Raw genomic sequence first — 72089 nt, forward strand, 5'->3', positions numbered from 1 at the left:
AGGAGTTTGTATTTAAAACCAGTGTTGTGACTGTAAAAGGCTGCTGATGACTTTGAAGTTGGACTATGTATTCTGCACTGTGATATAGTCACCAGGCCTATGAAGGCCAGAGCGTGGAATGCGGTGGTTTGGGTGTGAGAAGTTCCTTATAGTCTCAGGCAGTTGAGACTATAACACTAGGTTCCCAGTTGGTTGAACTATTTTAGGAAGGATAAGGAGAGGTGGAAAAGACTCACACCATTTCCAGTTCATTCTCTTTGCTTTGCGCTTGTAGTTCAAGACATAAGCCCTCAGCCTCCTGCTCCTATTGCCTTGTCTACAACCACCATCATGACCTCTAACCTCTGGAACCATAGGCCCAAATAAACCCTTCTTTCTGTGAGTTACCTTGGTCATGGTACTTTATCACAGCTTCTTTATCTTATTATAGTTCACTTTGTCATGTTTATGATAAATATAATAAAACAAAACCCATCACATCCAGGCTGGACAAGACAACCCAACAGAAGGAAAAGAGCCCCAAGAGAAGGCACATGTGGTGACACTTTGTGTACCCTAATAATTGCCTGAGGACCAGAGAACAGAGCTAGCCACTGGATTAGACATAGAGGTCAAGCAGTGGTAGCACACCCCATTAACCCCAGCACTTAAGATCTCATGCCTTTGCTTGGGAAGCACACATGCCTTTAATCCCAAGAAGTAATATGGCAGGGCAGAGAAGAGTATATAAGGTGTGAGGAAACAGGAATTCATTCTCTTTAAGCTGAGGATTTCATAGAGGTAAGATCTAGTGGCTGGCTGTTCTGCTTCTCTGATCTTTCAGCTTTCACCCTGCTTTCTGGCTCTGGGTTTTTTATTAAAAGACCATCTAAGATTCTAACAACAGGCATGAGAATCAGAGACCCACTCGTTCACACACTCAGTCAAGAGTCTCATAAAAATACTAAGCTGAAAATTATAATATATACTCAGAGGACCTGGTAGTATAATATATACTCGCAGGACCTTCCAGGCCCTGTGCATGCTGCCTCATTCTCTGTGAGCTCATATGGGCCCTGCTCAGTTGATGCAGAGGGCCTAATTTTTCCTGGTGTCCTCCATCCCCACTGGCTCTTACACTGTTTCCACCTCTTCTTCCACAGCATGCCCCTATTTTCATTTAACAATTAACAAACACACCCTGTGATACCACTTTATGTGGAATTCCACTCTTGGTGTATTTTCTCTCATTATATAATTGGGTTTTGTTGCCTTCTATGCATTTGATATAGTCAAGGTCTATATTTTTGTCTTATTGGCACTTATAAAATAACAGCACACGCACTTCTTTTCATCATATCTTTGCATATGTGTTCTGTTTCACTGTCAGTGTCACTATGCGCATGACAGAAAGGAACATGTAACCATGCAGACATGGTCTTGCAAATTCTTGGATATCTTTCACCTCTTTCTTAATCCTTTAAATTTTATATATTTATTTTGAGATAGGGTGCTTCTGTGTATCTCTATCCTGAAAATTTATATGGATCAGTTTGGCTTAAAAACAATAGAAATCCACCTGCCTCTACCTCTGGAGTACTGAAATTAAAGTTGTACATCACCATGGCCAACTGTTAAAACTTTTAATTTCTAGTTCAGTGATCTGATTTCCTCATTTATGTTTTTTTTTTTGTTGTTGCTCTTTCTGTATTCCCTTATTCCTTGTTTAATCTTCTGATTTATCTTTATTTTTGTATGATTTTTCCCCCTTTTTGTTATGTTTGGGTTTGTCTTGCCATTTTGGACCTGAGGGTCTGTGTTTCTCTTGTTTTTCCCTTTCTTCATAGAGGCCTTTTCCTTTTGTCTTAGTAACTGTCCTATGGATGTGATGAGGTATCATGACCAAGGTAACTTACAGAAGAAAATGTTTATTTGAAGCTTACAGTTCCAGGAGGTGAGTCCGTGACCACCATGGTGTGGAGCCTGGCCACAGGCGGGGAGGCATGGCACTGGAGTAGTGGCTGACAGCTCACATCCTGAGACACATGCATGAAGCAGAGAGAGCTGAGAATGGTCTTTTGAAACCTCAAAGCCCACCCTCAGTGTTGGACACCTCCTCCAAGAAAGCCACACCTCCTAATCCTTCCCAAACAGTTCTACCACCTGGGGACCAAGTATTCAAATATATGACATATAGGGGCCATTCTCATTCACACCATCACATCTTACATATTTTAAATAAAGACAGCTTATAAATCAATAAAACGTGTGAATATCTCAGTAGCCAAGAAATGTGAGCAGATATTTCAATAAGAAGAAAAGGTCTGGCAAGATGGCTTAAGTAGGTAGAGGTACTTGTCACCAAGACTGACATCCTGAGTTCTGTCTCTGGAACTTACATAGCAGAAGGAAAGAATCAACTCTTTTTAAAAAAAATAATTTTATTTATTTTTATTTAATGTGATTGGTGTTTTACCTGCATGTATGTCTGTGTGAGGGTGTTGGATTCTGGAGTTACAGACAGTTGTGAACTGCCATGTGAATGCTGGGAATTGAACCCAGGTCCTCTGGAAGAGCAGTCAGTGCTCTTAACCACTGAGCCATCTCTCCAGACCCAAGAACCAACTCTTGCAAGTCGCTCTCTGACCTCCTGTGCTGGCTGGTTTTATGTGCCAATTTGACACAAGCTAGAGTCATCAGGGTGGAAGGAACCTCTGTTGAGGAAATGCCTCCATGAGATCCGGATCTAAGGCATTTTCTCAATTAATGATTGATGGGGGAGGGCCCATTCCATGGTGGGTGGTGCCATCCCTGGGCTGGTGGTCCTGGGTTCTATAAGAAAGCAGACTGAGCAAGCCATGTGAAGCAAGTCAGTAAGCAGCACCTCTCCATGGCCTCTGCATCAGCTCCTGCCTCCAGGTTCCTGCCTTGTTTGAGTTCCTGCCCTGACTTCCTTCAGTGGTGAACAGCAATGTGGACGTGTAAGCCAAATAACCCCTTTCCTTCCCAACTTGCTTTTTGGTCATGATGTTTCATCATAGCAATAGAAACCTTAACTAAGACACCTCCATACATGTCCCCCCAACAAATAAATGCTAAAGAAAATCAGAGTAAAAAAAAACCATCAATATACGTTAAGTTCTAATTACTTATACATAAATATGACATGATTTCTGCTCCATCATCTTATCACACAGCAAGTTTCTTTAAAACACTGTCTTTGTTAGGGTTTCTATTGCTGTGAAGAGACACCATGACCACAGAAACTCTTATAAAGGAAAATATTTAATTGAGGCTGGCTTACAGTTCAGAGGTTACATTCTGTTGTCATCACGGCAGGGAGCATGGCGGCATGCTGGCAGACATGGAGCTGGAGAGGGAGCTGAGAGTTCTACATTTGGATCCACAGGCAGCAAGGAGAGTGACACTAGGCCTGGCTTGAGCATCTGAAACCTCAAAGCCCACCCCCAGTGACACACTTCCTCCAACAAGGCCACACCTACTCCAACAAGGCGATGCCTCCTAATAGAGCCACTCCCTATGGGCCCATGGAGGCCATTTTCATTAAAAACACCACAAACACCAAAGTCGGTTCTGAGCAGAAGCAGGCAGGGACTCACACACACTCTTCTGCTTCAGGAGATGGGATGGTGAGGACCAGAGGTAAGGGAAAAAGCCCAGATCATCCCACCAGCCACAGGTGTACCAGTCTTTGAGAACTGATGGTCCTCTCATTCCCTGAATGTCTAATCTGAGCTAGGGAATAGTCCTTTAAGACAGTGGTCCTCAACCTGTGGGTCACGACCCCTTTGGGGGTTGAATGATCCTTTCACAGGGGTCGCATGTCAGATATCCCACCTATGAGATATTTATATTACAATTCATAACAGTAGCAAAATTACAGTTATGAGGTAGCAACTAAATGTTATGGTTGGGGTCACTGTTGAGGGGCTGTATTGAAGTGTGGCAGCATTAGGAAGGTTGAGAACCACCACTTTAGGGGATGATGCATGTTTCTGAGGCCTGGAAAAAAACACGAGATCTCAAAGTTCAAGCTTACGATTTTATTTGTTTAGATGAATAGAGACTTCGATGCATTTTAAAAGTGTGGGATGCCTCCACTGCTAAAGTTTACTTCAGGAGAGGTGGTTCCACTCCACAGTGATGGACTGGAGATGGAAAGTCATGCATTCATCATGTCAGTTTATGTCTCTATGTAAGTTAACATTTGTGCCTGAACAACCTACACATCATGGTGTGCACTCAAATGCTAGGAGTCATAGCTCGTTTTACTTTATGCCGGGGTACTTTGGTTAGTTTCTGAGTCCCTGCATACATGTGGGTGGATGAAATCCAAATGTGGTCATGAATGCTCTTGATTGAGTTCTTTTATTCAGCAAAACTTAATGACCGGATTAAAAGCAAAGCTTTTTTCTAATGAGAGGGAATAAAGTTTAATCATTAATGTTTTTCAGATCTCTTCCCCATTCTCCCCCCCCCCACACACACAACTAAAGCTTCTTTTAGGGACTTCCATTTAAACAGGCACAAACACACAATTAACAGTTTCCATACCCTCCCCAAACCCCCAGGAAATGATGGAAAGTAATTTTAACAAAAGGTGTAAACAACGAAGACAAAAACAAAAAGAATAGAGGGGCATCGGACACATTCACGGTACTTTTAGAGGCTGTAAGCAAAATGGGAGCTGGCTGAGTTAGAGAGGTGGAGAGAGGACTCATAAGTCTATAAACATTTCTCGATGGAGAATCAAGAAGCGAGGCGATGAGCACCCAGGGGATGGGAGAAGGCGGCAGACAGGCAAGGTCAGGAACAGGAGGGGTTCAAAGCTGGTACGCAGCACGGTCCATCCCTGCTTTCCTCTCTCTCCATTGGTGACCCCCCGCTGCTAAGCCCCACGCAGGTCCACCGTGGGCAAGACGGGGCTCTGCACCAAGCCTCCAGAGCCTGGGATGCTGCTGGGAGCCGTGGAAGGCGAGAGAACTAAGTGATCGGGGCTGGAAAGGCAGATAAAGTCCAGCGATGACCAACGCAGTGTGCCCGTCCGCCACATTTCCCCGTGGAGCCGGCCACCACCATGCCCGCACACGTGCACGGCATGTGGCCTGCAATAGGTGTGGCGTGGCATCGTCGTCATCGTCCGGCCCCGCCCCCTCCTAATAACTCTCGCGAGACTTGGGTCTGCCGGAGCTGGGAAGAAGCCAATATGGTGGGCACAGGCTGAGCGGGGCCAGGCCTTGGGAGCTCCTCTGCGCGTGTCTCAGGAGGATTCCCCCGGGCTCCCGACGCTGTCCCTGGGGTGGGGGGCGGCAGAAGGGTGAAGCGACCCGGGGTGGGCAGCCCGAGGAGAACCCGGGGACGTCGTTGTCGTGAAGGCCGGCCTCCGGGAGGAGGCGGACGGAAGTAGGCCCGAGAGGAAGTGACTTCCGTCCACGGGCAGGAGCGGAAGCAGCGGGGCAGCAGGTGGAGGGAGCGCCTGAGCGGGCCGGGCGCTGAGCGGTGGGACCTGGCGGGGCCGGCCCGAGGCCCCGGAGACCCCGGGGAGGCCCTGGACGGGACCCCGGTGCTGATGCTGGGCGACCTGGAAAGGACCTGGGACGGGAAGCGGCAGTGCCCGTACTGCGGCTACGCCAGCGAGCGGACGGAGCGGCTGGTGGAGCACACCCGCGTGCACACGGGCGAGAAGCCGCACCGCTGCCGCCTCTGCCCCTTCGCCTCGGCCTACGAGCGCTACCTCGAGGCCCACATGCGCTCGCACACCGGGGAGAAGCCGTACAAGTGCGAGCTGTGCGCCTATCGCTGCAACTACAGAAGCAACCTGGCCCACCATCGACGGCGCAGGCACAAGCTCTTGCCGCTGACCGCGCCCCGGGCCTCCTTCACCGGCATGAAAACGTGGGGGAGCCCGCAGGGTAAAAGCCACGTGGAGGAGGGCAAACGAGGGCTGCTCATCGCCTTAGGTCCACCTTCCGTGGTCCTTCAGAAACCGGACCACCCCGGTGATTTTACGCACAAGGTCCCGAGTGTTCGGAACGACTTCTACGGCAGTATGGGTAAAGCCAATGTGTGCGGGCTGCCGAGGGACCCCGAAGAGCTCTTGCTTGTGGACAGTCCTTTGAATCAGATGTCTACTCTCGCAGGACTCTTGTCTAGGTTGCCACCTGAAAACCAAAACCTGGCCTCCCCTGACGGAGACTCCAGCCTGGAGGAAAATCTTTTCATGATTCAACAGCCCTCTGCCCAAGGGAGGACCCCACAGAGCTCCCCCATAGTCCTGGAGCCTCAACTCCCACCATTTAGTCAGAGGGACTGCAGTCCATTTGCAGGGCCCAGCAGCCAGCCGAGTGGCCGCACTAGCACCTCCATCTTTGGAAACAGCCAGCCAAGCACTCCGGCCCTAACCTTGCCGATGGAGGACCCTCAGCTGCTGTACCATTGCCAGCACTGTGACACGTACTTTGCAGACAATGTCCTTTACACTATTCACATGGGATGCCATGGGTATGACAATCCTTTTCAGTGTAACATATGTGGACACAATTGTAAAAACAAGTACGATTTTGCCTGTCATTTTGCAAGAGGCCAACATAACTAGAGCCGAGAACAACCAACCTTATCTTTACCCAGTTTAGCCTTTGGGGGTGATTATAGTTTGCTTTTGGTTACTCCTGGTAGGGCATTTTCTAATTTAAAGCTTATTGTAAGATATAAATTTGATGGTGGAAACTGCTGCCCTCCTGCATTCACCTTCTCTCCCCCCCTGCATTCACCTTCTCTCCCCCATCCCCTCCCCCCCTTTTTTTTTATAAATTTGATCTGATCAAGGTTATTTAGACACTAGAATATTTACCTCTTTTCTTTCAACAAGTCGTGTGAGAATTGAAGTCCAATCATAATCTTACCAGGTGTTTAGTTAACTTTTTCCCTATTTATGGCCATTTAGGCTTTAAAGATTGTTCATACTCTTAGTATTTCTAATATTCATTGCACTTAGATATTATTTCTGTCGTATTTCAAAATAGTAGAATAATTTTGCTTCTATAAAGCTGATAGACCCTATTTCTATCCTGATAATAACTTTGAAGTTGCCATTAGTTGAAGTATTGACTAGTTCCTATACTTAAGTTGGAGTAGTAGTTTCCTTTCAACTGCAAACAGTAAGGTTGTCTCAGTGTAGTAACTTTTTTTTTCTGCATAGGGAATATTAAAGAATTTTTTTTAAAGTTATAAAAATAGGTGAAAGTTGTGAAAAGAAATGAAACACAGGACCAAGTTTCCTTTAGCCTAAATTGTTCTCACTTTAAAATACCTATGGAGTCATTGTCTAATTTAGATATGTTAATAACCCATTGAGCTGCTTATGCTTCAAGTTTATTTTTTAAAACCAGAGGAAAAGGTAACAGTATTTTTGTGCAGTGTGTGCAATTTCAGTTTCTCAGTTAAATTCTTCATTGAGATGTGACTGGTGTTTGTTGAGATTGGTAACTGTAGTTTCCCATTCTTTTGATGACCAAAAAAAAAGAGGTACAATGGAATTCATGCATTTTAAATTGTAGCCATTCTCCAGGCCCTTTCAAGGCAGTGAGTGACCTTACCAGTGCCTGAACTATGAACTTCAGGCCTTTAGGACAGTGTAGATTAAGTTATCACTGCTGCCATGTTTGTGCAACTTTGATACAGCAGCCACAAAAGCTTCCTGCAGGCTTCTGGGAAAATCTGATTTTCTACTTTCTGTGTTTCTTACTGAGAATGAGACTCTTCTTCTGAGCAGGCACACTAAAGCTGAGCTGACCTGCTTCCTGGGTATTCCTCGTTTGGCCTCTACGAATGCTGCTGACAAACTGAAGGCACAGGATGAGCCCCAGCCCTGGGTTACACTGCCTGGGCACCAAGGGCCCATAGAGTCCATGATAATCATTCCTCTATTGCAGGCCCCACCCTGACTGGAGGAGGCTCCCTAGTGTGGAGACATCAGGTAGGTTCTCCTGTCTTGTAGCAGCAGCAGTAGAGCTTATTCCAGGGAGGTACTCACAGAAGAGATGAGCTGGTAGTCCTGCCTTCTATTCCACAGACCACATTTATATTGGCAGCCCTCAATTCTAGGTACATACAGCACAGCAGGCGCCTGCTGCCCCATTCCCTTCACCGCCCAGAGCCAGGCTAGGAATGGCTTCTTTCCGGCCTCTTTTCCACCTCAGGTGGGCTTCTGTGAGCTCTGACTTCAGTGTTTAATGACCACATCTGTGCCCCTTTTATGACCTGACAGAGCCTGGCCCATTCAAGCTCCTTAGTCTCCAGGGCTTCCAAGGAGCCCTCTAATGGGAACTGTGGAGTTAATAGCTACTGATTTCTTTAGAATTTTTCATTGAATTCTTAACACATGTTATGGGACTGAATGGTGTCTCACTCAAATTCTTATGTTGAAATTCCCTGAGCTTAAGAACATGGTTGTATTTGGACATAAAGTCTTTAGAGGACCCAGGTCAGTTGAGGTCACATGGATGAGTTCTAATCTGATATGACTGATATCCCTATGAGAAGGAGATTGGGACACAGATCTGCACAGATGCTTGGCCAGGGAAGAAAGGCAGAGGCTGACTAACAGCTGTAAGCCAAGGGCAGAGGTTCTTGGAAGGGACTAGACTTCCCTGCATTTTGTTGTCTGGTTTCTAGTCCCCAGAACTATGAAGAAGTACATGTCTGAGTTAAAGCATCCTGGGCTATAGCAGTAAATTGCTAAGGCAGCCCAGCAAGCTTATGAAGTCTACCAGTGTCTGTCTTTGTTTCATGTTTGGTTTTGTTTGTTTTGAGTCAGGGTCTCACTATGTAGTCTTGGCTGGCCTGGAACTCACTGTGCATACCTGCTTGCCCTGTAGCTCATAGAGATCCCTTTGCCTTTGTCTTCCTAGTACGGGGATTAAAGGTGTGTGCTGTTTTCTTTTTTAAGGAAGAAAACTTCCTAAGGAGGCAGAGGCACAGAGGAGAAGGAAACATGAGTTCCAGGACCGTGTGTTTTATAACTCGGTGCAGTGAGAGAGTGATTTCCTGGGTTTACCTAGTTCTTCATGTATTGGGTTTTGTTTATTAGTACTTCCTTTGGAATGTAGCACAGCATCTACTTTACCTTCTCTGGTAGATTGCTACCTGCCTGATAGTACTAAGTACATTTTCCTTAGCTGCTTTGGTGATGTATTACATGATCAGTGCCAAATAAGCTGTTGAGTAAGATTGAGTGGACTCACAAGCTGGACCAGGTTGTTGAGGGATGCTGAATTTCTTCACCCACATAACCCCACTGTTGGTCCTTAGCACTGAGGTCAATTAAATGAGGAAAGTGACATTTAAGAAATTGAGTCACATTTAAAGCATTAAAGTCTCTTATTTTTATACTTAAATTTATCTACCATAGTAAAAAATAATTAAGTCAAAGAATCCACTTTCACTACCATTTATACTTCAGGGTGGAGAATTGATCCGAACTAGGCCCTCTGAATGTGGGTGACAGTTGTGTGGCTTGGGCAGTTTGTGGGGCCCCTGGCAGTTGGACCATCATTTATCCCTAGTGCATGATCTGGCTTTTTGGAGCCCATTCCCTATGGAGGGACACCTAGCTCAGCCTTGATGCAGCAGGGAGGGGCTTGGTTCTGCCTCAACTTGATATGCCAGATGTTGACTCCCATGGGAGCCTTACCATCTCTGAGGAGTGGATGGGGGGTGAGATGGGGGAGGAACTGAACGAGGGGACACTGTGGTTGGTATGTAAAATGAAAAAAAATTTTTTTAAATTAAAAATAAAAAGATTCTGCTGACTGTAATGGCTGACATTTGCCTTTGAAGGCTGATTCCCTCCTAGTCTTTCTGCTCTGTGGGTTGGTCTGTGAGATCCACTGCTCCTCCACTCATGGCCCCTTCTGCAGCTCACCAGACTCTTTAACAGATTGTGTGCTGAGTCACAGACCTGCCTCCAGCCCTGAGTTCACATGAACCTGACTGACTTCCCAGCCCCTGGGTATGAAATTGTTCACTGAACATCCCCACCATATTCCTTCTAATGCCTCAAGCCCCCCTTGCCCAGAGTATCATTGCCTAAACTTGCTTGTACATTTTTCCATTGCTGATGTTTATTCCCTTCCTTCCTCTCTCTCTTTCCACCCCTCTTTATTTTTAAAACAAGATCTTAAACTGTAGCCCAGGCTGACCAGGAACTGAGGGTAATCCTACTTCAGTCTGCAATTACCTCATCGTGCTGGAATTACAGGCATGAACCACCACATCCCGCCCATTACTGTCTCTTTCAGATGCCAGTTACCAGAGACCAACTCACCCCAGTACATGAATCCCATGCTCTGCTTTCTTCCACCTCACATCTTGCCACTCAGCAAGGCTTATTCATTTTACTTCTTTCATATTGAAAATTCAGAATACTCAAAAATGTAGTTTGTTTCCCTAGTGCTAAGACATGTAAATCAACAGAAAACAGTGTGAAACATGACAAAGACATGGTTGAAAGTCAGAGCAAGTAAACACATTTGTAGGCAGTTGGCTGGAAAGTAAAGCTTGTGCTGGGCAACTGGCAAAGGACCCCATCAATTCTTCAAAATGCATCTCTTTTAACTAAGTATCCTATCTTTTAGAAATTTGTAAAGTAAAGTAACTAGAGAAATGCAAGTGTTTCCATTTTGGTTTACTAGGTTTTCATAAGCACTAAAAGACCATAAATATCAATCCCAAACAGCCTAAAGTGAGGGATTTGTTTAATGCACTATGTTAAAATTGTAAGTTTTGGCACCCCTAATGGTTATGCAAGGTGTGTGTTTACCAGCTCCAGTAAACCCCACTTGTATTTTACATGCAAAGAAAGGTTGTGAAACTGTATAGATGATGAACACACTTGATATAAATATGCAAGACCAGCTGGAAAATGGAGGTGATCTTGTAGAGAATAAATTCTTTTCGTGCATCTTCTGTATTTGCTCATTCTTTCCCCTAACAAGAACTCCTAACAGGGAGACGCTTTATTTATTTATTTAATTATTTACTTATTCATTCATTCAAGGTACTGGGGTTCTTATGGGTCCTGAGCTCTTAGGGGTCCTGAGCTCTTTCCTGTAGTGCTGGAGACTGAACCTAGGACCTTGTAAGTGCTAGACTATTGCTGCACTCCAAAGCTGCTGCACACCAAAAAATACATATTTTATGTGCATATATGTGTGCCCGAGTGTGTGTACGTGCACCACGTTTGTTCAGAAGCTCTTGGAGGTCAGAAGAGGCATTGGATTATGTGGAACTGGAGTTACAGATGGTTAGGAGCCATCATGTGGATGCTGGGAACTCATCCCAGGTCCTTGGCAAGACCAGTCAGCTCTCTTTAACTGCTGAGCTATCTCTACAGCCTCAACACTGGGATTTTTACATACCAGGTACAATTGCCCATTCCTGAAGGCTTCAGGGATTTTGTAGACTGACTGCTTTCTTTTCTTGCTATATATGTCCTGACCTTTCACAAAACAACTCACTCATACTTTTCTTTTGCACAGGTTGGAGTGGTACCACAAAGCTCTAGGTGAACCTGACTCTTCCATGTGGGGGTCTTGAGGTTGCACTCTGTGGCTTCCTGGGAATCTGCTCTTACACTGAAAAGCTAGGGCAGCGTTGTAGAGGCAGGCCTGGCCCCTTTCCTGCCTCCTGCCCAAAGCTCTGTGTCTCCTGATCTGTCCCTATCTTGCTGCTGCTGTGTATTCTTGTGTGTTTACTCAGCGGCTGCTCTCAGTAGGACTCCTAGAGACGTCTGACTCAGAGCTTCAGGCAACCTCACAGGGAATCCATCCTTGGCTCCTGCTGTTCACCTTTGACTCTGTCTTCTTGGCAGCCCTCCTGCTAAGCCTCTTTGGGCTCCTCTACCACTACAGCTCTTGAGCCCTTCCAAGCAACTACAAGAATAGGTAACAGTTTATTAAAAATTGATTAAGAGACAAGAAGGAGCCAGGGCTCCAATATCCCCTTACATGCACACCCCACTGTATCTCCTCCTAGTTGATCCGTCTTCCTGAAGTTTCCACCATCTCCCAATAGCAGGGTACCAATCTTTCAACACATGAACATTTCGAGGTCTAAATCATAACAAAGTCATGTCAAAAATACGATGTTAACATCTTAGCAGTCCTTATGTGCCGCTTTGCCTGCGTCTACAGTTACAAACACGTTTCTAAATTTAGTGTGACAAAACCGTCTCCATGCTTTCATAGATGTTTCCCCACATTTGTGTGTAATCCTACAAACTACACGTTTTTAGTTTGCTTAACAAAACATACTATTATTGTGTGTATTATAGGACTAGTTTTTTTTCTGAATAGAGAATTCCTGAGATTTTGTTGTGTTGATGTATATAGCTGTATTATGTTCGGGGTATAAGATAACATCATTTGAATATATCTGTATTACTTATAATTTTACTATTGAAGAACATTTGTATTATTTTTAGATTTTTAAGCTTTTTCTGTTAGTAAAAATTATGTGTGTGCATATACACGTGTGTGTGTGTGTGTGCGTGTGTGCATGTGTGTGTGTTGTGTGTGTGTCTAAGTCAGAGAACAACTTATGGAGTGCTCTGTACCTAGTATGGCATGGCCGTTGCCCACATGAACTCACAGTTGCTGATTATCTGTACTAGACTTGCACAAGATCGGGTCTATTACCTTCCATCATGGAGGGAAGAAGGGACTCATGAGGCCTCGCCCTTCCCTGAGGATGAGCAGTTAACAGTTGCTGGGGGAGGGGAGGGGCTCACAAGGCCTCACTTCTCTCTGAGGATCTTCAGGCTAGCTACTGATTGGCGGAAAGAAATATTCTTTACTGGTATAGCCACTGGTGAGTTACCTATGCTGTTGGAAATAACCCCATCTGTGCTCATGTAAACAGTCTCAACACTCACTGGACCATAAATGAAGGAAGAGGGGAAAGGAGGGAGAAAGAAGGGAGGTATGAGAATAGAAGTGGGACTAGCTGGTAAGAGGGATGGGGAGCTGGTCACACTACTGCCTTCAGACAGAACAGTGAGCACATGCACGCTAGTTCTCAGCCCAACTGCTCCTACCTCCACAGCACAAGCTCCCCTCCCCTGGGGACTGTCCCCAGTCTAAGAGGCTAACCTTAGTCTAGACAACCCCTCACAGGTATGCCCAAGTGACAGTTGACAACACTTGTCCATCACGGTCTTTGTGTCTTATTTCAAAGAACATTTCCTAACCTCAAGGTCATGAACAACTTCCATATTTAATGTTTTGAAATCTTGCCTTTCACATTAAAGCTTTAATTTAGCAAGTAAATATGAACAGGGAAAGATAAACCAATTAAAGTGATAAAGATTCATTTCAGAAGTTTGGTTGCATGTTCTTAGATGACCAAAGTCCCAAGTCAGTCTGTGACTTGGTTTGGCAGTAAAGTGGACTTAGATAGCCATAGAAAGATAACTGCTTTCAGTTCTTTTAATTCTGTGGTGTTTTCCTACATTTCCAGCTTTTTTTGTGTGTGTGTGAGAGGGTCGAGTTCTACATAGCCCTGACTATTCTGGAACTCGCTATGTAGACCAGGCTGGTCTCACAGAAAGCCTCCTGAGTGCTGAGATGAAAGGTATGTGCCACCACAGCTTTAATCAAATTTCGCATTATGAGTCACCTTTTACTGTCTTTAGGCTCCACAGAGGATCTGCCAGTGATAAACTGTCAGGCTTTGCCTAGAAATATTCTTATTTTGCTTTTGTTCTTGAAAGGTATTTTTAGGTTGATAGTTATTGCAGTTATCATTGAAATATTTGATTCTGCCACCCGGACTCCATCGTTGTTGCTACTGAGAAATCTCCCAAAACTCTAAGAGCCACTGCCTGCAACAAGACTTTACATCCAGGCTGTCTTTCCCAAACCTGTTAGAACTAATGATTAAGTTCTCTAAAGTTGTAGTAAACAAACATACTCAAATCATTGTAAACTCTACAACAACAATGAATTATCAGAAAGAGAAATCAAGAAAAAAAATTCCATTCACAATAATACATTAAAATAATTGTAGAAATAAATTTAATCAAAAAGACAAGAGGGTTTCTTTCCCAGGGCTGGGGGTTGGTCTAAGGCCTTGTGTGTTTGAGGCCAGAGCTCTATCATACAAGTGAGCTACATCCCTGGCCTGGATAAAGGCTTGATGGGTAACCTAAAACTTGAAGACAGAAAGTAAGTCACAAACAAATGACATATGAATTGGATTGGAATTGGATTGTCTATACTACCCAAAAGGATCCATAGATTCAAAGCAATAATTTTTTAAAATTTATTTTATTATTTTGTGTGTGAGGGCTTTGCCTGCATGTATGTCTGTGTACATATGAATGCCTGGTACCTGAGGAGGCAGGGAGCTTCCATGTGCCTGCTGGGATTTGAACCTGGGTCCTTTGCAAGAACAACAAGTCCTCTTAACCACTGTGCCAACTCTCCAGGCCCCAAAGCAGTCATTATTAATTTTTTTTCTTTCTTTTTTTCTTTTTCTTTTTTTTGAAATAGAGTCTTACTGTGTAACCCTAGATGGCTTCGAATTCACTATGTAGATCAGGATGACCTCAAATTCATAGAGATCTGCCTGCCTCAGCCTCCCAAGTGTTGGAATTAAATACTTGGGCTGTAGTCAACTAATTTTAAATAAGTAACTGAGCAGAGTCAGTGGAGAAATATTCTCTTCAATTAAATTTACTGAAAAAATTTGATATACACATGTAGAAGAACAAAATTGGAGTTTTTCCTCATACTGTGTAAAAATTTCAAGTATTACAATGGATAAAGTCAAAATGTATGAGCTGAAATCCTATTGAAAGCTAATTTATGAAAAATGCTTTTTGACATTGGTCTGGGCAATCTTTTTAAAAACAATTTATGTATTTTTATTTTAGTGCATTTATGTCTGTGAGTTTGCCACATCCCCTGGAATGGGAGCTACAGACAGTTGTAAGCTGTCATGTGGGCGCTGGGAATTGAACTCAGGTCTTCTGGAAGAGCAGCCAATCCTCTTAACTGCTGAGCCATCTCTCTAGCCCCCTGGGAAATCTTTTTTTGGAGGGATATGAACCCACAAACAAACTCAGAACAAACAGACAAATGAGACTGTATCAAACTAAAATTCTTCTGCACTACAAAGAGAGTGGAGACAACATGCAGAAAAAGAATGGGCAAACTAGAAGCCTATATGGGATTAATATTTAGAATATAGGTAAAATTTAAATATTACAGCGGTGAGAAAGTAATACAATTTAAAAAACGAGATGTTTTCCAAAAGATAACACAGAAGTCCAGGGATGTAGCTAAGTGGTAGAGGGTTTGCAATTGTGAGTCCCTGGGTTCACTCAATAAAAGAGGAGGAAGAGAAAGGGGAGACACAGGAAGGGGGAGAATATAAATGACTCCCGTATATAAACATTTTTAACATCTTTAATCATTATGGAAATTAGAATGAAAGCCATTATGAGATATTGCCTCACACCTGTTATTAAAACAATGTTAAAGGTAACTGTTGGTGAGGATGGACTAATAAGGGAACTGCTGTACAGTTGTCGGGGGATACAAATTGGCACAGCAGTGATGGAGAATGGTAAGTCATTAAAAGTGGAGCTGCTGTGTGAACCAGCCACAGCACTCCTGGGTGTAGACCCTGAAGAAATGAAGTTTGTGTGCTGAGGAGATAGCTGTACTCTGATAATAGCTAAGATATAGAAATCATCCTTTGTTCACCCACAGATTAACGGATGAAGGAAATGTGTGTATGTATACAGTATACTTCATACACAGCGGAATGTTACTCAGCCTTGGAAAATAATCTCATCTATGACAATATAGGCGATCTTGGAAGATATAATTCTAAGTGAGGTAATCAAGGCACAGAAGGACAAACACTGCACGATATGATACATGTTAGCCTATTTTATTCTGTTCTGCGATTAATACTCTGAATGCACCTTAGGAAGGGAAGGGTTTTTACCAGCTTAGCCTTCCTGGTCACAGTCTGTTGCTGAGGGATGTCAAGGCAGGAACTCAAGCAGGGCAGGAACTTGAGGCAGAAACCATGAAGGAATGCAGTTTGTTGGCCCGCTCTCTGGCTGCTGCCCAGCTACCTTTCTGATAGAGCCAAAGCCCTCCTTCCTAGGTATGGTGCTACCCATAGTGGACTGGGCTATTCATATCAATCATCAATCCAGACAACCTCTCACAGACATGTCCACAGGCCACTCTGATCAAGGTGAGTCTTCAATTGAGAGTCCCTCTTCCCAGGTGACTTTAGGTTCTGTGAATTTGAAAAAAAAAAAAAAAGAGAGATACTTTATAGAGAAAGGCAGAGTGTGACCGTGGTTTCCGAGGCTGGGATGTTGGAGGAAATGAGTTGAAATTTCAATATCTAATGTCTGAAGACTGTAGCTGACACTGCACTGTATACATGAAATTGTTTTTTAAAAAACCTAGGTTGGCTGGGCGGTGGTGGCGCCAGCACTTGGGAGGCAGAGGCAGGCAGATCTCTGTGAATTTGAGGCCAGCCTGGTCTACAAATCGAGTTTAAAAAAAATAGGTTGAACGTTCTTACCAACCATACATACTCATATAATTGTAAGCCAATGGGTATTTAATCATCTTATTGCCGTAATGATCCCACAGTCTATACATCTATTAAAGCAACACAATATACATATACACTGTAAATATACATAATTTTTATTCATAAGTTGTAATTCAAAAGCTGGAAATTAAGTTTTTTTTTTAATCTGGTTCTTTTTGTTAAATCTATTTTCTGTTATTGGGGTTCTTGAGGTTGCTATGATGTACCCAGGTATGCATTTCTCCTTATTTATCCTGGTTGGTATTTATTGCTTACCTTAATATATGTACTCACATCTTTGTGGAAAATTCTTGCTATTAACACCAATATTGCTTGCTCGTTACATTCTTTATGCATTAGTTTTAAAGAGGTAATTAAACAGACATGAATTTTGTTAACATATTTTTCATGTCTCTTTACTTGTCTTCCACATTCTATAAGAAGCCCTGTATGAAGAGGCACTAATGGAGCCTATAAGAGGGTGAAAGAGTGCTTCAGGTCGTGGGTGCATGGCTCCCTGAGAAAGGAGAAGGCTGGAGACCCATGTGGCTGCTGCTTGCACTGAGAACAGAAAAGGTGAGAGATGAGACAGGGAACAGAACTATCCAGAGTCTTCAGCTGTAGGAAACCAAACCCTTCTAGGTTCAGAGTTTAATGGCAGCAGATTCAGGTTTGTATTTTTTTATTTTTACTTTTGAGACAGTGTGAACTGGCTAGTTTTATGCCAAGTTGACACAAGCTAAAGTTACCCAAGAGCAGGGAACCTCAATTTTGAAAACTGGGCAGCAGACAAGCCTGTAGGGCATTTTCTTAATTAGTGATTGATGGGGGAGGGTCCAGCCCATTGTGGGTGGTGCTATCCCTGGACTGGTGGTCCTGGGTTCTATAAGAAGAGAGCAGGCTGAGCAAGCCATGAGGAGCAAGCCAGTGAGCAGTACCGGCCTCTACGTCAACTTCTGCCTCCATCAACCACCTGCCCTGCTTGAGTTCCTGTCCTAACTTCCTTTGATGATGAACAGTGATGTGGATTTGTAAGTCAAATAAACCCTTTCCTCTCCAGGTTGCTCTGGTCATGGTGTATCATCATAGAAATAATCACCCTGACTAAGACACAGGGTCTCTCTGTGTAGTCCTGGCTGTCCTTGGAGATAGATACGTAGACCAGGCTAGCCTGAACTCACAGAGCTCTTTCTGCCTCTGCCTCCTGAGTGCTGGGGTTAAAGGCCTGCATCACCACCCCTGGGCTCTAAGGCTGGTATGTTGAAATGGGGCCCTAGATTCTAACCAAGCAGACTGGTTGAAAGCTCATGCATCATACCACCAGGCCAGATGTAAGGCCATTGTGGTATTTAGGCCAGAAACGCTAGTTTGGTGGGATGGACAAAATGAGTCACTATGCTTATTTCATAAATGAATACAGACTTGCATATTATTTAAGATCTAAAGGCAATTTTTTCATTTTTCTTTTTTTTGTGTTTATATGGCATGGATCAGGATGGCTGGCGATGGTGTATCATTCAACACTGGTATCCCTCATTCCGCGTCACACTACCATGGGGAACACTGTCCTGATGTTGGGCTAGATTCATGGTTATACAGGACGCTGGGCAGCTGTCTTCCCCGTGCAGATGCTCCTGCAAACAACAGGACTTGGCATCCATGGCTCCTGACTTCCACCTTCTACTAGTTGTTCTTTAATCATTTGTCAGTCAGAAAAATTCCCACAGAGTTTCAAAATTCCTTTATGAGTGGTGACACCTCTGCTGAAAATCTCTCTGTGGTGGCTAATCTTGGTTGTCACCTCGACACACTTGGAAAGAGGAGACTTCAGTTGAAGAATAGCCTTCTGTGGATTGGACTGCAGGCATATCTGTGAGGCATTTTCTTAATTGACGGCTGTTGGGAGTGCCCAGCTCACTGTGGGCGGTACCATCCCAAGACAAGCGAGTGTAGGTTGTAGAAGACAGGCAGCCAAGCACCCCAGGGAGAGAGGAAACCAGTGAGAAACCCTCTTTTGTGGTTTCTGCTTCAGTTTCCCCTTCAGGCTCCTGCCTTGAGTTCCTACCTTGGCTTTCCTGGATGATGTGCAGTGGCTTATAGGGCGAAAGAAACTTTTCCTCTCCAAGAGGTTTTTGGTCATGGTATTTTTCACAGCAACAGAAAGGAAGCTAGAAACCCCTCTTGTTTCCTTAAAGCTCTCACCTACTGTTGATTCTAATATAAAAATAAAATTTGCCACTGATGTGTGATTAGTCCATGTACATGAGTGTAGGGGACCCACCCCCACCTTTTTCCCCAAGGTACTCTTGAGGAGTGAGGGATAAGAGATTTAGATAGAAGGATAGAGGGGAGAAAAAGACAGAAACATAGGATAGCCTCGGGAGAGCCCGGATTCTTATTACCTGGCCCAGAACTTTATTCAAAAGGGCTTTTTATAACAATGCCAAGGGGCGAGGGAAAAGACCTCCCCCTTGCTAGATACAACCAAGTGCAGACCCTTCCAAACACCTGGTACCCAGGCCCGTGGTCCAATCATCCTCTTGTGCAGTCCTGCTGGTAAAGCAAGCTCAGCTCTCACTAGGAAACCTCTGTGGGCTCCCACACTTGAGGGTGACTGGATCCTCAGCCTAAGGAAGGAGCCAAGGTCCCAGCCATCGGGACAGTCTCTTCTGGTGAAAATGGTTGATTTAGAGTGTGACATGTGACCTAAGCAGAACTAGCCACACACTGTGGAGCTTCTGCCTAAGGTCTTCCCAGTCATCTTGCATGAATCAGCTATTATCATGTGCACCTTGTGGGTCCTCTGGCAAAAACCAACCCAGTGAATACATAATTGACTTCAGATTCCTTACAGGTGGTGAAGTAATGGAGAAAAGTTCAGTTATTAAATACTTATTTATTGATTTATGATTTACCTAGAGCACTGCTTGTACTGCCTATTTGCCAAGCATAACTTCACTTGCTGCCTGGAACAGAATGAGCTGGAGAAAGAGCTGAACAATGGGTTGTTACCCTTAGCAACCTGCTGCCTGTCACATATACTTCTGCAAGGTCTTTCTTGCTTGCCCATCCCACCTTGTGGTTTTAGAGTATGAAACAAGAATACAAACTCATTTTGTTTCTCATGAGCAATGCAGGACGGAAGTCTTTCAAGAGCTAACCTGGCTTTGGTCCACTGGTGGCATCTCCCTTCTATGCTCAGTGGTGTAGGAGTGCTTATTTCACAAAGAATCCCGAAAGAGTGGTGCTTTCACACCGTGAGTCCTGATAGATGGAGAGACTGGAGACTGCATTTCTGCTCCCTCGTTGGTTGGCATGTGCAGGCAGAGCTTATGCACACAGCCTGTGATCTCACTGCTGTCCTGTGAGGTTTTCACTGTACTTCTTTGATCGCAATCAGCTGTGCCTCCCAAAGGCTCCATCTGCATCCTCAGAGGAGGGATAAAAAGCAAATTCAACATGAAGATAGCACAAAGATGCTGTCCTCGTGCTAATTACCTTGTTTATTTCTGCGTCTCATGAGAACGTCCTCATAAGGCTAAGCCTGCCTTCCAGTTCTGCTCGGGGCTGCCGAAGGAGCCGCGGACAGCACCCCAGGGATGAAGGAAAGGGAAGCGCTGTTTTCCATTTGGTTCTTAGGCAGGACTTACTGATACCCACTCTCTGTTTTGTTAAATTTCAAGTATGTCTAAAATAGAGAAAATATGGATGAGCTCCTTTGTATCTATCACCCAACTTTACAATTATAATGATTAAAATAATCTGTTTTTGTTTGTAGTCACATCCACTCCTCTTTCTCCTTCTAATCAGATTACATTGAAGTAAATCCCAGAAGACCAACCTCCCTACCTTCCTTCCTTCCTTCCTTCCTTCTTTCCTTCCTTCCTTCCTTCCTTCCTTCCTTCCTTCCTTCCTTCCTCTTTCTTTCTTTTCTCTCTCTCTGTCTCTTTTTCTCCCTTTCCTTCCTCCCTCCCTTCCTCCCTCCCTCCCTCCCTCCCTCCCTTCCTCCCTTCGGAACAGGGCCTCTCCATGTAGTCCTGACTATCCAGGAACTCACTGGCTGTCCAGGAACTCACTATCTAGACAAGGCTGGCTTCCAAGTGCTGGGATTAACTGCGTGTGCCACCATGCCTGGGCCCAGGAGACTTGTCTAGACTCTCATCTCTAGTTTCTGGGATATGACTTCTGTCTTCATGATCACTTCTACTATTAGCTATTTCTCCTTAGTTTCTGATGTTATGGGAAACAAACTAGCATCACTGCTTTGAATGGGTCTTCATTACCTCTTTATCCCATGGGTTAGTTGTTCAGTTAGGGCTTCTCTCCAGGATGGGACCATAAACTCAAATTCTCTTCAACTGTAGCTCACCGCAGCATGCCCTGTAGTCCATCCATTTCCTCGTGCCCCCCCCCCCCCGCCCCCAGACAGGGTTTCACATATCCCAGCTGGCTTCACACTCCCTGTGTAGTGTCTGACCCTCTTGCCTGTGTCTCATAAGTGATAGGACTACAGAAATGTGCCACCGTGCAAGATTTTATTATCTATTGTTTTTATAAATGAAAATTTGGGTGCAGCTTCCAGAGGACTTTGTTTGATCTCTTTCCCAGTATAAGAGGAAGCATGATGGGTTGAACCACAAACTGTAAAGTCGTCTTAAACTTCAGTTGACAGTCATTGTCGTCCTAGAGCCCTTGCACCGTCACCTGGCTCTTCTGCTGGCCCAAGGGCTTTAGTTGATGAGGTCATCAGTTTCTGAGAAGCATAAGCTCATGATCACATTACCCTTCTTATGCTGTGGCTGCTGCACTCATCTATACTGGTTCCGTTTTGGCAGTGTAAATAATAGACATCCTAGTGGATTACCTGGGTACCAAACATATTCTTCTTTGCCCCGAGATGTAAAAGCAAATGTACCTTCTCTCAACATTCAAAGTCAACAACTCTACCAGGATGCTAATTCCTTTCGTTGCCCAGTGGGTACCTAGCATGAGAAGATCAAAGTGCCCATGCAGATGGCACAGCTTGAAATTTTCTGTCTCTCACAGAGACTCCTTCCTAAAAATATTCCTGCATTTATCAGGGTATCTGAATCCATATGGTCCAGTGTTATCACAATGAGAATTTCAAGTTATTTCAGAGTTCAGTGCACACTAATAACCGGAGCACCTCCTTTGGCATGTTTCTGTACCCTAGGAGATCTTGATTTTGAGTGTAAACTGCAGCCCTGAAAAATGCCGCCTAATATAGGATTTACCTCCCTGCTAGAATCTGAGTTTTACCCATCAAAGTTCTTTCTAACAGGCTGTCAGTTTCTGGAAATATGACAAGCCTGGTGGGTCCCACGATCTTGAGCTCATTGCCATACTTACTTTAGGAGATGTACACTACTTTGTGTGATGGGGGAATTCAATGTCCATGGGCCAGTTATTATGCTGGCCTTTGGGTATTCAGAATGATAAAGAGCCTGAAAGAAACACGAAGCTGTGTATTATGGCCACGGTCTCACAAGATATGGTTATAGGTGGGGTATACACAGTCATCTTGGCGCTAGCAGACTAATGGGTCTCCTTGAGAACGGCAGTGTTGAGGGCTCAGGCTTGGTCTCTGTTGCTCACATCCTGGTCACACACAGCAGAGGTTGTGTCAACACTAGATATCAGGAACCCATGCTTTAGACACATGTAGTCTTGTCTCCATCCCTGCTACCACAGCTACTCTGATCATGCCCACCTGTACCCGAAGTAGAGCAGCCAACCACAGGGAATAGCTGATGTTGGTTAGCTGAGCCAGTTCCTTTCCATAGTGATGGTCTTCTATGGTTATCTACATGCAATATGGAATCTTGACACTTTGTACACATGCCTACATTCAATTCACATACTTCCCCCCTGCCCCAAACATCCATAGGTGATCTTTCAATCTTTCTCTTCCTAGATGCCTGGACAATCCACTGACCTGTTCATGAGTGCCCATGAATCCATTCACCTTCTTACTGTATTCCACTTTCCCATCAAAGAGCTGAAATGGATAAAAAGGTAAGCCATTTAAGCTCTGCCCACTGAGAGAATTCTTCTTTAATGCTCTTTTAGGGTCATACCCTAGTGGATCTGAAGTCAATAGTGGTTAGTTTTATCTTTTATCTCACACTGAGCAACACTTCTTTCTCTTCTGTCAGATTGCTGTAAGGCTCCCCATGCATGAAACCATAAAAGCAGCTCAAGTGAAGCTGGAGAGATAGCTCAGTGGTTAAGAGCACTGGCTGCTCTTCCAAAGGACCTGGCTTCAATTCCCAGCACCCACATGGCAGCTCACAACTGTGTGTAACCCCAGTTCCAGGGGGGATCTGACACCTTTACCCCAATGCACATAAAATAAAAGTTAAATTTAAAAAAAACTCGTTCAAGGATGGACGACATATCAGTCCAGGCCACTTGACTTTGTTGCTTGCTGTGACTTTCAGGCCTCTTAATCATGATTGGAAACGAACGACTTCCATCTTCCTTTGGATTTTGGTTGAGACAATGGGCAGGTCTGGATACATGATAGTTGAGGTACCATAGTCCAGCCCTCTACCTCTTGCATAGATTAGTACTTCCCCAAGCGGTGCTCTCCAAAACAGAACATATTTCTCCTGGAAGTGAGCATTCTTTTTCTCTATAATTCTAGGGGTTTATAGTGAGTAATAAATACTGAGGCTTGTTGCCAATTCCCCAAAGCATCCTTTCTCATAATAGAGACTTCAGACATCATAGAGTCTGCAAGACATATGGCCTGAAGCATAAAATCTACTATACACCCTAGACCTGGTTCACAGTTATTTCCTCATCTAATTGCTACTCCAGCTGACAGCCTTGGTGTCATACACTTAGTGGGTTAGCACATGTATCTCCAGTGTAGAACATACTGTCTTCAGCATCTGAGGAGGGGTCATTGGCTTTTTTTTGCATGTATATGTGTTGGTATGCATGTGTGTAGGCACGTGTATATTTGAGTGTGTGTGCCCATGTGTGCATGTGTGATGTGGGAGCCAGAGGTCAAAACTGGGTATCTCCCTCGATGATTCTCCACCTTATACTCTGAGGCAGGGTCTCTCGCTTGGATCCAGTGCTTGCTTAGGGTATTTCAGCTAGCCACCTTGATCCAGGAATCCCCAGTTTCTGTTCCTTAGAAATAGAAAATGATAATTTGCCCTTTACTTTGGAAAAAGAATGACCTATCTTCTCTGGGTCACTGATTCTCAAAACTCTTCACTTTCTAAGAAAAGATGAGACTAGAAAAAGGATTTTCTAAGATGCAGCATTTGATTAGTTTTCTAAGATGCAGGTGAGAGTCCTCTGGGTAGTTTTTGTGTGAGCATGATGCACAGGTATATGAACATGTGGGAATGTTACAGTGAAATTCTTTATTTTGTATAATTAATATGATTGAAAAAGAAATATCACAGCGCACACACATAAAGTCCTCTCTGCTACGGCGTGTCTCTGGGTCTTACTGTGTATTGCAAATGCTCAGAGGTGCACATACTTCATGGGGCCTCTAGTGTCCTTCCCTTTTTTTGCTCCTCTTTGACTAATATGACATCACTGATATGGTGGACCAATGTGATGCGCTGTCCATTTTTATTGTACTGTGATCAACGGGATTGTGAACTCTGGTCCTCATAGGCAGGGGACATTTTTGTTCTATGTAAATGTGACCCATTTTGACTCCTGATATGGTCTGGTAAAGGTATCTTGCCTGGCACAACATCCTCGACTTGAGTTGCCGTGTGGCTGAGTTTCACATAGTCCAGTGTTATCCTTTAATATCTGCCTGACTTTTGTCAAGTCCAAAGGGGTGCAGTCAGTGAGAAATGGTGGGGCTCACCAAGCTCATATCCTTTAGGGGTTTAAAGATGGCACAGATCTCTGACCCTCCCAAGTGTGTAACAATCCCTCATACACATACTCAAGTACTTTAGATAATTCTTCACAGACGTGTATGGTGATATTTTATTTGTACTGAAATGTGATTTTATTTGTATGTTAATAAATAAAGTTGCCTGGGGGTCAGAGCTAATAGCAAGCTATAGCAGAAACTGGGCGGTGGTGGTACCCGCCTTTAATCCCAGCACTTGGGAGGCAGAGCCAGGCAAATCTCTGTGTGTTCAAGGATACAGCCAGCATGGAGACACACACCTTTAATCTCAATACCAACCATAGAAGACCTGGAGGTCTGTACAGACAGGCAGTGACGAGGAGGTCATGTGGTTGGGTTTACAACCAATGAGAAGGCAGAACAGAAAGTCTATAAAAAAGACAAACAGACAGGGAGTAGCTCTCAGGCTGAGGAGGACAGCAGCGGCAGTGAAGGGTAAGGTTTTTAGCTCTTAGCTCTGACCTCTTGGGCTTTCATCTCTGCATTGGCTCTGTGTTTCTTATTTAACAAGATGGTTACATCTACAGATGTGCCTGGAGAATTACCTCCTAGATGTTGAATTGGCAGTTAAACTAACCATCACAGCATCTATTCCAATTGTGCGTTTTGGAGACAGGACAATGAGTTCTGGGTGAGACCGTGGGCCCAGATGACATCTGTAACCTAGATGAGAGCCAGGGATCCACTGGTTCTCTGGTTATATAAACTCCACTCCATAAGGGAACTCTACCAGCCTGGAGTTCTCTGGATATGAATGGTCAATCAGATCACACATCCAGCCTTTCTAAAAATGTTAACAAATTCTGCATTTCCAGTCTATAGTTGCCTAGATAAATGACCACAGGTCTCGTGAAAAGGAATTCCAGCATCATTATTGTACTCCCTTGCTGAGGACCTGACCTCTCTTTTAATTAGTGTGTTTCTGGGTCAGAACACTGTCTCAGGCAACAAGATTTATCTTATATCCTCTTCTATCATCTATCACAACAGTTCTGGCATTTTGCCTTAGAGTGAGCTGTAATTCTCTCTGGAATTCTAAGAGTCATTCTACCACCATAATAAAGGCATCCCCCCTGAACCCCCACAGAATGGCAAGCCATCTCTCACATTAGGCTGCCCCATGTAAATATGCCCACCCTTCTCCAATTTTATGTTCCATCCAGTCCTACCGTACAAGCAATCTTGGTTTAGATGGCACATCTTGGTCTTCTCCTGCAATACCAAAGGAGTGGCCATCCCTTATCTCTCTTCACCAAACAGCCCCCTGACATGTATTATTCTTACATGAATTAGTTCTGTGATAGGAGTGGGAGGTAGTGTTGATCAATGGGTGGTTCGTGTTGTCCTGCAATGTCGACACTCAAACGTGGTGTTTAAGCTGTGGGCAGAGCCTCTGCTGCACACCCAGAAGCCCCCAAGCAAGGTTTAAAGTGTAAGAGCATTCATTATGATGTTCTGTCCACCTGTAAGTTGCAAAGCCCCACTCCTTTCCCCGGGACCCTTGACGTTGTTGCAGAAGGTTAGCTGGAGTCAAGAACAGAACTGTTCTTACAAAGTTGTGTCCTGAACCTTACCCGCAGCATCTCTACCTTTCTGCCCCTGGAGATGAGGAGTCTCTTAGGTGCCTCAGGAAGAGACTCTAACATCCACACTTAGCTTTCGATGATGACTCATAGCCCAGGGCCTCACATGGTCTTTCTCTAAATATCAACAACTCAGGCCAGGGCCATCAAATTCCATTGTCCTCATAATTGGTGCCTTTCCTGAATCTCTGAAAGCTTGAGATGTCACATCTATGGGGCATCTCCCCCTCACATCCCCTCTGAGTTTGTCACCAGGGAAAGCTGTGACAGTGACATGTGTCCTGCCCACTGGGGCGACCGGGGCTTCACCTGCTGCAGGCCTGGCATTCCTTTGTAGCCCCACGACCCATGTCCCAATCTGTTTCCCCCCTTTGTCCTGGAACCATCACTATGAGTTCTGTTACTCTGGAAAACAAGAGTCTGAGGTACGAGTTCACATGGGTGTTCTGGGGAGTGGCCATGGCCCCTCTCCTAACAATGGACGTAACTGATGCCAGAGTTCTACGTCCTGGAGTGCTGTAAGACGCCTCTGTTATTTCCTTTGGGCTTCCCTCCCTTCTTTCCTCCTGGTGGGAGGCATCCTCCTGGGCTGGGACAATTACTGCCCCTAAGTCCAAGTGACAAGAACCTTGCTGCCCTCAGTGGACTGACTCCTGTTGGTGTCTGAGTCCCTGTCACCAGTGACTTTTGCCACACTTTCTAAAGAATAGGACAGGGATGCAACTTCTAGGTGAAGAGCTCTGAGCTGGTGGAGTCTGAGCATGGACATCCAGTGCTGCCCTCTCCCCAGGTCTGCCACTGGGGCTTATGGACACACACACACACACACACACACACACACCTCGTTCCCACAGTTATGAGGGAATGCATGTTACAAGAGACAATTTTATTAAATAGGAAAACAAGGCATGCGTGGGTACGATTGGGTTACATGTTGAAGGTGATTGTTTCTCTGAAATCTGTAGCAGGGAGTATAGCATGTGCTTAGTGTACATGAGACCCTTGGGTAGTGTGCCCTACCTAGCTACATACAGACATACAGACTTTACAGACACCCCACACCCCAGGCCCCACAGGCCACACAAGGTGTGTCATACCACACACGCCATACCACACATAGACACGCCACACACAGACACGCCATACACACCACACACACCTTGACCTCGGTGCATTCATCATCCCTTAGAGGTGAGGGAAGAGCAGAAGACACCCCTTGCTTATCTCAGGAAAAGGGAGCGCACGTCTCCCTAGGGCAGGCGTCCTCCAGGCTGTGATTTCTTTACCAGACAACTGCATCATCATCAGGTTGAACTCCTTAAAGAGCCCCAGGGTCCAGCAAAGCTCTCCTGCCTCCGTCATTCCTGTGGGCTGTCTCTTCATTCTCTTCCACCTTCCCTCTCCCCCTTATCTCAGCTGGGGTCACTGATAGCCGCCTTCGCTCCCCCTAGTGGCGAGAAGGGTGAAACATGCACCAGGGCCACTCACAAAAGCTGCTTCTCAAACCCAGCAGTAAAGAAGATACAGCTTCAGGGAGAGACGGCCAAAACTGATTAGTCTGAGGAGGTAACACTATTGTTTTAACTGCTACAGAGTGCCCAGCTGGAAGCTATGAGGTATTTTTCCATTATTATGAACAAAAATATAAATGACAAAAAAGAAACAAAATGGTTCTCATTGTATTTGAATTGTGATATAAAATAAAGGACATTGGAAGCTATGAAACACACTGGCCACAGGAATTGCCCTTTTGAGTGAAATCCACATATCTAACTGGTATACCTGAGGCTTGTAGTAATCCCTTCAAGGAGTGAGGTGAACTACCATTTTGCAAGAAGGACTTGGAAACTCTTCCTACAACTAAAATTTCATGCGGCCCTGGGCTGATAGGCACAGTGTTAGTCAATTAAGTATACATTCTTTCTCTACAAGCTTAACCCCAAGCCTCTGGGGAAGGGTGCAAACAGTGTCATGCAGAGCTAGGACAGTGAGGCAGAGTTGAAAGCATCTTGGGAGGTGGGGAAGTGTATGAGCAGTGAACTCATCCAGCTGTTTCAGACACAGCCTTTTGAATTATATTTTAAGTCCATAGGGAGCTTTCTCTCCCAGGAGTGGCAGTTGTAGAGGTCAGGGGCTGAAACATACCTTCTTTCTAAATATTTTCTGTAGTAAATGGTGACGTATTAAGTCCTCCCAACAACATCATAGACAAGAGCTTGCTTTACGGGAACACCAAGGCGGAGACAAGTGGAAGAGCTTGCCCGGCTTGCCCTGTGGCCAGCCAGTCCGCACATGTGCACTCTGGCACATGAGTACATCCACACGTGCACCCCAGGTGCTCTTCTTGCCCAGAGAGTGTGCACCACGGTGAAGTCACAAGCTCCCAGGACAGAGGGCCAGATCGCTCACACTTTGGACCCACCCTGAACATACAGACAACGCTGATGGGCTGTTATTGCTAGTCAGTCCGTAAGAGGACAGTTGTATCCCAAGTTGAGAATCCTGACTTGGTTGCATAGTTTCATCGTACCTCTCAGAACTTGAAGGTCAATTCTCTGCTGGTGAGGTGGCATCAGGATGGCCTCAGCTTCTGCTGGGTTGTGTGGTAAAGATCATAGTATGATTTACTTCCTCATGGGTACCCATTTCACCATTTGCTACCCAACAAAGACCAAGGACAGGTTTCCTTAAGAATCTCTCCCTTCACATGTGGCTTAAGTGTCTCAAAACTATCAACAGAAAATTTCCACAGTGGTTGCAGCAAGTAGATCTCAGGCTGCACAGCCTTGATTCTTTCTGTCAGCGTACCAGGTATTGTTCTGATGGCCACCAAAGATGATAAAAAAGGAAAGTCAGCACCAGGACTGAAATCTACACCCATTTCTCATTTTTATGAATGTACACAGTCAAGGCATTAGAGCATCTCACTGATGTCTTTTTTTTATGTCCCCCCACCCCATACAATGTGGCTATATTTAGAATGCTAGCATAGACTTCTGTGGCTAGAACTTGTTACCAAGGGGTGGAAAATGACCCAGTTCTAGATCAACCTGTAAGTGTTGGGCTTTTCAACAACCAATCTGCAACACTTGCTGAAACCTAGGCTGCTTCTGTTAGATGGAGTTTCTTAGACTGTTGGAAAAAGAACTCAGTTGTCACATAGCAAAAACCAAATACTGGGTTGATTTTCCAAGGGCAGTGGTACTCTTGAGTGATTCCAACTACTGAAGCACACACAGTAAGACTCCAAACCTTGGGCTGGAGAGATGGATCAGAGGTTAAGAGCACTGACTGCACTGACAGAGGTCCTGAGTTCAATTCCCAGCAACCACATGGTGGCTCACAACCATCCATAATGAGATCTGGTGCCCTCTTCTGGCCTGCAGTCATACATGCTGTATACATAATAAATAATAGATCTTTTAAAAAAATTATTAAAAAAAAAAGACTCCAAACCTTTCACCTCTTGTTGCTAGCCCATCTGCAAAGTCATCTGCTTGGAAAGAGGAGACTGGGAGCATCCTTAGAAAGGTTGTAAGTCTAGTCTAAGGACAGTGTATGTTCATACAGAAAACACCTTCTGCTTGTAGAGCCAGATGGCAGGCAGGCATGCTGTACTTTATGTTGGAGGTTGCTCATGGGAAAGCTTTCCTTGAATCTTTTGGCTGAAACAAATGTTCTGGAAAAGACATCTGTAGAATGAAAAAGTGGATTTGGATTGCAGCTGTCTCTGAGTTTGAGGATGGTTTGAAGAAATGTGTGAGTTTGAAAATGAAACATAAAATCATAGCACAGGCATGACCTTATTGTACAGTCGCACCTCTAAGGATGCAGTAATGACCCAGTCATCTCACAGAGGCTCTTAGAGCACATCCAGACTGTGCACAGTCATGTGTGTGCCTAAGCACATACCATGGCAAATACAGACTGTGTGCAGTCATGTGTGTGCCTAAGCACATACCATGGCAAATACAGACTGTGTGCAGTCATGTGTGTGCCTAAGCACATACCATGGCAAATACAGACTGTGTGCAGTCATGTGTGTGCCTAAGCACATACCGTGGCATACTGTGTGCAGTCATGTGTGTGCCTAAGCACATACCATGGCATACAGACTGTGTGCAGTCATGTGTGTGCCTAAGCACATACCATGGCATACAGACTGTGTGCAGTCAAATGTGTGCCTAAGCACATACCATGGCATACAGACTGTGTGCAGTCATGTGTGTGCCTAAGCACATACCATGGCATACAGACTGTGTGCAGTCAAATGTGTGCCTAAGCACATACCATGGCATACAGACTGTGTGCAGTCATGTGTGTGCCTAAGCACATACCGTGGCATACAGACTGTGTGCAGTCATGTGTGTGCCTAAGCACACACCAAGGCATACAGACTGTGCGCAGTCATGTGTGTGCCTAAGCACATACCATGGCATACAGACTGTGTGCAGTCATGTGTGTGCCTAAGCACACACCATGGCATACAGACTGTGTGCAGTCATGTGTGTGCCTAAGCACATACCATGGCATACAGACTGTGTGCAGTCATGTGTGTGCCTAAGCACATACCATGGCATACAGACTGTGTGCAGTCATGTGTGTGCCTAAGCACACACCGTGGCATACAGACTGTGTGCAGTCATGTGTGTGCCTAAGCACATACCATGGCATACAGACTGTGTGCAGTCATGTGTGTGCCTAAGCACACACCGTGGCATACAGACTGTGTGCAGTCATGTGTGTGCCTAAGCACATACCGTGGCATACAGACTGTGTGCAGTCATGTGTGTGCCTAAGCGCATACCGTGGCATACAGACTGTGTGCAGTCATGTGTGTGCCTAAGCACATACCGTGGCATACAGACTGTGTGCAGTCATGTGTGTGCCTAAGCACACACCAAGGCATACAGACTGTGCGCAGTCGTGTGTGTGCCTAAGCACATACCATGGCATACAGACTGTGTGCAGTCATGTGTGTGCCTAAGCACATACCATGGCATACAGACTGTGTGCAGTCATGTGTGTGCCTAAGCACATATCATGGCATACAGACTGTGTGCAGTCATGTGTGTGCCTAAGCACACACCGTGGCATACAGACTGTGTGCAGTCATGTGTGTGCCTAAGCACATACCGTGGCATACAGACTGTGTGCAGTCATGTGTGTGCCTAAGCGCATACCGTGGCATACAGACTGTGCGCAGTCATGTGTGTACCTAAGCACATTTGCTCAGCACTTGTGGTTGTGCGTCTTTACATAACAGTTTCACCAGTTTACAGCAAGGGGCAGCTAAGATTAGTGTTGGGAAGAGAAATCTGAGGGCGCTGGTCGATTGTCTCTCTGAACCACTCAGAATAGCATTGTGCTTCTGGATTGACCAGTATAAAATCAGCTCTTCACATTCAGAGTGAATGTGCAGAATTTCACAGACAGCTTTTCTATCTAGAACTATTTGAGACTCAGGTAAAACCTGGCTACTTGCGCACACTTTGTCATATAAAGAGGTCCCTGTGCTGATCTGCACTGGGAGATGGTAAATCAGTGGTTCCTTCTAAGGTACATTATACTTGATTATATTAATGTTCCATGATATTTCACCCTTTCCTCATATTTTTGGTTTATGAAGCAACACTCTCTAGATTTCATGGCAAATGGAAAGTTGGCATGGAAACTCTCTATCCAATTATTCCTGTATACATTTGGGAACAAATCTTTTTATTTTTTGGAATTTTTTTTTCAGGAGGCGATAAAAATAGGAAATTTCAGGTTTCAGATATTTTATTGCATTCTTGTAGCATAATAACAGCTTCATTAAAAATAATTCCACAATACAATGTGGACGTTGTGAGGTGCTTAGAGCACTCGGGCCAGCTTTCTCAGCAAAGCGTCGCGGGCAGGGAACGTGTGCTGGCTCATAGTTTATATTGCATTCGATTGCTAAGCTTTTGTAAGGTATTGGGTTACCACTCCCAAATGCAAGATCATAAGGGCAAAAGAGACTGCCAATGGTCCTGCTGCGGAAGATGGAGGCTCAGGACACTTCCCAGCTGAGATGTTCACGCAAGGTGCTGGAGTCAGCTTCCCTCAGCTTGTGGAAAGGGCAGAAGCCGGCTCTGGGGACAAGCTCCTCTCTGCAGTGTCCTGTTTGGTTGCTGGACGGAAACACGGTGAGGGTAAAGGTGATTCTTTCTCCTCTGAATTTGGAAAATGACTTTCACAGATGATGAATCCGAGAGGGTGGGAAGGAACCTAAAAAGGCATCTGGTCCAGAAGGGATTTTGTTAGTCCACTCTCCTTTCCAGCTCCTGAACCCCCAAACAATGCTCCAGTGTCTCCAGCAGTGGGGAGCTCTGTCTCCACAGGCAGTGCCTTCTGTCTGGGAACAGCCCCAGCATTGGAGTTCTTCCTGATGTGGGGCTGAGATCTGCCTGCCTTCAGCTTCCTCCCATTGTTCCTAGCCTCAGATTCACAAGCACACTTTCCACTCCACAACAATTCAGCTCTCAGAAGGCAGTAGGCGGAGTGGGTGAATAGAGCTGTGTAGACAGAGCAAGGCCTGGTCTCTCTGCCCCTTGGTCTCCTCTACTGTGAAGTGGTGCTTATGGACCTGATCGAACAGGGTTCCAGGGTGTTGGGAAAGCGTGATCAAGGCTCCAGAGCCTCTCCTGGCAAAGAACAAAAGCCAGCAGCAGGGGATCGCCTGTGTCTTTCTTTAGAGTCTAGGCTCTGTGTGCTCATGCGTTCATGTCTGTTGTAGTTTGGGACTCTCTGCTGCTTTCTTTCTCATTGGCCTTGTCTTACCTACATATCTCCTATCTGTTCTTAGAGGTGTTGCCTGGTGCAGAATGTGGGGAACTCTGCCTAGAACTAGTCACCAAACACAGCTTCGTCCTCAGAGATGTTCTCTGGTACAATAGATACCCACTGCTGAGCAGCTGTCTGCTGGGGGAGGGGGGGTCACAGGGATTTTAACGAGTGAAAGAATGTGGAGTTTGAAACTCCGATACACCGCTGAAGAACAGTGCACTGATTTTGTTGGTCCCTTTACCAGACACTTGCCTGTTCCATATGTCACCTGAGTGATCTGATGTCTATTTTCCCAGCAAGGAAATGCAACTATGAGAATGTAAGAAACCCAGTTAGGTAAGGATGCTAGCTCCTGCTCTCTGCCCGCTGCCAGTCCAGTTTCATTCACCGAGGTGGATGTTCTTGGCCTCCTTTGACCTTCCAGGGTCTCATTCTAGTGTCCCTCTGTCTTAGTGTTCTACTGCTGTGAAGAGACTCCACGACCATGGCAACTCTTATAGAAGAAAGCATAAATTGGAATTGGCCTACAGGTTCAGATGTTTAGTCCATTATCATGGCAGGAAGTCCCACAGCATGCAGGCAGATATGGTACTAGAGGGGGTGCTGAGAATTCTCCATCAGGATTGGCAGGCAGCAGGGAGAGAGAGAAACGCTGAGCCAAATCCCACCCCCAGTGGCATACTTCCGCCAACAAGGCCACACCTCCTAATAGTGCCATGGTGACCAAATATTCAAATCTGTGAGCCTGTTGAGGTCATTCCTATTCAAACCACTACAACTTCTTACAGCCTTTGTCCTCCTGTCCAGGTATGACAGAAAGCAGCATGGATGAGGGTATAGGCTTTTCTGTCTCCTTAAAATTCTGGGAGACTTTTGAAAACCCTGTAAGGGATTGAGAGCCTCTTAGTTTCTCTTGTTTTGTTCTTTGTAGTAATGAGAGTGAACCCAGCGTACATGCGCTCCAGCCGAGTGCTCTACCACTGAGCTATGTCCCAGCCCCCTCTTCCCTTTTGATTTTGAGACAGGGTCTTTTTAAGTTTCCTGTGCTCACCTTGAACCCACTCTGTAAAGCAGACAGGACTTGAACCTGTGATCCCCCTGCCTCAGCCTCCTAAGGAACAGAGAGGACAGGCCTGCCCAGGTCAGGCACCGTCACTTAACACTGAGTGAAAAATGACTGTGCGTGGTTGGCATTTTCCTTTGAGCTGCCAACCAGCTCCCAAATAAGAGACGTCTTAATAATAGTGAAAGCTTGACCTTTAGCTTAGGCTTGTCCCACTAGCTCTTATAACTTAGTTAGCCTATTTCTGCTCATCTACAGTTTGCCTTGGGGCTTCTTACCTTTCATTGTGTGTGTCTTACTTTCCTACTTCTTCCATCCATGTCTGTCTGTCTCCTAGTGTCTCCCTCTTTCCCTTTGTCTTCCTCTGTCTAAACTCCACCTACTTACTCTCCCTGCCTGGAAGTTCTGCCTATACTTTGTTCCTTGCTATTGGCCATTCAGCTTTTTATTAGACCAATCAGTGTCTTAGGCAGGCAAGGTAAAACATCTTTACATAATTAAACAAATGCAACAGAGCTTTGCATGGTAAAAAAAAATATTCAGCAAAACTGTTAGTTACAGCCCTCATCAGGGGTCTCGAAAGAAACACAGCCAATAGGAGATCAATCTATGTTTTTATGCACGTGAAGGAGGATTGGATGGGGCATTGGTTCATGAGATTATGGAGACTGGGAAATCCCCTGTCCACTATGTACAACCTGAAGAACAATGAAGTCTGGTGGTGTGACCCATGCCACGTCTGAAGGCTTGCCAACGCGGGAGCCATCTGAGGGTGTGAATCCCAGTCCACATGGGGAGTGAGATGAGATGCCTCCACCCACAGTTAGAGGGAGACAAAAAGGGCTAAGCCTTCCTTCCCTCTGCCTCGCTCTCTCCAGATCCCCCAACCATCAGATGATGCCCATGCACATGGATTAGGGCCACTGCATTACTGAACCCTCATGTTCAAATGTCAGCCAACTCTGGGCATACCTCGGCCACACCCAGGAAGCGAAGCATGGGGACCCTATAACCAGTCAAGATAACACCAAGTAGCATCAATGGCCACAGTTATTCTTGAGGTAATTCCAGTGTGAGCCCCAGTCAAGCAGCTTGGAAGTCAGGAGTGAAAGTGACTTGCAAAGGGAGGTAAAACAGTGCTCCTAGGCTGGTGTGATCTGCCCCAGCGCTCCTAGGCCAGTGCGATCTGCCCCAGCGCTCCTAGGCCGGTGCGATCTGCCCTTCTCTGGAGCAGTGGTGAATCCCACGAGGAGCTGAGAGTGCTGCTTCTCTACTTGTTTGTGTGGTGTCCACTCTCACTGCTGTGCCGTGTACACGGAGAGACAGCTGTGAACCTCCAAACACAAAGGCCATCCTAAAGCAGGCCACAGCTGTCCTACATAGCTTGTCCCTAGGGAGCTTCCTTCATGCATTGCCCCATTTCTGCTTGGCGTAGATCGCCCTGTTCACATCCAGCTCTCCTGAACATTCTCTTAGATAGCATGTGGATTCCCAACACCCAGAGGGGTGATTCACAGGATGAACCGAATTGCCATTCCTTTGTTAAAACTACTAGACTATCAGTGTCTCTGGAGTCTTTTAACTTTGCTCCAAATGGAGATCCCCCCCCCCCGTATCATTTGAGAAACATTAAAATTTAAAAATACAATAGAATCCCAGTCCATGCTTAAACATTTAATAATATATACAAGGCAAGTGGTTATGAAAGACAAGATGTGCCTGTGGCCACTGCTCCATATAAAAAAGACTGTAAAGCAATAAGCTCTGAACATTAGCAAGAAAGGCAGAGTGGGAGACTGTCCAGCGCCTAATAAAATCTCCTCTTTCTTCATGTTGCTCCTTTTCCAGGGCATACAGAAACAAGCATGATAATATATTTTGCCTATAGGTGCCAAAACTTGTATTGTTCTCTTTCAGACACTTTCCTTCGTTGTATTTAGGAACAAATGTCTGGCAATATGAGGGAGAGAGAAAGCGACTGGATTAAATAATGGTTTCATGGGACTTGCAATGATTTTGTGACGATACCAGAAGCCTTTTCTCTTGTCTGAACGTGGGCCTGGGCTTTTAACTTTTCCAGCCAGGAGCTCTGTTCCTGGACGGTTCTGGTATCCATTAGCATGTGGACAGTAAAGGGCTGGCATCTTCCATGAGGATGCCAAAGGGATTACAGAGATGTGAGTTCACTTGGGGAAACCCCAAGGGATAGTACCAGAGTCCAGGACTAACAAATCAATGTTACTATCTCTTGATCTGAAGGGACTGGAGTCGGTGGGGGTATGGTGTATGTGGGTGGTCCCTGAGACGTGGGGGAGTCTTTGTAGAGAAGGCTACAGTTAGAGGATCAGAAGCTTCCCAAAGGAGGAGGAGCCCAGCCAGCTTCAGGTAACCTTGCAGGAGAGACCAAGAGGGCTGGAGATTCCATACCCTCTCCCATCTCTGCCAGGACTCCTCATTGACCTAGCCTGATAGCAATTTAGAGAGCACAGGAAGAAGCTTTCTTTAGCAGAGATTGGGTGAAGGTCGGGGGAGTGGGTTGGGGAGGGGAGCTTAGATGGGCAACCGATCTGCCTGGAACCACCTGAGGAGCTGTAAATATCAAGGCAGGTAAAAGCAGTGTACCCTGTTGAGTGATGGGATATGAATATGAATTGTGGGAGTTAGGAATTATGCTCTAGTGGAATTGTATTCATGATATTTTTCCTCTTTGAATCATGATTGAAAACACTCTACAACTGAAAATCATTGCTTATTCATTATTCGTGTGTGTGTGTGTGTGTGTGTGTGTGTGTGTGTGTGTGTGTGTGTGTGTGAGAGAGAGAGAGAGAGAGAGAGAGAGAGAGAGAGACAGAGACAGAGACGGGGGACGGCGGGGGGGGGGGCGAACATGTCTGTGTGTATGTTTGTTTTGGGGAGCGGGGTGAAAGGGAGAGAGGGAGTATGGAAAGGCAGCAAGAGCTCCTGTCTGAGCCTCTACATAATACACTGGAAACTTGGCCATAGCTCGGGGTAGGGTAGGTCTGACGTTCCCTCTCCTTGCATGGGAGAGAAGATAATGTGATGGGTTCAGGGCAATTTCCTGGAACTGGGCTGGTGGGTTCCCACACATGGTATGATTTAAAGCTGAAGAAGTCAGACTTTGGAATTGCTTTGGGAAGGATTATCATTGTTTGGTCCATGCCTTTTGAGTTAGACCCTAGAGGGGAGAAAACAGGGTCCACCCTGAAGGAAATGGTTGTGGTTCCTCACAATGAGTTAGTTCTAGGCTGAGAGGGACCTCAACACGGAGCTGAGAGGGAGTAAAGTCTGGAGTGTGAGGTTAGCAGCTAACAGGATTTTGATAGATGGAGATTGTAGATATAATTCTAAACGGTCTTATTAAATAGGAAACAGAGCCAATACCATAGGAGTTAGGTGTGGTCATCGCTGAGTGTGCCCTGGACAGGGTGTCCCATCTTGTAGCATAGTTGTCTGCATGAAGTAATGAGATAAATTGCTACCCAGAAAACTCTTAAGGAAGTGTCTGACACTTAATCATTTGTAAATCATTCACACAGTCATCATTTAAGGAATATTCATTCATTTTTTGTTTGTTCATGTGTTTATTTATTTTTGAGACAGTGTCTCTCTCTCTCTTTCTACATAGTCCTGATGTCATGGAACTCACTGTGGAGACCAGGCTGGCCTAGAAAACTGAGTGCTGGGATTAAAGGCATGCACCACCACATCCAGCTAAGGAATATTTATTAGGTCATGCTCCAGGAGCCGAGAGGATGGCTCACTGGGTAAAGTGTTTGCTGTGCAAATGAGAGACTCTGAATTTGGAGCCTCAGAACTCACTAAAGCCAGACATGACAACATCCAGCTGTAGTATCAGTACAGCCATGATAAGATGCAGGGGGTTGGGCAGACATAGAAGACAGCTAGCCTGGGGAAGGCAGTGGTGAAAAGAGGAGTTCTCTTTTCAAACAAGGTGAAAGTGAAGACTGAGACTCAAGCTTGCTCTGCCGTTTCCACATGCGCTGCAGCACATGTGCCCACGCTGATGTGCATGAACACACAAACACTAAGGACAATTGCCTATGCAAGGTATCATTCTCCAGAGACTCACAAAGATCTTTGTAGGTTAGACCTTTTATTCACATCCAACTCCAGCACCAGGGAATCCCAGTACTCTCTTCTGCTGTCAAGTGGCACCAGGCATCTACAAAGTATATAGACATACGTAAGCAAAACACTTACATGCATAAAATGTAAATAAATATTTTAAAAAATTTAAAGCAAGTGTTGGGGTTTCTATATGTAAGGTGTGTACCTTGTCAGTTGTAAGCTGTATATGGACTCTGTTGACTATGCTCAAGGTCGTGCACGGGTTCCTGAGACTGAAGAAAGAAGGATGTGCCTATGGAAATGGTTCACACTCTCTGAACTGCTCCTACTGTAACAGGCCCTGAGACCTTAACACAACTAAGATCATGCCAGAGGCATCATTCTGACCTTAGAAACTAGCACTTAGGCTATCAAAATGGGAACAAAGACCTAATCCATCCAAGACCTAGTCTGTAGTTCCAGGGTCCAGGAAAGTTCCTAAATGCACTAACCTTGATTTTTGGCTTCCATGGTTTTGCATCTTACTGTTCTTGCTAACCGAAGTGTGTCAACCAGGATATGGTTTTTGTGTATAAAGGCAGTGAATGCTGAGGCTTGGGGCTGCATGATTTGGGCAAGTTCCCCTATGTAGTCGCCAGCCAGCAATACAGACTGTGGTGATATTGTGTTCTCCAATATATTGTGCACCCTAATAAATTTATCTGGGGTCAGAGAACAGAACAGCCACTAGACAGACATAGAGGCTAGAAAATGGTGGCACACACACCTTTAATCCTAGCATTCTGGAGGCAGAGATCCATCTGGATCTCTGTGAGTTCAAAGCCACACTGGAAACAGCCAGGCATGGTGACTCACGCCTTTAATCCCAGGAAGTGATGGAACTAGTGATGGACCAGGAACTAGAGCCTTGTTAAGCTTTTAGGCTTTGAGCAGCACAGTTCAGCTGAGATCCATTCAGATGAGGACACAGAGGCTTCCAGTTTGAGGAAACCAATTCAGCTGAGGAATTGGTGAGGTGACGTTAGCTGTGGCTTGTTCTGTTTCTCTGATCTTTCAGAATTTACCCCAAATATCTGGCTTCAGGTTTTTTTATTAATAAGATGTTTTAAGATTCATGTTACAACAGACTTTCTGTTTGGCTTTAAGAGTGTCTGGTGGGATTACCATGCAACACTACTTCCAATAGCATGCAGAGTTCAACAGTCCTGACCTGGGGCTGGAAGTCTGAGGGCCTGGTCTATTTTACCACTCTAACAGAAGCAAAGCCTGGCTCATCGTGGAACTGGGCTTGGGAGTTAAGCAAGGGAAGCCTGTAGGTGGAAGTTTCTCTCTTGCTTGCCTGCTCCCAAATACCCAGCAGCCGCTTCCCAAATAATTGACTCAGAGGCTTAATATTAATTATAAATGTTTGGCTGATGGCTCAGGCTTATTACTAACTAACTCTTGTACTTAAATTAACCCACAATTCTTATCTCTGTTTAGCCAGGTGGCTTGGTACCTTTTCTCAGTGCAGCATTCTCATCTTGTTTCCTCTGAGTCTGGCTAACGACTCCTGAATCCACCCTCCTTTTCCCAGAATTCTCCTAGTCTGGTCACCCTGCCTATACTTCCTGCCTGGCTACTGACCAATCAACATTTTATTAAATCAGTTCGAGTAACAAATCTTTACAATGTACAAGAGCATTATCCCACAGCAGTAGCCTTCAGTGCTTTGTAGCAGGATATGGTGAAAGCTGACACTTGGCTTAAATATGGAAACTTCATAGATGATTACAAGGCATTTTTATATCTTTGAGGAGGCAGATATCACCCTAACAAAGGCTAAGACCCCTGATCTCATTTAAACATACAAGAAACTTTCCACAGCACCCTGACAGGTGGCTATGATTTACCCCAACACTTATTTTAAAATTTTAAAAATATTTATTTATATTTTATGCATGTAAGTGTTTTGCTTATGTATGTCTATACACTATGTGGATGCCTGGTGCCATTTGACAGCAGAAGAGGACACCAGATTCCCTGGTGCTAGAGTTAGAGATTGTTGTGAGCTGCCATTTGGGTGCTGAAAACCAAACCTGGGTTTCCTGCAAGAGCATCAAGTATTCTTAACTGCAGATTCATAGCTCCAGCCCACAACACTTGGTTTTTGACATGGTGTCCATTGAGGGTCAAAAGTTATAAGCACTGTGCTTTGTAGTTCTGGATCTCAGGGTTCAGATCTCATATCCTTGTATCATATTAACTGATTGCAGGAGAGAAAAATGGAAAAGTCATACAAAAGGCCAAGAAAGAAGATCAGCGAATTTCTCTCATCTTCCAGTTCTAGAACTGAGCATGGAGGAGGCCCCAGGCTCCCTGTGTATGTCATACCAGATTCTCTCACTCCGTCACTTGCTGAGAGTCCTGTTTGTACCAAGCCTTGCCTTTCACGTTGGAGACGGCACTCAGAAAGACAGCAGTGCCGCCAGAGAGCGACAGATAGTGAAATTGAGTGTGACACCAACTGGGGTGTCTCCAGGATCAGACCCAGGGCCCAGCAAGGGAACAGCAAGAGAAACCCTCATCAGGAAAGTCCAGCAAGGAGCGTGGCCAGAGGAAGAGGGAAGACAAGAGCAGAGAACTGCAGGAAGGGCAGGTCATGTTTAAAGGTTCCTGCCTTCACTCAGGGCCGAGGAGGGCTGAGTGACCTTCGGTGGTGTGCCAAAACCTACATTGTGTGGGCATCAAAACAGGTGTCTCAGGAGCATGGGAAACGACTTACTACAGCACACATAAACCTTTGCCTTAAGAAAACTACAGAGTTCTAATCCTGTACAGAAGAAGACTGGTGTTGAAGTAACAGATGTCACACTGGAATTGATGTTCGCCAACCTTTGCATGGCAATCCTATGATGCATTTTGTTTCTGTTTCATATTATAGTGGTTTCCTGATAAGTAAAACCATTTGTATATTTTTAATAATAGTAAAGAATAATGAAACTTAAGATGTCAGTTTGAAAAAAAACTGAAAAATGTTGCTTGTTGCAATTTCAAGTCTGTTGTATAGTTTAGTGAAAGTCTATGAAGTATAAAATTATTAATAAAACAATAACAGACAAATTACAAATTTTCCATTGTGGTGCTCAGATGACCTAGTTTATTCCCAGGAGGAGATCTTCTCTGCATAAAATAAGCCATACTGCATCTCAACTTCACTGGTAAATACTATTTTAAGAAAGTGATTAGCAGAAGAATGCAAAAATCTGGAGTATTTTTTTAATTTGGCATTTCCCAGAATATTTATGAACTCTTAGTACTTAAAATATATGCTACAGGAAATGATAAATTATCATATTATTTTAATGCAATAACATACAATTCTACAATTGCTACAGAAATGGGTCACTAAGATGACTGTTCAAACAAGCCACTTCCGAATGCAAATCTCCAGCTTAACCATTTATGTGAGAGTAAGTCATCAGAGGAGATTAAAAACCTACCATTGTTTTATCTGGTCACCTCCCAGGGCTTCATCCCCAGCACCCACCAGTCCAGATGAGCACCCATGATCTACCCAGGCACCCAAGCCAGATGCCTGGGAGCACCTTCTGTCTTTGCATGGCGAGGTCTCCGCAGGTTTCCTTGGACTTGAAGGGCGAAGTCCTGTCTCTCTAGGACCTTGGATGTACTCCTCCTAGACTATACACACGTCTGTTCCTTCTCCCTGTGAGTGCTCTGACTATGGAGAACAGAATGTCTCAAAGCTCGTGTTCAGGTTGCGGTTCTCTGGCACCGAGACTAATAGTTTTATTTGTTGTCAGTCAGTATTTGTTCAGCCAACGGAGCTGAGCTAACTGGTGGTCTCTGATAGTCGTGCACCTTGACACTGACACTGTCATCAGCTTGTGTTTGGACTTGGCCCCAATCAAGTCCTTGCACTCTTTCAAAACCGAACGTAGCAGCATTTGCTCTGTCAAGCTCACAGGAGTTTTGAGGGACAAAAGAATAGCCAGGAGGTCTCCCCTGATTTGTATCTCTTTGGGCACAGACACTGGCCCAAAGTGTCTGCCTTGAGATTTTGCTGTATGTCTGGGCCCCGTCATTTGGGCAACTTGAGGCTTGGCGGTCCTGCTACTAGACCTGGAGTCCTCTGCTGCATCAAGGTTGGCTCCTGAGAAAAGTCTCTGATCCCAGTGATGGTACAGTGGAGGGTGGCATCATTTGGAAACACTGTGGGAAGCTGAGGGGAGGGTGTGTGGTGCTGTCCATGAGGGAGAGTATCAGCACAGCCCAGGAACTGATGTGTGGTGGGAGAGTGGTTATAAATACAGGAGCAGGCAGGTCTAAAGCCCTGCCAGGCACCCCGCTTCCCTCAGAGGCTCTTGTTAGTCTCTCCATTGTCATGTGAGGTCAGAAAAGGAGAGAGGCAGTCTCAAAGGCTGAGGTATTTGTGAAAGTCACACAGATAAAAAAGTGTCAGAGCTGGGAATTGATTGTGGTGTATGTGCTCACATGTACTGAAGACATTCCTAACCTGCTGGTTCTGTACTGGCCTTCATCTGCATGGAATAAGAGAGGAGCAGTGGAGGTGTGCCTTAGGATCCAGGATTTCTGGTGGAAAGGGACAGTAATTCACCTTTTCAATAATTAATTAATATTAATTAATTCTAGGTACCAATGTGTCATAACAATCGTGAGTTTGTGATATCCCCAAATTCATATGCTGAAATCTTAACCTCTGAGACCTCAGAATGGGGCCATATGTGGGGACAGGGTCTTTACAGAAGTAACCAATGTAAAATGAAATCATTAGCACAGGCTGTAGTCTAATGCTGCTAGCATTCTCATAGAAAGGGACATTTGGACACAGGTGAACTTTCTTGTTTAATAAAATGAAGAAAAAGCAAAACTACTCTTTGAGAAGGTGGCTGTATACAAACTAAAGAGCTCTTTCCCTCTCAGCCCTGAGAAAGGATTAACCTGGCCAGCGACACCCTGTTGGACTTCTGGTCTTCAGAAGCACGAGAAAGGTGAAGCCCTCTGGTCTACGTTACTGTGTGCACAGCCCTAGAAAGCAAACCCGGCGATGGCAGGCATTCTAGGGTGGTGAATCCCTCTTGGCAATCGTGAGCACATTCATCAGTTTCTCTGCGTGTTAGTTTTCCCATCTGTCAGGCTGCGCATCCCCTCCACACTGGTTATAAAGATTAAGTGACTTGGGGTGGGTGGCACGTGAAGACAGTGCTTGATGTGGAGAACTGTCACCTGCATACCAGCTGATAGTGCACAGAATGTACAAGAACGTGGCCTGCTTCTCTCTCACTGCGATGGTTCGAGTGTGGTGTAAGGGATCCTCGGGGCCCATCACAGGCGGAATCGTGGTCTCCAGTGTGGCACTCTTGGAAGTGCCGTGGCATCTTTGGGACGTGGATTCTAGGTCACTGGGATGTGTGCTCTTGACAGGTGGTTTTCATGGGGACTCCTTGGTAGTTTGGGGGAGACTACTACACAAGCCTGAGGTTGGCTCTATCCTCTATTTTCTTCCCTCTAGTCCATGTCTTCTCTCTGCCTTTTATAAGGATGCTTCTCATTGGTTTGGGACTCACACAGGCATTCCAGAATAATCTCATCTCAAGCGCCACAATTACTTCTGCTAAGACCATTCTTCTACCTAAGGTCTGGTTCATAGGTTCTAGGCAGCAGGCGTTTCTTGGAGGGCCACCATTCAGCCTGTTCCACCAACTATGTTCTGTAAACTCTTCAGCTTAACTCCAACATATCTCTGTGCGTTTCCATTTCTAGAGACTGACCTGGGTTCTAACTGGTACCCCAGGATGGTGGCAGAGCTTGGATGGCAGTGTGAATATTCATGGCCTCCAGGCCCCAGCCAGCACTCCACCCATGCTTTGAGTGAAGCATTATTTGAAATCTTCTACAGAGAGACATCTCACTTCAGGCTGTGAGCACTGCAACACAAAGTCTACACATGAGCATGAAGAAAAGCACCGAGTTCCCGATTTCTTTCACAAAATACCAGCTGCAGAAGAAAGAGAATCTGCTTTGAAATGACAGCTTTACGTTCTTGCATTGTGCCTGTCTCCACAATGAGGATGCTCACTTCTAATATTTAACTTACAGCTGGTAAGGGAAAATAGCTTTGAACTATTTTTAAGGATTGTGCCAAATACTTAGAGATTCAAAGGCAGAGAAAATTATCGTTTTCCTCAGCTGATTCGCTCTTCTTGTATTATTGTCTAGTTTCTTCACATTTGAGCAAAGATGCTTGAAAAGAAAAGTTGTGTGTGTGTGTGTGTTTGTGTGTGTTATGTGTGCTTGTGTGTATTTTTTTTGTGTGTGACTTGTGTATGTTTGTGTTTGTGTGTGTTAATGTGTTGTGTGTTTTGTATGTTTGTGTATATGGGCTGTATGTGCTTGTGTTGTGTGTATATGTGTGTTGTGTGTATATGTTGTGTGTTTGTGAATTTGAGTGAGGGTGGTTGTCTGTGTTATATGTGTATGTTGTGTGTGTGTGTTGTACCTGTGTTTGTGTGTTGTGTGTTTGTATGTGTATGTTGGATGTTTGTGTATTTGCCTGTGTGGGGGTGGTTGTGTGTGTTGTATGTGTATGTTGTGTGTGTTGTACTTGTGTTGGTGTGTGTTATATGTGTGTTGGTGTGTGTTGTATGTGTGTGTGTTGTGTATATGTGGGGTTATGTATGGTGTGTGTAGGTTTGTGTGGTTTTGTGTGTGCTGTGTGTGTTTTATGTGTGTTGGGGGTTATACGTGTTATGTGTAGGTTTGTATGTGGGTTTTATGTGTTTCTGTGTATGCCGTGTGTGTTTTATATGTGTTGGGGGATTATGTGTATTGTGTATAGGTTTGTGTGTGTGTTGTGGATATATATCTACTTGCTTCCCCACTGTTTATATTAAAAATCCAAACCAGAACCAATGTGTCTGATTTTCAGTTTGACTCTCTTGACTGTTCCTCTCATGTGCAGATATGAATTAATCAGAACATCAAGACTCAACTCTCCTTACCTCAGGGAATTCTGAAAAGCAAAAAGACAAAAGCAAATCTCTAGAGTGGTGAGCGTATTTCTTCCACATGTCAGCTGTGTGGCGTGGACAGATAGGTTCAGCTCTTCATGCCTCTGTCTCCCCATCCGCAAAGTGAAGTGTAATCATATTCATCTCACAGACCCCTCATGAGAATTGAGACAGTGTGTGGTCAGCTCACATGATGCTGGCTACAGTCAGAGTGCCCCACCTCCTCCCCTGTCTTCTCTTCCTTTCTCCTGAGGCTCCTCTGTTTAGTCCTTTTATTGAGTTTTTGTTGTTGGCAAACAAACTCTCCCAAGATGTTTTGAATTCTAGGACAATCCTTGTTTCTTGGCCTTAGTTTTTGTGATTTTTTTTTCAGAAGGCAGCCCCTTTTCTCTGGATTCTGCCTTCTCAGTTTTCTGCACTGGCATCTTTCTGGTTTACTAACTCTAAAATGTATTTTTTTGGGATAAGTTTGTATGTAAACAGTGGGCAGTTGAAGTCACTGGGCATCTATTTCACAGGAGGTGGGGGATGGGACAGGGAGGGTTCAAAGGAGCAGTGGGTGTCTTTTCATCTCTTTTTAATGTTCAGAGCCACACCCTTCTCTATCGGATTATGTGAGCCTGAGATCAGCCCGATTTTACTGTTTAGCAGATAGTTTATGTCACCTTTACTTCACTCTGGATGGAAAGCTGGAGGAAGAGCTCTGGAGACTGTGCTCTTCCTGGGTCAAGTGGGGTGTGACTAGGCTGGCAGGTGAGATGAATTCCAGGTTGGATCGCTGGTCTGAGGTTCACTCAAGAAATATTTAGGTGCCACACTGCCCCCAGGGACACTAACAAAGCACCACAGGCCAGGTGGCTCACAATGATGTATTTATTCTCTTGGAATTCGGAGACAAGATAACCAAATACAGCACCAGCAGGTTCATGTCCCAGCTTCCAGTGCTATTAAGCATCTTTGGAAGTCCTTAGCTTCCAACTGTGTTAATTCTGCTCTCTCAGGTTCTATCTCTGTAGTAGTTGTGATGTCTTTGCACTGTGTCTGTCTTCAAATGGAGGACTTCTCTGTGTGTCTGTCCTTCCTGTGACGTCTTCCCTGTGTGTGTCTGAATTTTCATTCCGTGTTCTTCCTTTGTCTGCATCTTCACATGGTGCTTTCCACACTGCCTGTCCACCTGTGGAGCACTCCCCACGGTGTCTGTCTTCACATCATGTCTTTCCTCTAAATGCTCCTGGCTCTCTGTGTCTTCTCATCTCTTAATGGCAGCAGTCCTCTGGGGTGAGGGACCACTCCGTTCCAATACAACTTCATCTCAGCTTGCCTCTTAATTATATATGCTTGCTTTCACAGGTACTAGGGGCAGGGTCTTTGGTATATCTTTTTGGGGAACACAGTTAACTGAGTGTTCTGATCTGGTCTGCAGGCTGACAACCTATGGGGAGAGAGTGAGATGGAGGTTGCTGCAGTGGAGGCCCACAGCTGCAGCTTTGAGAAGGATAAAGATTCAGCTCACAACTGTGTGGTGTTGGTCTCTCATCTTCCTAGACTACAAGGGACAGGTTGGATCTCTTCCACTTATGTAAAGCATTGTGTATTCCATGCCTGTTACCTTGTGTCACATCCAAATCTTCACATCCTGAGTCCGAGCTACCTGTGTCCTCTCCAATTTACCCTTTTATTGATGATTGAGACACACAGGGCTGCTCGCCTTTCTTGAGGCTGACATCTCCAGCCCTTGGCCTCTGCCACTTTCAGCTATTAATGCTCTTGGTCTCAGGCTGATACTCCAAGATGCTTCCTGACATGTCCTCCATGATTACCCCATGTGAAGCAACTCTACAGAGGAATGAAATATGTGCAATTCATTCAGCACCCCGTCTAAGCACATGTCATTTGTCTTGCAGAACCCTTGGTGTAGGAAATGGTGTCCTTTTTCTTCTCTCTCTTTTAGTTACTTAATAAAGTCCCAGGGATTTAAATCAGATCCAATGAAACCTCACATGCACAAATGGACCCTCCATGGCCAAACAGAAGAAACACTGTCATTGACATCATAAGACAGTGCCATTTGAAAGACTACTGAAGGAACTACCTGATGAAAACAATGGCATTCGTGCCACAGGGTCCCCAGTGCTGCCATTGGTGGTTCACCTAAGCTGCTTTGAACATTCATCATTTGGCATTCATCATTTCTAGTCTCTTGGCCAGCAGAGGATCTTAGAAAACTTGGTGAAGCAGCTTCAGGAAGGGGCAACTCAAGAGAGTATCCTAAGGGAAGGGTCTCTCACTGTGCAGGCATCCTGTCAGGTGGGAACACCCTGTCGATGCCATATCACCTGTGTGTGCTCCATGACAGTGTGAGAAGACAATTGGACTCTGTGCACCCCATTCTCTTTTGTCCTCTTCAACTGTCTTTGGGATCCCCCATGGGCTGCTCCATTACTGTAATGACTTTTACTCTTGAAGGTGAAATTTCTAGTCAAGAGCGCAGATCTGCATGGATCATTGAACATCTGCAATGTCCAGCGGTGAAAAACCCAGCAGGGCAGGGGTGATCTCAGACAGATCGATGTGTCTGTGCTTCTTCCAGCCTTTCTCAACAGCCATCTTCTCCTGAAAGCTATGTGAGTCAGAAACTGAGATGTGGAGAGCCGGGTTCATTTCTCCCAAGCCAAGTTAGACATTTTTCTTTCACTCTTCTTTGCATAACTCGAGGATTCACCACGACTTAACTGATTGGAGTACAGAACAGAATTTCTTTCTGTACATAAAGAAAATTCCCTTCTTACAAGCCCCTCTGGTCTAGGGATGCTTTGTGGCACTCTGCCTTGTTTTCTTTCTTAGTCCTGATGCCTGTTTGCTGAACAACAAACCAAATCCACAATCCTATTCAATTTCCTCCAATCTCTCTTTTTGCTAACCTCCTTCATAAAAAGCTGGTTATTTTAACATTTTAGTATGTGCAGCAAATCTAGGTGGTTTGCAAATTAGAATTTTGTATGAAAGCATTTATAGTTATTTTCCTTTTAAACTGCTGCATTTTCTGGTAGCTCAAAATATTATATTTTTCCAACAAATGCAGACTAAAAATGGATTTACTCTCATTCTAATGCTTTGCTTGCTCCTAAATTAGCGGCTTAAAAATGCTGTTCTTATAGACACAGGCATAATTTCTCTCTCTTCTGTTTTATTCCCATATGGTCACAACCTTTGCTGTGCTGTGGCAGGGTTAATTAAGTCTCCAGCTTTCAGCCTAAGTCACATTGCCGCACGCCAGGTGTTCCAGAGGCCACCTTTATGTTGCTCTTTTTCCTTCTTGGCAATTTACGCTGTATGAAAGAGAATAGCATGCCAAATTTAATATCTCCATAATAACAGCCAGGGTTTATTTATTTATTTTTATTTTCCATGTTTTGTCAGCATGCAAAATAATGGGTTTCATTATGACATTTTCAAACGTACTTCACTTTAACTCACTAGTGTTCGCTCTCCTCCCTCGCTCCCCTCCCCATCTCTTGCTTTTCCTTCTCCCCCCAGATAGTCCCCATCTACTCCCACACTCACAATGTGCCTTAAAACTGTGTTTTGACTTAAATCAAAAGCGGCTATATAAATGTTTATGTGTCTTAATGTCTCTGAGACATGTCCGTTATGGTATTTAACAAGGTAAAGGGAACACAGGTTTTGAGACAGCAGCTAAGCTAAACACGGTATGTTTGCCGACCCAGGCCTAAGGAGGTCAATGTGAGTTCCTGAGCAGCAGTGTGGGATGGTGTGGCTCCGCTTCTTGCCTTTTTCTCTTGCTGGGTGATTTGATGTGGCATTGAGGTGGGTCTCATTTGTAATTCTCGTTCCTCTTTCTGAGGTCTCCAGCCACCAGCTGGCTGTGTTAGACCTGTATATTCTTTCTCAATATATTCTTCGGGTGCTTTACCTGCCTATAGAACCCCAGCAGGAAGCGAAGGCTATGTCCCTTAACCCCAGGCTACAAGGACCCCACACTTGCTCTCTGAGTCTCAGTGGGGGGTTCCCTGGTGTGACAGCTGAAAGTGGGTGTGCATAGGGAGCCTGGGTCCTTTAGATAGCCTGGTGGTAGAAGACATCCTGGGTTGTCTGGTCCAGTCTTAAAACCAGAGACCCTTCCTGAGCTGGGCTGGAGGGGTGAGGCAGAAAGAGGAGGGAAGAACTCAGGTGCGAGATGGGATCTGCTTGTTATTGCCAGCTTTGGAAACAGGAGTGCCCATGAGCTGTAAACCACAAACAGCGTCCAGACACTGAAGAGGGAGACAAGGGACAGGTTTCACTAGAGCCTTCATCGAGGAATGCAAGTATTGCAGGCACCCTGAGGTCAACCCAGAGAGACTGGTGCTGCATGTGCGCTCCAGAACCACCGGGCAACACATGGCCTGTGTGACTGCCAAATTGTCCAGTAACCAGTAAGTAGCCCCATACCTATACCCATGCAAGCAACCCTAGGCCATTAAAAGAAGACTCGGAAGTCAGAGGGAAGGACGGGGGAAGGCGCTGGGAAGAAGGTGGGAGGGAGTGGGAGGGGATAGAAGAGGAGGGTGGGGTGATTCTGATGAAAATAGATTATATACATGGATGAAATGGTAGAGAACTAATGCACGTTTATGAATAAACGGAGATCAACTGAAGCCGATGAGGACAGAGTCACTTTGTGAGGGCTGCTGCCCTGTGTGGCCATTTCCAGCCACCAGCTCTCAGTCACTCTTCTGCCGTGTCTGATGTGGTGTCTCTGTTGGGATTGCTCATGGGAGGCAGAGGTTTTCTACGGAGGTGCTGTCATTTGTGAGGTCCAGTTCAAAACAAAATTGTGGGGCCTCTGTTCAAAATGTAGGGGGAAAGTTCAATTTCAAGCATGAACATAGTTTTTCTTGATTTCTGTCATCTTTCTCAACTTACTTGCACTGGTATATACTTATATATGTGCTGCGGGCCACAAGAATATATCATAAGAACTCAGCTGGTTATGGCAAAGCCACTACCTGGAGGAATCAGGGAATTCCTCCAGAGGAAGCCAAATCCCAAGGAGTTTTTGGTGTTACTTGGCTTGTTATATATCAGCTGTCTTCTGTTATGAAAATCATGTGTGCCTTCATAGTTTTCCCAATTGATTTTTCCCTAAGAAGGGCTAACAGTGTGGACTGATCACTCTCTGGACATACACATTCCAGGTATTTGGAGGACAGCCTCAGGAAAGGCCTTCTCTGGAATCAGATATCTCCCTTGGCCACTTTCAAGGACTAGCAGTAATTACAGTCCACATGCAAGTCTCCTGATTTAAGATAAATTCCACAAGGAGACATCACCTAGGTCAGGTGGACGTTAAGTAATAGCTTTACACAATTCAGCTCAGACCCTCCTTTCTTACAGCCTTACTAACTTTATAGACCGCTAACTCCTTACCTAACCACTTCTAGGAATATTTAGATAACCTTCTGCGCTGACAGCTATGCTCAGCCAGAACCCCAGTTCAAGCCTCCCTGTAATTATCATCATTGGCAACATCAGGCCAGGTCCATTCCCAGATGGAGCAAAGTACCTTATCAGAGATACCTCCGTACTTTCTAAGAACAGACTTAAGCATCTAAGAACAGACTTAAGCATCCAGGCTACCCATTTGAGAAGGCCTGGCGGATATGCCAATTAAGCTTTACTTCCTCCTTTCCCAAAACTTACCTCTGGTTCCAGATCTCCCTTTAACTATCACCAGAGGCATCTAGCTGTACACAGGTTGCCTAGCGACTGAGCACACTTTCCCCTACCCTGCAGAAAAACGGCAGATAGCTTGGACAGATAGGAGCCACAGGAAAAAAGAAGACAGTTTTATTTTCTCCCATGGACCTAGCAACTTATAGATTCTTAACATTTTCTACTAATCACGTTTAAGACTATAGTTGAGCACGTAAGATTCCCTCTTCTTAGATATTACCCAAATTTAGCCTTTAGTTAATTCATTTCCCCATTGGTCACTTCCCTTTGGGGTTGCAAATGATAATTAACGGTTATTGGCTCCCCATGTGATTCTTATCAACCCTCTGATTGACCCTGGAAGCCTAGCTTTATATACCAGGACTTCCAGGGCACAGGGAGACAGAGAAGAGAAAAGAGAATGGAAGAACTAGACGGGTAAGAACTTGAGAGGAACAAACTGAGATGGGGAAGAATTAGATTGAAGGGCTAGAGGAGAGTACTAGAGGAACGAGATGGAAGATGAGGAAGAGCCAGATGGGGAAGTACTAGCTGGGTAAGAACAAGATGAAAAGGACCTAGATGAGGCAGGGTTAAGACAAGAGAATTAAGATAGAACTTAGAGGAAGCAGTAGATAAATACAGAGAGAAATCAGGCAAGAAAGGAGCTAGACATGAGAACTGAAACTGGGTATAAAGGATGTTATGCCAGAGGAATTAAAGCAAGTGGACTATAGAGCTCGGTGTGCTGAGATTCTATTTCCTGAAAATAGTCCTCGCCGTTAGTAGTTCTCTCTCCTGAGCCCCTGGGATGTATAATATTAAGGCTGTTCCCGCTAATATTATACAAGACCTATGTAATTTCTTCTTTGGTATTTTTGGTATTATTCTCTCTATGTAGTTCTTCTGGCTGTCCTGGACTTGCTATATAGACTAGGCTGGCCTCTAATTCATAAAGATCTTCCTGCCTCTACCTCCTGAGTGCTAGGATTAAAGGCGTGTGCCACTATACCAGGCTGGTGTGTGTGTGTGTGTGCGCGTGTGCGTGTGCGTGTGCGTGTGCGTGTGTGTGTGTGTGTGTGTGTGTGTGTAGTTTATTTGTTTTTCTTTCATGTGTATGGGTATTTGGCCTGCATGTATATTTGTGCTCTATGTGTGTGAGTTGCCTGTAGAGGTCAGAGGAGGGTATTGGGTCCTCTGGAACTGGAGTTGCATATAGTTATTGCTGCTATGTAGGTGTTGGGAATAGAGCCTGGATCCTCTGGAAGAGTGTGGTGGTTTGAATAGGAATGGCCCCCATAGGCTCATAGATTAGATTTAAATGTGTGGTCATTAGGGAGTAGTGCTACTTCAGAGTGTGGTGATACATTGTTTATCAAATAAAGCTTGCCTGAGGATCAGAGGACAGAATAAGCCACTAGATTAAACATAGAGGCCAGGCAGTGGTGGCACACACCTTTAATCCTAGCACTTGGGAGGCAGAGATCCATCTGGATCTCTGTGAGTTCAAAGCCACCCTGGACTACATGAGATTGAATCAGCCAGGCAGTGGTGGTGCACACCTTTAATCCTAGTACTTGGGAATCACACACCTTTAATCCCAACACTTGCGATCTCATGCCTTTGCTACCAGTATTTGGGAAGCACACATGCCATTAATCCCAGCACTAGGAAGGAAGTGAAATGGCTGGATGGAGAAAGGTATATAAGGTGTGAGGAGACAGGAACTAAAGCTTTTCAGCTGGAGAGCTTTCGCTGAGGACTTAGAAGTAGCAATGGCTTGTTCCTTTGTTTCTCTGATCTTTCAGCATTTACCCAAATATCTGGCTCCAGGTTTTTTATTACAAGACCATTTAGAATTCATGCAACATCAGAGGGATTAGGAGGTATGGCCTTGTTGGATGAAGTGTGCCACCTGGGTGGGCTAGGGCTGTTACACAGAGAAACCTTGTCTTGAACTCTGTCTCTCCTCACCAAAAAAAAAGTGTTGCTGAGGTCTTGACATCTATTCACAGCAATAGAGCACTGACTAAGACAGAGCAACCAGTGCTTTTAACTGCTGAGCCATCTCTCTAGCCTTTTGTGATATTTTTTATTTGCAATTTAATCACCTTTAAAGTAACGATAGACTTCAATGTAAATAGAAGATCATGTATATAGAGTAACCAAAATCATTCAATATGTTTCCTAGCTTTGTGTGTGTGTGCAGTTTGTTTCTACTGTAACCGTAGCAACACTGCACCAAACAAGTTGTCTTCACTTCACTTCTAGCTATGTGCACTCTCCACTGACCCTCAGCACTCTCAGTGGGTGAGTGGGCAGAACTAAAGGCTGTGGTTTCCCTTCTGTCCCTTTGCTTCTGTGTCAGTATTTCTCAGTGTGCCTAGCAGCTGATTGATAGGTAGAAGTCACTTCTGAATGAAGCGAAATGGAGAGTTCTGTATTTGATACATTTGTTCCACGTTGGAAGCAAATTCTAGTTGGAGTGGTAAGTGTGGCCTGAGTTAGTCACGAGGATGTGACACACTTGGTGCCTATTGGCTTTGAATCTCCCTGAACAGCCGGGCTCATGGTCCCACCCAGATTTCTCAAAGGCTTGGATTGTCACACTGCAAGTGGACAAAGGGACCTGAGGATGGAAACCTGGTCTTCCTCTTCAGCACATACAGGTAGTTATATCTGGGCTTCACTTACAAAACTCAAGTTTGAAGATAAAAGCTGCATATTTCAGAGCATTAGCCAAGGGCAGAAGATCTTCCGAGTGTGGACCCCATGGGACCCTGCAGGTCATACAGTCTGCCGCAAGGTGTTTGTCTGTCATCTAGATGTGTGGCATCTGAATCTGTCTGGTTCTTGGCCTCCTCAGAGCTGTTCAGTCGCTAGGTGGCTTTTAAGTTCCTTCCTTCCTTCCTCCCTCCCTCCTTCCCTCCCTCTTCCTTTCCCTCCCTCCTTCCCTCCCTCCCTTTCTTCCTTCTTCCCTCTCCTCCTCCTCTTCTTCCTTCTCTCCTTTTTCTTCTTATGACCTCAAGTAGCCTACACTGGCCTCAGACTTGTCAAGTGGTTGAGGATGACCTTGAACTTCTAATCCTCCTGTCTCACTTCTGAGTTCTGAGATTACAGGTGTGTCTCCCTGCCCGCTCTATACAGAGCTGGGCTTAGCCCCTTGTGGGTGGTGCTACCCCCGGGCATGGTCTGGGTGGTATAGGACAGCTGGCACTCACTCAGTTGTTATCTGAGCACTAGCCAGAGGGAGTGAGCCTGTATTCCTCCTCCACGCTTTCTGCTTCAGTCCCCATGTAAGTTCTGCCCTGATTTCTCTTAGTGATGGCCTGTGACCTGGAAGTGTAAGCTAAATAAACCCCTTTCCCCTCTAAGCCACTCTTAGTCATGGTGTTTATCATATCAACAGAAAGCACACCACAACACCTCCTGTGCGGTACAGGCTGGTCTCGAACTTGTCCTGCTTCTGCCTTCCTCCTTTGTACTGGGGTTCTAGGCATGCATCACTATGTCTAGCTCTCTTTGCAGTTCTCACAAGGAATCAACCTTGCTGACCCTTTGACTTTGAACTTCTACATCCAGAACTGTCAGACAATAAATGCCTGCTGTGTGTCACTCCAGTTTGTGGTTTATGGAAGTCCCAGGAAATGAACATTTGAGAAATGGACTGTATCAAAGCTTGTGGGGGAATTCTGGTGCCTGTGGTTCATCAGTACCCTATGAATGAATAGGGTGTGTTAGACACTAATAAATAAACCCTATTGTGAGTCAACAAATAAATTTGGTTTCAAGTCTTGAGACTGTTAACAGGATTTGATAACACTGCAATGAGCAAGGCAGTCCCCTTAGTATGTACTGGACCAGCTGGGAAAACACTCCTGCTATTCTGCTAAAAGAACATAGCATTAAACTGACTCCTAATGACTTACGGTTATACCCCAAGATCAATGTACCTCTCATCAGAGAAACTTCTTTCTTCGCCAAATGGCAATTCCCACAGAGGACCTAACTGGTCACGGTGCAGAGAATATGAGACTGGAATTCTTAGCCCTTCCTTCATGGGACATCTGTGTTACACCCGCTTCTCCTAAGGCCCAGGGATCACCGCAAAAGAGGCGGTGGAGAGGTTCTTAGGAGGCAGAGGCGGCAAAAGATGACAAGGAAGCAGTGTCTTCCAAACGCAGCAGGGCAGCTACACACGTGATCTCGCAATGGTGGACACAGCAGACACAGATCTGTGCAAGTTCGGTCCAGACAAGAGGCAGGGAGGGGGGAGGGGCATGAAGTCCCACCGCTAGATAAGGAGTTGTTGGTACCCGGTGGCTGCTAGAAGGGGGAGAGTCGGGTTTCTTTAAGTGTATGACTCCTCTTAGGTCCACCCTTATTTAGTGGATGGAATTATGGACATTATGAATTGGACTAAAAGGGTTTTTAAAAAATGAGGACACAAAGTTGGGTAGGTAGAGAAGGGAGGGTGGATCTTGGAAGAGTTTGGGAAAGGGAATCCGATCAAAAATAAAATTCTCAAAGAATCAATAAAAAAGGGTGATAAGCATTTCAATTGAATGATACATAGGATTAATGTTTGGCAGATTACTAAGAAAAGACATAAAAAATCTAGTATTCAAGTGAACAGAAAACAATCTTTAAAGAGGAAACTAAGAACACATAAACAGGCCAAATGTTCAGCTATGTTAAATACTTTTAAAAAAATCAAAAGTTCTGCCAGTTGTACAACTTAGTATTTCTTGGCCATTGTTTTTTGCCAAGTACAAACTCACAGAGCCAACCCTGCACACCTGCATTCAGTTAAGAAGATTGTATTTTTCATAATATTTACTCAATAGCATACTTTACCATATGCAATTTTAATTGTTAACAGTTTAACTTTTTACCCACTTTTTTTTTCTACCTATGATTTTCGTTATAAACCAGATACTCTTATTTCTTCAGAGACATCTCTATTGAAAAAGCATAAAGGTGTGTGTGTGTGTGTGTGTGTGTGTGTGTGTGTGTGTGTGTGTGAAGCTGCAGATCACTCCTGTTGGCATTTAAAAGACGTGATTACTTGTACTTGGTGAGCAGTTCAATGTCCTAGAAAAAGTGCAAACTCCCGCCTCACCCTCCCTACATTCTTCCTTCTGAAACAGCAACATTCCACTTCCTCTATGTCTTCCAAAAATGTTTCAGCTGGAATTTATTTTTGAACTTGAATTTTGGAGAACTGTGTTCAGTTGTCCGAGACAATGACAAAAGCAGATGAAAAGATATGTAGACAGAGGAAAAATGTACACAGAACCCTGGAGCAAACCTAAGTAGACCCTTGTAATGCTACACAATGGGGTTTAAATGGTTTCAGGTTGAAATGGGAAGGTCTGCACATTTCCCCTCAAGTTTAAGAAATACCATGTTTTATCTAACCTCTGAAGCCTTTCGGACTTTAAAGTATGTATGGGAAAAAATCTTAAAACCCAAGATCACTTGTCCTGAAGTTATGCTGCCATGCTATCTTCAAGTTATATATAGAAATGCAGGTATACATTTATGAATAAAGAAATTTAGGGTACGTGCTGGGGAGATGGCTCAGTGGTAAGAGCCCTTGCGTGCAAGTGTGAGGACCTGAGTTCTGTTGTGGGATATTTGTACAGTGTGTTGTAAAATTTGGCTGAAGATCATAGGACAGAACAAGCCACTAGATTAAACGTAGAGGCCAGGCAGTGGTGGCACACACCTTTAAGTTTGATGCTTGGAAGGCAGAGATCCATCTGGATCTCTGTGAGTTCAAAGCCACCCTGGAGTACTCGAGAATGACTCAGTCTAGGAGAGAAACAGAGCCAGGCAGTGGTGGCACACACCTTTAATCCCAGCACTAGGAAGGAAGTAATATGGCTGGGTGGAGAAAGGTATATAAGGCTTGAGGAGACAGGAACTTAAGCTTTTTGGCTGAGGAGCCTTTTTGAGCTGGGGCCCTTTTGGCTAGAGGCCTTTTAGCTAGAGAGGTTTTCTTTTGGCTGAGCACTCAGAGACATTCAGTCAGAGGATTTGTGGAGTTGGCGAGGTGAGATGTGGCAGTGGCTTGTTCCTTTGTCTCTCTGATCTTTCAGCATTTACCCCAATATCTGGCTCTGGGTTTTTTTTTTTTTATTATAAGAACATTTTAGATTTCGTGTTACACTGTGTGAAGATGTATTTGCTGGGATTGGTATAATAAAAAGCTGGGTGGTCAATGGCGATTCAGGAGGTATAGGCAGGATTTCTGAGGAAAGAAAGGAAGAGGAGGAGGAAACTAGGCATGCAGGAGGAGCCTGGAAACATGGAGAGGGACAGGACATGCACAATGGAAGAGAGGTAATGCTACACGATAGAGTGTAGATCAATATAAATGGGTTACTTTAAGTCATAAGAGCTGGTTAGAAACAAGCCTAAGCTATAGGCTGAGCTTTCATAATTAATAACAAATCTCCATGGTGTTATTTGGGAGCTGGCAGACCAAAGAAAAGTCTGCTTACAGAGTTCAGGTTTCCAGAGCTCACATAGAAAAGCTTGCCTTGATTGTGGAAATGTTTATAACCTCAGTGCTGTGGGAGGTGGAGACAGGGCCTTCTGGGCCTTGCCTGGGTGAGGCAACTAGACCAGACCCAGGTTTAGAGAGAGACCCTGACTTAAGGGAAGAAAGAGGAAAACTGTGAAACAAGGCACTGATGTTCTCTTCTAGTCTCTGTGTGTACTACTGTGTCTTGCACAGCTTAGTCCTGGAAACATGACTCAGATAACAAGGGAATGAAGACAGGACAGACACACAGACATATGTACAGAATAGCTGGGATGAGGTAGGCTGTGCAGGCTTTGATGGTGAGGCACCAACTACATAACAACCCAGAACTTCATCCTATTTGTTATGTTCAGACATGGGGAGGGGTGAGCTTGTGGTAGGAGGTCTTTATAGGGCCCCAGTCTCAGGCTGAAAATGTTGGAAGAAGGAAGCTGCCATTGCTAATTTATGCACATATTGGTCACTCATCAACACTACGCTCACACATACTTGTCAACATTTGAACTTGAACCAGGGGAAAGCTTTGTCATCCCTCTGAGCCTCTACCTGAGGGGTGAAAGCTTTGCCATTGCCATGAGTCTGAGGCATTTGTCCTTGATGTGGCCATGCCTATGTCAACAATACAAATTCACTCAAGGCTTCCTCTGCTTCCCACAATGCACAAATGGGCACATGTACCTACATATGTGTTCACACGTATCACATGTGTACACCGTCCACATATATCACAAGCAAAATATTTAGGGTATTGTTAATTACAAGGAAGGGATAATCAAAATTCTTCTTAAAGAGAATTTGATACATGCGTACAATGATTATATTCACTTCTGCTCTTTCCCCTAACTCATTTTGAATACAACACTCAATCCCTCCTAATTTTCTGTCCCCTCTTTCTTTTTAACACACACGTGCAATTTGTGCTCCTTGAATACTCGTGGGTATGAGGTCATCTATTGGAGCGTGGTTGACCTACTGGCAGCCACACCCTTAAAGAAAATTGACTCTTCCCAGGCAGATCTCTGTGAGTTGAGGCCAGCCTGGTCTACAGAGTGAGATCCAGGATGGTCATCAAAACTACATGGAGAAACCCTGTTTCGAAAAATAAAAAAACAAAAAACAAAAAATAAAAACAAAAACAAAAAGAGAAAGAGAATTGACTCTCCCTTCCCCAGGAACTTTCACTTGTTAATAGCTTCTCAACTAGGGGTAAGGACTGTGTTGACTGGCTTGATCTTGTGCAGGTTTGTGAATCCATCTCCAGTTGTGAATAATCTCTAATAGATACTGTTTTGCCCCATTCCTCCCCAACCCTGGTTCTTACGGTCTTTCTGCCCCATCTTCTGGGATGGTCCCTGATCCTTATTGATGAGGTCTGACATAGATGTCCTGTTTGTGGACACTTACCCTCTGCGCTTTGACCAGCTGTGAGTTTCTGTGTTAACCACTTTCTACTGTACAAAGAAACTTCTCTGATAAGGTCTGAGAACTGCACTCATCGATGGATAACCTATATTCTTAACTTGGGCAGTTCATTCAAAATATTTCCATATGAAGACCATCTTGGAAGACATGACAGAAGGATGCTAAGAGCCGGAGGTGGGAGGGGGTGCAGAGAGACTTGAGCAAAACTGCCTCCTGGACCACAAGGCTACAGCTCTCATGAACTCACAGCTGCTGTGTCTGCCTACATGAGAACTTCCCAGGATCAAGTCAGTGAACATGGGAGCATGGAATGGAAGAATGTTTGTGAGTCTGCACTCCTAACTGAGGAGCTATGGTTAGTTGATGACATGTAGGGGAGAAAGGGTCAGTTCTCTTTGAGGGTACGGCTCCTGGTAAGTCAAGCATCTTCCAGTGGATGGCCTCACATGCAGAAGTATACAATCAGTATAAATTGGAGTTGATGGATTATTAAGTTCTTAAAAAAGAAGACATGAAAGTTTTGGGGGTAGAAGTAGATTTGGGAGGAATCAAGGAAAGGAGTTGAGTGAATATGATCAAAACACTGCCTGGAATTCTCAAATAATTAAGAAAATATTTATTAAGAAGAAATACTATATGCAATATATTGGAACATGCTTCTAATCCAAACACGCAGAGGCTGAGGTATGAGAATGTCAAGTTCAAGGCTAGCCTGACTTGTCTCCAACAGGAAAAGTAACCAGAGAAAGGAAATATTGTATAATAATCAAAAGGTCTACAAAGAGTGTTTAATGACCTGCTTTTGGTAGTCTTTTGAAAGAAAGCAAAAGTGGGTTATGAAATTATATGTGAAGAATGATCTTAGCATAGAAGAAAGACTAGAATAAATTATGCTGAGTATTTTTGAGTCGTAAGGTAAGCTTACCAAATTTCCTAGATACAAAATGAAATAGTAGTGTTAAATGAAGTGGTCAGGGAACTATAGGTTTGGACTGAGTCCAAATCCCAACAGATCAAACCAAAATGGAGTCACTCATGCAAAAGCCACATGTCACCAAGCCAAAAATCAAGGCGTCTCTCTGACCATCTGAGAAATCAGGAGAGAGCTCATGGCCCATCTCCTGTCAGGACAAGAGGTCCCTTCTACGTTATTCTTTAAGAAGAGAGTGACTTCAGAGATGGGAAATGGCTCAAGCGGTCACGAGCACTTGCTGTTCATACAGAGGACTGGAGTTCCCAGCACCCACATTGGGTGGCTCACAGCCCCTTGTAACTCTAGCTGCAGAGGATCTAGCGCCCTCTGCTGGGCTCCTTGGGCACCTCCCTACATGTGAATATGCATACACACACAGACATATGCATAACGTTTTTTAAGAAGTCCTTAAAAAGAAAGTGACTTAGAATTGTGGCTGGTTTTTGCCCTTTATTTCTGAGTTCTTCAGCTGTTTTGTGTGCTTCCATGTGCACTCCCTGCACTACCTAATCTGTAGAGCCAACTTCTCTGAAGCTCTCCTGGTTCTCAGATTTGCTAAACTCTGAAAGGTTGAAGGTTGAGTGGAGAGCATAAGCCTAGATTGCCCAACATGCTGCCTTCCGTGCCACAGAAGCAAAGACAACAAGGAAAAAACCCAAAACCTGGGTTAAGCTTACTTTGTCAATTTTTTTCTTTCATCAGCATTTAACTTTAAGATTTCTTTCACAGAATTTCTCTGGAGAGCCAATGGGCTATCAGTAACCATGGCAGCAGCTCACCAGACTTGCCCCCCAAGGCCGGAAAAAGACATTCCTGAAACTGCCACTGGTCCCTGGCTGGTCACAGGGAGAGAAATAGAGTTGCCAAGCATAAAATAGTTAAATGACAGCATAAAAATTCAGGTCAGCTGCTAATATATCAAGCTGTTTTTCTGAAATACTGAATCTTTAATTCAAATCTTAAGCGCTAATAAAAGTGGGCATGAATTGCCTACCTCACCCACATCTCTTCAGAATTCAATCACTATCAGCCATCCCTGGGGATGAAGAATGAAATAAAAAAGCACATTTCCTTGAGTTTCAGAGATTCAATAGACACGGAAGAGAACATCACTTACTTGTGTATGCATAGACTGTGAATAAGCAGGAGATGGAGGATCAAAAGCTCCAGGCTCTGATGAGGAAGAAAGCCTCCTGGTTAACCAGAGGCGGAAAAGCTGCACCCTGCCAGAGGACTTTCAAAAGGGGCTTTAAAAGTATAGGGCAAGCACAAATTAAAACCCACCCATGTCCCTAACATACATCCTAAACCGCTTCACATTCCCAACCCTTTCTTTGCCATCCATCCGGAAAGCCGCCATTTTGGATTCCTTCATGTTCTTAGAGAAGAGGTAAGTGAAGCCCCTGGTTTTCGGTGGCTTCCCTGGGTTCATGTGTGTGAGTCCACATGTGAGCAGGCAGGAGACGGAGCAGGCGAACAGCTGAGGAGTGAGTGCACACACACAGGCTTGGGTTGTTGTTGTTGTTGTTGCTGTTTGTTAATTTAAATTCTGACTTCTCAGAAGGTCTTGTGTTTATGTTACGGTTTATTTTCAGAAATTTGTAAATGGGCTAGTTGTCCAGGAAAGCGGTACATAGTACTCTGCCAAGTACAAGGTAAGGGATACCCAGGACTGAAAAGAGAGTTCACCACCACCACCACCACCACCACCACCACTACAACAACAACAACAACAACCACAAAACCCCAACCAACCAACCAACCAACATAAAATCAGGACAGGAGAGATGTCTCAGACCTCAAGAGCTCTGGCTGCTCCTCCACAGTTCTCAGCACCTATATGGTGGCTCACACCTGTCTGTAATTCAAGTTTCAGGGGATCTAATGCCTCTTCTTGCCTTCAAGAGCACCAGGCATGCAAGTGGTACACAACATTCATACAGGCAAGACTCATGCAAGTAAAAAAAGAAAATACAAACTGAAACAAAAATGCTCTCTATAGTAGATTCAGCATCTTTAGTTTTTATAACTCTGACTGAATACAAATTTGTTTTTAAGGGTACAATTTATTAGTGCTTAAAAATGACCTTTATTAAAATGGCATTCAAATAAATCACTTAGTTTTAAAAATGACTTCCAAGCTCATGGGCATGTTCATGACCAGAGGCAGTGTTTATACATGGAGAGAGCCTGATTCTATGTTTGGCTCTTTATGCAGCAAACCAAAACCTTTATGATTACTTAAGGTTAACTGCATTCAAATTGGTAATGCATACTTAGGAATGTTCCATATTTGATAATAATAGCATGGAACACTATGTATGTTATTAGCATGCATATATAATAAATATATGTGCATATATATATGTGCATGCAGAGTCCTTGCACATTGTTAAAAATAGTAATAGGGGTCAGAAATATATGTGCATATATATATGCACATATATTTATTTATTATATGTTATATATATTATATACATTATACATGCATGCACACGCAGGCGCTCACGCATACATATATGCACACACACACACATTGCTTGTGTGTGTATACCCGAGCACATGTACATGCCATGGCTTGAGTATGGAGATCATAGAACAACTTGTCAGCTTTTAATTTGCACCATGTGGATCCTGGGCATTGAAGTCATTCAGTTCATCAGGGTTAGTGGTGGGTGCCTTTAGGCACAGAGCCATCTTTCTGGCCCCTATTACTATTTTTAACAATGTGCAAGGACTCTGCATGCACATTTTGCTTTCACATGCTGTTCAATTTTTCTTTTCCATATTCTTGCATGGCTTTTCATCTCCAGTCATATCTGTAAATGGGAGAAACTGACACTCAGCAAGATCAAACAGCTCACCCCATGTCATCTGCTTCAAGGGTGCACAAGCCCATGGAATTAGCTTGCTTTCACTGTATCCATAAAGCTGGGTCAAAATCAGAGAGCTGGGGAGTGACAGAGAGCTGGAGAGACGAAGGAAGAACAGGTTTCCGGGGCTGTGTTTGTTTTGATCAGGCTCAGCAGAAGTAGAATATAGGCACACACTCAGGCTCAGGAGAAGTTGCCTTCCTGGATGGCCACTGAAGCTTGTGGGACACGAACGGGAGGGCCAGCAGTTCACCCTGGGGGACACCTGCTGAGGGGTAGACTGGGGCATGCCCTCTGTGTTTTGAACCCTACACATTCCTTCTCTGTCCCTTCTGATATCCCCTTGTCTCTGCCACTTGGCTGGCAGGCTGACATCTGAATGTTCATTGTGCGTCTTTCCTCCCTCCCTCCTTCCCTCTACATTTGTTTTTGGTTGTCTTACCACCCAAGATCAGACTTCATGACTTCATTCCTGACCACTCTAATACTGCCTAACTATTTCTTGTTTTTAGACATTTTTTTCTACTTGAATTCAGCCTGAACCCATAACACCATCTAATTAATTCTCTCGAAGACACTTTGATCATGAAACCACTCTGACCTCAAAATGTTAGTAACCCATCTGGCTTGTTGGACAAAGCAAAGCCTTTCAGCCCTGCATGCAAGGTGGTGACGGTCCTGGACAAACTCTGCTTAGAAACGCTTCAACATTTTCACTTCTAAAGTTTTGTTCACACTCTTTCAGGCAATAAGAGAGGAATAGCTTCCTTCTTCTCTGCTAAGCCAAAATCTCAAAGCTTGAGTGAACCTTTACCATCAAGATGTCCCACTTAGGCACTTAACTTAATGGAGGAATTCCCTTCTCTTTCATCTCCAACCATAGTTGTAGCATTCTGAGGAATCGGAGGCAGAGAATGTAGGAAGAGGTGGGAGAGTTAGAACCAATATGGCTGCCATGTAAGCGGCAGAAAGGACAAGCATTTCTGTGGGATTATTGGCAAGGAGGCTGGAGAAATTCCAGAACCAATCTGAAGTTATGAAAAATAAAGGTAGTCACAGGAAGAGGCAGGGATGATAGGGATTGCTGTCACTGCAAGGAACTGTTTCAGCTAATGTCAAAACAGTTGCTGGTGTAGTGTGGTCCCTCTCCCAACCCCAGGAAAAGGATGACTTTGGAGTCTGAAACAGTCCAAAATTCCTTTCAAACATGGGAGGCTTGAAGTAAGGAACATACCACCCTCTTATAATAGGTTCATAACATTTCTTCTTGGGCCAATTTCCTACCCATTTCGAGAGCCCCCCCCCCCCATCTCTGAGTGGGGACTCTTTTTTTTTTTATCAAATCCCACAGTTACTTCTTATCATTAGTAACATTTTACAACATGCACATATCACATGCCACGTTAGCCACAGTCTGTCTCCAGCACCATGAGTCCTGGAGTCTTGCTTTATAATTTTGAAGTTTCTGAACCATATATAATATCAAGGACATGGCATTTGTAACTAAACAATATACGGGAAGAAACTCATGGTAATGGCATTTGGCTGGAGTTGAAAGAGTAGCTTTTAATGTTCCTGAAGATCTGAAAGAAACTCGGATTTTGTTTTCTCCAAGGGTCCTTCACAGTTAACTGCATAATGCCCAATTAGGCATCTTAGAAGAATTAAGGGTTGAGAAAACCCAGCCTCTATTGGAATCTTTGATTCTGCAGACCGTACTTGCCCCAAACCAGTTTTTACACAAGTAAATTCCCTGTGGAACAGAGTTGATTGTCATGACTTTTGAGTTTGCCTTGCAAAACCACAGACCCATTACAGCCAAATGCTGCAGTTTAAGATGTTTAGAAGTCTAGTGTTGTAGCTGATTTTGTTCATTACTTGATCAGGATAGGAGAAAACCCCAACAAATCTTCCTTTTTCTTTTTCGCCGTGTCTTAAATGAAATGAGGTTTTAATATTTATTTTCCAAGTTTGTAGCATATTAAGCCTGATGTTTCCCTTTTTCAAAGGTGGCGAGGGGAGTCAGAAATCATGAAAATATTTTGATCTAAAAGATGGAAGAAAAGTACAATGATCATTTGCTACTTGTGAGCAGGGGCTACAAGGGAAGCTTTGTTTAGTCTCGCTGCCCCTGTGGTCAGGGTACGACAGGCTAACCCGCCAGCCACTGAGACACATTTGCCAGTTTGCAGGTGTCACGCTCATACATGAAGGTGCAAGTCGTTTGTCATGCATCTGGTTCTGCAGAAATGCGGGGACTGCAGGAATTTATAAACACGGTTCCCCTTAATTTGTGGAAGACATTATACAGATAGTGCTTTTCTCAGGCCCAAGGCAGGAACCAGGCTCGTTTCTCTCTTGCGGGAGGGCACTGAGTTCTCGGTTTAGTGAGAGGAGTTATGAAAGTTACCGGGTTGAATCACGGGTTTAGTTACTGAGTTTCGTTGCTTTGCACCGTTTTTTCCCAGCTCAGCACTGCTCACATCGCAGGCCCTGTAGCTCCTGACGTGGGGAGCTGCTCTGTACATCCCAGGGCGCGTAAGCAGCAGCCCCCGCCTCTTCTGTGAGAAGCCAGTGCCGCTTCCTTCTTTGTCTTTCTCATCTGTTGTCCTATTAGAAAACTCTGGGCATTTTTAAATGTTCCCTACGGAGGAGGGTGGGGTGGGGTGGGGGAAAAACTACTTTGTGCTGGTTAGTTTTTGTTTCCTTGACACAAACTAGAGTTACCTAAGAAGAGGGAACCTCAGTTGAGAGATGGCCTCCGTCAGATTGGCCTCCATCCAATGTCTGTGGGGCGTTTTCTTGGTTGCTAATTGGTATAGGGGGGTTCAGTCCACTGTGGGCAGTGCCATGCCTAGGCAGGTGGGCCTGGGCTTTATAAGAGTGGAGGGTGAGCAAGCCAGAGGCAACCCGCCAGTAAACATCATTCTACCACGGCCTCAGCTTCACCCCAGCTCCTCCTGGTTCCTGTCTTGAGCTTCCGACCTGACTACCCTCAATGACAGACTATGATGTGGAATCACCGGTCAAATAAACCCTCCCCACCCCATCCCATCCCAGGTTGCTTTTGGGAAGTATTTTATTACAGCAACAGAGACACAAGGTAGGTCACACCCCCAGTCGAAGACTACTGTTGTAGATTTGCTTTATATGTGTGGGGCGGTGGTCACCTCGTGTACATCCTATCGTGTTCAAGTAGAGCAGGACTTCTGAGGGACAAAAGGTCAACCCTTGTTCCAGTGAGAGCAGGTGTTGTTTGTGACTTGCTTAAAAGCAATCATTGAGACTTTCAGAATACCCTGACAACCATGATTCCATCTGGGGCCAAGCTCAAGGAATTGAACTTTTATAAGACTTTAGAGGATTCAGAAGAGTTGCATATCCCAAAAGTCTCCACTTACTTTCAGGGTAGTGCCCACTTTGGTTTCTGCTGTAAATGCCCGTGTTAGCTCTTTTTCCCACTGCTGAGATAATAACCTGACAGAAAAGACTTAAAGCACAACGCTTACGGTTTAGGAGGATGCAGTACACTACGTAGGGAAAGACATTGCTGCTGGCATGTACATCCACGACATGGGAGCTGGGGCGCAGCTTGTTATATCTTGGGGATATCCAAAAGAGGAGAAAAATGATGAAATGCGGACTGGTTATAGCCCAGAATGTCTGGACCCCAGAAATCTATTTCCTTGAGTGAGGCCCCACCCTTTAAAGTTTCCAAAATTCCTCCAAACGCTACCACCAGCCAGAGACAAAGTGCCTGTTAGACACAACCTTACAAGGGACATCTCACATCTAAACCATCATAGTAAGTATTACACACACACACACACACACACACACACACACACGTTAAAGATCTGTGTGTGTGTGTGTGTGTGTGTGTGTGTGTGTGTGTGTGTGTGTGTAGAATCCTTTCTGGCAGACATCACTAATCAATCACCGTGCTTCTTGTCACTGAGCTGATGGTGAAGTCTCAGAGTCCTTTTGGCAGTGGGCTCTGGTCATAGCCTCAGGAGTGTGTCAGAATTAGGGCTCCAGTGGAAACCCCTGTGTCACCCTTCCTTTCAAAGTGCTGCCACTTTATGAAAGGACACATTATTTACAGGACGATGGCAGCCAGTGATGCGATGTTATTTGGATTGTAACCTGGAGAGAAAAAGGCACCAAAGTCAAGAGTGGTCTGTATCACCTTAATCATCTGGGTCACACCAAATCATGTGTCTGGCAAAACCTTACATTCTTATAAATGATTTATCTTACTGATTTTATAAGACCTTTGGGGGTTTAGGAGGGCTGCAGGCACCAAAAGCCTCCTGGGGTACACACCTCACCCTCAGAGGTGAGGACCTGTGTGGCCTACTTATCTCATTGCTGTGACGACGGGCCTGGCAGAAATGACTTCAAGGATGAAGGCTGTGCCTGTGACAACAGCATAAAGATGTCTTCTCTCGAGGTCAGATGGGCAGTCAGCTTAAATGAGAGATTTTTGTGGGTGGTGAGTGGTGACCCGAGGCTCCAGACAGGGGGAGCAGGCGGCATGTGCAGCCATAACAGTGGAAAGGAAGAGGGAGGAAACTTTGAAAACAGGGTGGGCTTTGCTGCTCCTGCCAGTGGTGAGAAGAGAGACATTGGGTGTAGGTAGGACCTGGCCTGCTGAGTCCTGAAAGAAGTCAGAGAACTCACCCTGGGCATCGCTTGCTGAGAAAGCATCTTCCTCTAGGGTGGATGATCACTAATACTTTGAGGGTCAAGATCTCTTTCAAGTCTAGGGAGCCACACTTGGCACATATTATCCAAAGATGGAACTCAAACTAACATGGTCAGCTTCATTTAGGGGCCTCGCAACATATGGCATTCTGGGGGTGGGACCAACAATCTGCTGTGGACCCTAATTTAGGCTCCGCCTGTACCCCCAGTAGATTCTGATGCATACTGAAGTTGGAAAACACTGATCTAAGCCACATGTGCTTGATTTTGGGCACACCGTCTGGTTGTTAAAGGGCAGTGACTTGGGAGGGGAGGTTTTTCTGCACATGCTGTTAGTTTGTGGATCCAAGCCATGACCCAAAGATCATCTAAAGATGGCAGTTTCTGGAAGGTAAAAATCTACATTGCTCTCTAACCTAGGTGCTCAGGCCTTGTGGGGCAAGCCATTCCTGGGACTGGGGTGGAGGCTCTGGGCAAATACGAGAGCACCTGCCTCAGGGGGTTCTGGAGAAATGGTGAAGCAATAGCGGTCCAGGGAAGGTCACACCAAGGACAGGCTGGGGACAGTGCAGGCTTCCTTGGACACTGCAAGGTTGCCTGCCACCCACTCCCTAGGACTCTGACATCCCAGGGACATGGTGGTTTCAGTAACCAGTTTATGACCCTTCCAGCTCTCATCCAACTTCAGGCTGTGTCCATGGAATGTGTGCGTATGGGGCGGGGGTGTCTCAAGGATGGAGGAAGGGGCAGAAGGAATTTCTTGCCTTGATTGCTGCTTTTTTATTCTTTTTCCTCTCTTCTTTCCTTTCTTCTTCTTCTTTTGTTTGTTTTTTGAGACAGGGTTTCCCTGTGTAGCCCTGGCTATCCTGGAACTTGCTCTGTAGACCAGGCTGGCCTCAAACTCAGAGGTTCACCTGTCTCTGGCTCCCAAGTGCTGGGATTAAAGGTGTGCACCATGTTCATGAAGTCCTCTTGTTCCCAAATGTCTTTTTCTCCCATATTCAGTGGCTTGGGTTCAGAACGGTATCTGATTATTTCTAGAAGTCAGATACCTGTACCAAAAGGAAGCCTGACAGGTACTGGGACTGTTGGGGAAGGTGAAGCCTCATCTCGGAAGGTGGCTCCCCAGAAGCCGAGACATATTGAGACCAAGTTTTTCAAAGGACTCCCGAGAAGGGCTTTTCTGGAAGCTATTCATTTGCACAGGCCATGCTCACAGGTACATGTTGGGTTATAGAGGGACAGAGCTGGTTGCAAATGAGGGCTCTGGAGTGCAGGAGTACAGTGGCGTTCGGAGCCAAGGTGAGTACAAGAACACTGGGGACCTTGAGAGCAGAGGAGGGAAGAGGGGGCCCCAGGGTGAAGAGAGAAGGCCCTGGTTTGCAGCTTCAGTGGCCGCCACCTCCTCAGCCTTTGCTAACCACTGCGTGGTTGGGAGGGAGAGGAGGCAGCCATGACTCCATTGTGGTCCCTGAGTCAGCCAGAGCCCATTGCCGCCAGGGAACCAGACTCCGTGAAATGTTAATTATCTGTTAGAAAAAACAGTTTATTTTATACAATTTTGAAAACAAAAATCCGATTCCTGAGCAGGCCCCGTTATTTGACTCACTCAGTGCACATTTATTTATGCCCCATGAAGGTACACAGAAAGCCATACAGTGGTCTTTTTTAAAAAGGCGATAACATGTTCTTTACTTTAAACCGTAACACCTACGCACATGGTGATTGAGTTATAGTCAGAGAAGTACCATAAATGACATCCCCTCCCACTAACTTGACATTGCCGGTGCAGTTCTGGGGAGTCACATTACTCCTCAACAGAAGAATGTTCTCTCCCATTCTGGCAGCACCACGTGGCTCTTATATTCCCATCAGTTGTTTTATCAGCTCGGCTTCCCTGGTTTCTTCAGGAATAACTTGTTCTCTGATTCTAGTCTGCATTTTATGGAGTGTGGAGTCATAGTAATTTCCTTGTCCTGGTCCCATTAACTTCCTGGTACTATTGTTCGGAGTTTCCAGACCCTGATGCGTAATCCAACTGTTTCCCCACTATGTGGGAAGCGGAAAGCTGCCGATTTATGTCTTGAACAACCCAGGCTACAGCTTTCCTTTCTCTTAAACACCTTTCCCATGAAGATGCTGGTGAGAGCTTGCTGAGAATTTCTGGGATGCAACTCACACCAGTTGTGTACAGGGATCATCTCTGCTGTGTCTGGTCACTGAGTTAGAATCTGCTGGGAGCGTGATGCTTATTAACAAAGTTAGGCCTAAAACTCTGAAAAGAAGACCTCAACAGTATTCGTATCTGCTTCTTGGTGGGTGGGTTTCTCCAACTTCTTGCACTGGATTATTTTTTTTTCTGTTTTTTTTTTTTTTCAAGTTCTTGATTCTACTCCATTTTCTTTTTTAACCATTTCTTCCTTTTTAAAATCACTTTATTGTAATGAACTCGCAAGGAAAAATACACATAGCTAGATGAATGTAGCCAGTGCAGGCAAAAAGAGATATGAGCTGTGAAGGGATATTTAGGTAATCGTTTTTCTAATTTCAACCCTGTCACTGTTCTCACCATTCTTCTTCTTCTTCTTCTTCTTCTTCTTCTTCTTCTTCTTCTTCTTCTTCTTCTTCTTCTTCTTCTTTCCCTTCCTCCTCCTCCTCCTCTCCTCCTCCTCTTCCATTTCTTCTTCTTTGTGGTGGGTAAGTCCATAAAATGTCGTTTGCGGTGACTATAAAGCCCCAGGGCTCCATGGCTTCAGAATGCAGAGTTTTAGGCCGGCTGAGCTCTCGCTTGGCTCTCACTTCATTCTGGAAGAGGTCAGCTGGCTCATGTCCCTTCATCTTCTCTCCATCTCTGAATTCCTCTCTGTAGTTCCTGCGCTTGCTACTTTGACCAAACCCAGAGTCGTTGTAGATTTTCTTTTCCCGGAGCTGAGGACTGAACCCAGGGCCTTGCGCTTGCTAGGCCAGTGCTCTACCACTGAGCTAAATCCCCAACCTCAGATTTCCTTTTCTTAGACAAGTGCTCCTGCCCACAGCATCACTTGGCACACACCCCTTCTTCACACTGCTAGCTTCTTACTTCACACAACCACGGTGATGGAGTAATCTATAAATAGTGGGTTGTACCAAACCTGTGTTTCCGTGAACAAGATGCCCTGTCTTTGGCCCTTCAGCCTACTGCCTTCCTCATTTCTCTACCAAACATTTTCACTTTGGAGAAATCACCCGTGGTATTGGTATCTTACATGTCTTGGTATCCTACTCTCTCTTCTCAAACATACTAAGTCTAATCCTCCGCCAAACTCCTCCATAAATGTACAGAGCTGAGATTCTGGCTTATTATGAAGCAGGAAGCCATGTGGGGGTGGAAGGCGCAGAAAAGGACTGGAGGCGGGGACACCTGTTCGTGGCAATCACAAATCTGAGGAATCAGGAGGTGATAAAGATGGGTGCTGGTGTGTGTCAGGTGTCAGAACAGGAGAGCTTGGGTAGACGCCACACGGGCCTAGTCTGTGGGCAGTTGCTACTTCGTTGGCAATGTTTGGTGTTTGGACAGTGTTTAAGCAAATATTGGCATTGTTACAGATAAAAGGACCCCAGGAGGAGAATCACGTGATGTGGGGTTAGTGGAGAGATGGATTATTAACATGATGACATGCCAATATGGGACTGTAGGACGGCCGGCATCTTAGTTAATTTTCTATTGCTATTGGAGAAATTGCTGTGAGCAGACGGCATGACCAAGGCAACTTGTAAGAGAAAGTGTATAATCTGGGCTCATGTTTCCCGAGGGTTAGACTCCATGATGGTGGGGAGCGTGGCAGCAGCAGGCAAGGGGGCATGGTGCTCAAGCCACAGCAAAGAGCTTGTGTCTGATCCACACATGTGAGGCAGAGAGAGAATTAACCGGGCCTGGCACGGACGTTTGGAACCTCAAAGCCCACCCTCAATGGCAAACATCCTTCAACAAGGCCATAACTCCTTAACAGTCCACCCACTGGGAACCAAACATCCAAATACATGAGCCTATGGAGGCCATTTTCATTAAAACCACCAAAGCTGGCTTTGTTGCTTTTGGGTCTGGGGTGAGACAGCACATAAAGGTAGGTGCAGCTGGCAGGCAGAGTTCTTACCTCAAGTCAGAAGACTAAAATAGGGAAAGAAGAGCATTGTCTGGAGTCTCATTAACCTCTTGGATAATCCGTGCACATCCTACTAGGCCTTGCCTCATAAAAGTCTCATTGCTCTTGATAACACCACCATCAGGACCCAGGCTCCACCACGTTGACAGGCAGATGGCATTTCACATCCAAACTACAGCAGAGAGTATCTATTATCTAATACAAGATGACCAGCAGGGCACAGAGGGCACAGCCCTGCTTTAGAAGCTAGTTTATAGATATAGTAAAGACCAGCAAATGCCACCCTGCCTTCAGGAAGCGTGCTCTTTAACAGTGGAGGCAGAACACAGCAAGGAATGGCCGTCTGGTCCCCAAGTGTTGACACAGGCTAAGCAAGGTGTCCTTATCTCCAGTGCGGAGTGGGTGGCTTGAGGGCCTGCTGGCTTCTCTCTACCACTGAGGGATTTGGAACTGGCAGCCACAGTGTGTGATGGCTCGGTCGTGGGTGAGCTATGTGGTCTAGAACAATTTGTGAGTCTGCCTCTGCATATTTAATCACCAGCAGTGAGAAATACAGAACCGCTTCA

At 44.9% G+C, this 72089-nt stretch overlaps 1 protein-coding gene and 1 long non-coding RNA gene across 3 annotated transcripts; one reads left to right on the forward strand and one right to left on the reverse strand.

The window, feature by feature from the left end:
• Positions 1 to 4496: 4496 nt before the first annotated feature.
• On the forward strand, positions 4497 to 47968 carry LOC128118857 (zinc finger protein Pegasus-like). 2 transcript variants are annotated; one of them, XM_052751627.1, is made up of 4 exons: positions 4497 to 13629; positions 17065 to 17199; positions 22559 to 22659; positions 43892 to 47968. In XM_052751627.1, the coding sequence occupies exon 1, from the start codon at positions 5570 to 5572 to the stop codon at positions 6593 to 6595; it is 1026 nt and encodes a 341-aa protein (XP_052607587.1). In that variant the 5' UTR covers positions 4497 to 5569; the 3' UTR covers positions 6596 to 13629; positions 17065 to 17199; positions 22559 to 22659; positions 43892 to 47968. The 2 variants fall into 2 exon arrangements, with proteins under 2 accessions (XP_052607587.1, XP_052607586.1); XM_052751626.1 differs by lacking the exon at positions 43892 to 47968 and adding an exon at positions 40363 to 41127.
• LOC128118858 (uncharacterized) lies at positions 19087 to 27507 on the reverse strand. The gene is made up of 4 exons (XR_008221356.1): positions 27284 to 27507; positions 22580 to 22642; positions 21994 to 22088; positions 19087 to 20311 (listed from the first exon to the last, which is right to left on the reverse strand). It is a non-coding gene; the product is annotated as an uncharacterized LOC128118858 (long non-coding RNA).
• Positions 47969 to 72089: the final 24121 nt, after the last annotated feature.

The sequence above is a fragment of the Peromyscus californicus genome, unplaced genomic scaffold, assembly GCF_007827085.1.
Source record: "Peromyscus californicus insignis strain IS unplaced genomic scaffold, ASM782708v3 Scaffold_23__1_contigs__length_62951481, whole genome shotgun sequence".
Classification (NCBI taxonomy): Eukaryota; Metazoa; Chordata; class Mammalia; order Rodentia; family Cricetidae; genus Peromyscus; species Peromyscus californicus.

Excerpts from the sequence above, each read along its gene's own strand:
- LOC128118857 (XM_052751627.1), top strand. The coding sequence starts at position 5,570 with ATGCTGGGCGACCTGGAAAGGACCTGGGACGGGAAGCGGCAGTGCCCG.